Raw genomic sequence first — 64930 nt, forward strand, 5'->3', positions numbered from 1 at the left:
ATCCCGAGACATGTATATATATATCTCTCTGCCAAATTTAATCAAAATTGATACACTCGCTCAGTATTTTATTTTACTCGCCATCAACCCCACTTTTTAGGACAAAAGCCTCAAATTTTTTTCCATTTTCATTTAACTTTAACCTTAATTTTTTCTATATATGAAAATAATTTAAATGAAAACAAAGCTTATTTTCTGACCTTTAAAATGATACCCAACACTTGCCATTTGTTTTTTTAATTGAAACCGAATTACTGAAAAAGATAAGTGGACCATGTTGACTGCAAAACCCAAACTTTCCCGATCGCCGCGAGACGCTGGTTTTGAGGCATCAGTGAGATCACAGATTCTCACCGTAACTGTAAAATTGACTAAAAATTTCAACAGAAAAATATAAATAACCCTAGAACCGCTAGTCGTAGAGAAACAAATAAGGCATCAAATTTTATGTTTTTTCATGTACCATCCACTTGACTGGGTCAAATTATGAAATTTTGAGTTAGAAAATTTTATCAAAGTGTCAGTGAGAGACTTTCCAACTTCAATTCTTTTTTTTTTTTTTTTTTGTACATATCATAATATGTCTGTCTCTATTTCTTAAACTAGGTACTTTGGTAAACGTCCATTTGGCCCTCTAGCAGGGAGCCGATAAATGGGCTAGTGGCTGTGACCCGATTTTTTGGACTTTTGAGTGATGGGTCTCAGAAAAAGTTCCATAGATTTTTTGTTTATGGATGAATTTTAATGATTGATGTCTTATTTTCTTCAGGAGAAATTACTCTATCGTTTGGTGTAGTTTATTTTAAAATCAATGACAATTTAGTATAACTTTTGATTATGGATAAAATAGGGTATAACTTAGCTTTGGATAATTAAAAGATTAGAACTTGGTAAATCAAAATTTCATGCTGGCTCGTTTATTTAACATCTTAACTTTTATATAAAATTAAATTCAGGGGAAAGTTGTATACCGCATCCATGAAATTCGTTCCAGCAAAATCCTTACTCAAATATTAGCGGCCATTTTAGACCAGTTTTGAAATCCAAATGGTGGTTACTACCGGAAATGCAACACTTTTCAGGTCACAAAGTCCGTCAGTAAATAACAAAGGCGAATAGAAGACCATTTTTCAGCCTTTAAACTAACATAACTTTTCTTCTGCTTATCTGATTTTCACAATTTTGGTATCATTAGAATTGTGTTGAAAAGCACTTTAAAATGATATATCTAGGTTTCATTGAGCTCAATCCAATTTGAATTTTTTACGCCAAAGTACCTACTTAAACAGTCGTAAATAATAAGTAATTACAGTTGGATGTTTCAGATTTCATCAACTTTCTTCATCCAGCAGAAAATTATAAACGATCCTGTGTTATACTTTTTGAAACGTTTGAGAACGTACCATTGAGGTACGTTAAAAAAAATCAAATCGAAACTACCCTCTCTGCTAACTGCTAAGTGTAAATGGCAGATGATTGATTTCATTAGTATCGTGTTTGCGATTTAATCCTACAAATCGATATTGGCATCGTTTTAAAACCCCGGGAAGTTCAACTTCCGGCAAAATAGTCAAAATAGCAGATAATATAATATTTTAGTGCTGGGTCGAGTTTGAAACGATCAAATCGAGCGGGTTTTCGATCGAGTCCTCTAAAATCGAGTCGGTTTCGGGCGGGTTTCGAGTCAGTGACGTCATCGAGCAGTGATTCGTTTGAAAAAAAAAAAACACGAGCAACTCGTTTGCCACAGGAAACTTCACATACCCCTCCCTCTCTTATGTCTGTGGCTGGCTTGACTGCAGCTGGTTATGATGGGGGCTGCCAGATGGCCAAGTTCAAAATTGCTTACTAAGAAACGCTTTTCTATTATTATTCATTTAAAAAAAAAAATTTTATTTTAAAAAAATGAAAAGATAAGTTTATCCAACTGTAGTCGATTGTTTTGTTAATCAAAACAAATGAGTTTTTCAAGGGAGTCAGAATGCTTGTGGTGTTTGGCTATTTGGGGTCTATTTGACTACTTGGGCAAGAAGAAATCTGGCTGTCTGGCAGCCTTGATTATGATCGTTCGTCGCATCACACACACATACACACACACACACACACACACACACGCCATCAAACAGTTGTTGATGGTGAAGGGTTGAGACCCCCCCCCCCCCTTCCCACCACCATCATCCCGCTGTCACCTTAACATTTCATATTTATGTCGCGCCAAAAGTTGTCGGCCGCCCCCACCTCCCATAATTTGTCACTGGTCGTCATCGCCTCTTGTGTGTGCGGGAAAGGTCGTGCCTTTCATTTCATTATTTGAAAAATAAATGAACAAGAATGGTGTGTTTTTATTAGGTAGGTAGATAATAATAATATTTAGCAGGTTCCACACCCAGACACACACGGATTGCCCGGACACGATGATAACGATGCCGACGACAATGGATGACGATGATGATGATGATGATGATGATGATGATTATCGTGTTTCTGTTTAAAAAATGAAATACTTTAGCAGGTTCCACCCCCACCCCCCACACGGATAGACCGGACCCGAAGATGATGATTGTGGTTTTGCTGGCTGTTACGGCTGTGATGAGGATGATGATAATGATGATGATGATGATGATGATGACGATGGCGCAGATGGTGATTATTTGTTCGGTCGCTCAGTGGTACGGTGTCTCTTGTCACAAAATCAAGCCTTGTCAATGGCCGGATGAGTGACAGTGATTGTTGAAAATTGTGATCCAGACGTTAAGTCCGTGTGTCAGGCACTTGACTCAGGTGTGAATGTATTCTTATCTTATAAGCAATGACGGCTATTGTAAAGAGCTTTAATACAAAAAGACTCCAAACAGCGATCGGTACCTACTGTACGAAATGGATGTATGGTCGATATGGCGTGCCGGAGGAATAAATTAAATTAAATATTGTGAAGTTCATTGAGCATGGTAAATCCTTGGAAATGCGCTTTGAACTAATACACCTGCTAGACAACTCCGATTCCAATATAAACGACTGATTAATATTCCCATATATAAACTATAGTTAGCTGAAAATCTTTCTTTGTCGGGACTCCAAAAGTATGGAACGAATTAGACAAAGAAATCAAAGGGTCTTTTAGGAGCACTGATTGATTTTAGATTGATTATTACATTGAAATGTGTTGATATTTATTTTATCCATTATTATTAGGGTGGTGGTGGTGGTGGTGGTGATGATGATGATCCCGCTGATATGATGGTGATGATAAATAAATTAAACATAATTCCCTTTATTCATCCCATAGGGGAGATTCGTCTTTCGGGTCTATTCTAAGGGAAGACTGGAATAACCCAAGCGATAGCCGCAGTGCAGCGCCGCAAATTTAGTTAGGGCAAGGTGACTTGCTCAAGACCACTCAGCGGCGGGTGATCGAACTCGGTACCTTTCGGGTGCCAACCAAAGACCGTACCGCTGCCCCTGATGATGATGATGATGATGATGATGATGATGATGATGATGATGATGATGATGATGATGATGATGATGGGAACTAACAAAGAATACACAGGCATCTAAAATTGAAACATTCCATATTCAAAGCTAATGTTTTACTTTAAAAAATTGAGCTTTACAATATCCACTAAATGTGATTAAAGCGCTTTGTAAAGGGGTCCCCGGTCAACATCAACATTTAATATGTAGGACGGGACATGCCGCCTGTTAGGCGATATTACAATTTTTCAGACAAAGAGAACGCTGTTAACGGCCAGGTACTCATTTTACACCTGAGTACGGTGAGAGAATGTGAGTAAAGAGCCTTGTCCAAAGACTCAACTATGCACCGAGCGCGAGGCTCGAACCCAGGACTTTCCGATCCCAAAGCGGGTGTCATACCACTAGACCATTATAATGCACGAGACCCATGGTCGACTAGAGTACTACCTATAGTTACGTCATGACTAGACCACATAGCCGCACTAGGCCTACTGTAGGAGTGTTCATTGATAGAGGGATGCGTGTGTGTCATAGAAATAGCCTTAGTGTGTGTGTGTGTGTGTGTGTGTGTGTGTGTGGTGTGATAGTCAAACTTTAGTAGGTTTAATGAAGTCTTGTCACACACGCGTGATACACCTATACGAATTTCCCTGCCACTGCCACCCAGACACACTAACATCTGACAAGGAGTGAGGGCTGTGGAAGAACCACAGACTACCGTGTGCAAACATTGGCGATTGGTATCGGATGGCAAACTGTGATCGTTTGAATTTGAAATGATTCGAAACACTCGTTACCCCTCCGCTCGCTCGAATCCTGATCGTCTCAAGCTCGTCTCACGTGTCAAGATCGTCTCAAGCTCACAACCCGCCTGATCGTTTTACGATCGAGTGATCGTTTTACTAACTCGCTCTTCCGGCATTGAGATCGAGCACTGACTCGTGGCTTGGCGCTCGGTCGTCGATCGAGTAAAAGCGATCAAATTACCCAACACTAATAATATTGTTGTTGGTGAGAAATGTAAAATATACAAACCAAACAACCAAGACCAGGCACAAAACGACAATTTTAATTTAAAGGATAGAAATATAGGGTGAAGTAGACGTCTAGACGTAGTAAGCCGTCTACAATTAATCTAATTTAGATATCAAATTAAATTAATTTGAGTCAAACGTCAGTAAAAAGTTTTTTTTTTCCAGTGAGCTTTTCTTAAAAAGTAAAAAGCTGTTTCGATAGATAGTAAAAGCGATACTTTGTTTTGTTTACTTCATGATTCATTCTATTAATTATGAGCTTGCAAATCAAGCTGGCACTAGCACATCACGTCACCCCAGAAGATCTGTTCACAAACAAGAATCATTGTTCACGTAGTACCTACAAACTGCCTCCGCCGAGTCGGATGCAACGGGAGCTCAGTTACTTACACAAATAATAATAATATGGGAAATTTTAAAATCTCCCTATAGTATAGGCTCTTTAGTTTCATATGACTAGCCCTGGCTTTTATTCCTATGGCAATGATTATAATAAACATTTTCGTCTATTTGCAATTGGTTTTTCTCCTGGATAACTAGATTGCCATGATTAAATATCACTCACCACAAACAAGCTGTCTCATGTAATGAGATATGATTATTATCAATGTTGGCGTGTGTGGAGGTGAATGTTGTCTTGAATGTTGTGCTCGATAAGCCAACAGTTTTTGTAAATCACATTGAATAGTGTTATTTGTTATATTAAACTTTAAAAAATTTAAATGTCTATTTTTCAAAGCAAGAATAAAGTTTACACAGCATCTGAAAGAATTAAAATGCGTGATTTGTGGCATTTAATGAAACAACAAGTTTTAGAGAAGTCATATCAGATCACTATTTTTTGAATGAAAAATGGATATGAACAATTAAAAATGTCTTCCAGATCATCCAGCTCATTTTGAAACTTTTGTATTTCAGCAGCACCACATTTACTGTAATTGATGAATTGAGAAAGCTTCTCCATGCTTTATTAGATACAATAAAATGCATTTGTTTGTTGATAACTTATGATCTGAGTTGTAAATCTGAAGTGGACAAATATTAGTCCATGACCTCTGTTCAAATATTAATAATTTAAAAGTCGAGGCATAGTACCCTTTGAGTCATCAACACATATGTAATATATGAACTAATGTAAAAGAATCAGGAATATTCTGAATATACCATAACTTTTTAAAGGCACATTGTCTTTACTCTCTGCACCAGACTAAGATGGCTAAGTCAAAGGGGAAAAGAAAGATTCTTTCAAGTTGTCAATCAGAAGGTAAATTTGGGATGAAATTCTTTCATGTAATCTTCTTTACTGATTTCTCAAGTCTTCAGTTGTCTCTTGTCTTTCCCACAAAGCAGAAAGGCTGTGTGGAGTTTCCGATCTCCCGTAGTGACTATCCCCCTGTATCTGTTTTCCAACATGTTTTCTGTCTTTGTCTTGGAATGAGATTACTTAGTTGTGTCTTGACCCTGGCCAGAGTTTTAGGTTGGGAGGGGAAACAGTCAAATGTGATATTTTTTTTCTTGGAAATCCTCTATATGTTATGCACTGTATTATGTTTTTGGTATACATATTATATATAATTTGTAAACATATTGAGTGTGTTTCTCTTAGTGAGGACCTGTGCTTGTGTCTGGACGAGACTTTAAAGTCATCTCAAACTAAGTACTTTGATAGTGTGCTTTTGGAATCTACATGTTTCCTATTTGAACCCTTTATTGGGTGCTTTTATTGTAATTCTAGAACTTTTTACTATCCCATTTTCTTCCTTTTTACCAGCGCTGATATGACCTAAATGTGTTGCAAGCACCGTAAAAACCTTAAAAACAAAACAAACAAAGCAGAAAGGGTTTCATTATCTTTATAAAGGGCACATAGTCTTATAAATTTATGATATGGTTGTTTGTATGAGGTCAAATTATGACATGTCCTTTTCCTAAAAGTTGACAAAAATTAATACATGATTATTAACCGACTTTCCATCTAAGTATCTAAGACTGACTTCCGTAACAGACCAACTTCTAAAGGTTCCAAGTCATCAACCTGTATCTTGTATTGTAGTAGTCTTCTCTTAGTCTGGGCCTTTACCATAGAATTATCTTAATTGTTTGGGCCATTAGGCCCATGGAGTCAGAGTTTATCATTATCCTAGTTATTATAGCGTGAAATGGACAATAGCAATTGTTTGCTACCCTTTGGATAGGATACTAGTCTATCGCAAAGTACTTTCTGCCAGACCCAGCTACCCAATTACTGCTTTGTGGACAGGAGGGGTCAGAAAATAATCTCAACTGCACCCAGGACCAATCTCAGTCCTTCGGTTGTGAAGCGAGTGCTCTACCAACTGAGCAATCAAGTCCCCTTGTTTGAGAGTAAATTCAGGGAATTATTATCACCATCCAAAAATGTCTGATATTGAGATGCTTTGTAAACTTATGGTATATTGAAATTACTCACAAATTTGAAAGTTAATCATTTGTTTATACAATATTATTTCCATTGAGCTCATTATCTATGGATTAGATGTATAGACTTCTTAAATTCATGATTTTATTGTTGTTGTATATTCTAGTAGTTATAGTAAAGTTTATAAAAACAACATTTTTCAAAAAGAATTTGGTTTCTCACACTAAAACTAAAACTATTATCATTACGACTTAAATGCCGATTATCGGGAGTATATTAATAAATTGTTGATAAAAGGCAAAAAGTTTTCAATTTCTGCATTTTCAAAATAATTGTAATACAACAGAGCCTGGAGGTAAACGGAGTCGTCATTCTCGGAATATTTACAATGGGGATAACCTACTATGTGAGCTCATGACAAAAGCAGGACTCGTATTAATGGATGGGGAGGATCCCAATGAACTCAGTAAGTTATCATCTTTTTTTTTTTTGTTAGTTCTTTCATTATTTTTTTTTTTCTAATAACGAAGATGAGAAATTGTAATTTGATCATTGATTTGATAGAGTTTAGGAGGCGTAGTCACTTGTCATTGATTGGGAGGTTGCTGCAGATTTAAATCCTTATGACAACTGCAATGTTTCTCACACCTATCAATCTATCAGTCTACTTTGTGAAAGATGATATAATAACCGTGACTTGAAGTAAGAATAAAAACACAAGTCTGATAAGCAGATTTTTAAGAGGGAAAACATTGTCTGATCACTTGAAATCATAAAGCTGTAAAACTTGAGGACTGCTTTGAATTAACCTCTCATTCTGATTTAAATCTCATGTACCATTCTAAAGCAAAACAAAATTCGTGCAAAATTCATCAAGTTGGTTTTGTTTTATTGTTTTGTTTTGCTTTCTTTCTTTTTTTTTCATCTCCTAACCCCCCCCCCCCCCCCCCCCCCCCCATTTTCAAATGATTTTTGCTTCCTTTGATAATACAAATTATTGTTTTTAATTGTTTCATACTCTTTGATGTAGATGTCTCAAAGGCTATTTTCCAGAAGCAGTTGGATACTGCCATAAAAAGGAATGTCGGAGATTTATTACAGGTTTGCTTGCTTTTCTATTTATTCTTAAATGTTTCAAGAATTGTCTACATAAAATTACCATCATTATGCAAATTATCTGAGCAAGGTTTCAGTTACTGAATTTAAAGTTTTAAGAAGAATGTGTTATTATTTTGATTTTAAAAGTTGTCATTAAAAACAGGCTTTATATTCTTTGATTATAAAAATTTTGCCCTCTAATCTTGTCCATTATTACATTTTCAGACTTTGGAAGAATTTACAAGGGATTTCAAGGAGTATGTCAGTGATACCCAAAGGTACATAACTAAAATCTGTGAATTCTTATTTAATTTTTCAAGACCTTGAAAATCAGTTAGACATCTGTAATTTAATCAAAACTTGAAAACGTTTTCATTATTTCATTCACCTTAGGCTAACACACCCTCACACATAAAGGACAAAGCCTTGATATTACATCACAACACCTACCATCATGACTAATATCATATTATTATTAGTTCTACCATCACCACCATCAATCACAGGCTCATTTCTCTCACAAAATTATTGATTTCAATATCAATAATTCACCATCACCTCCACATCATCATCACTACTAACACCAGCATAGTATTACAGTCCAAGTCGGTTTATTGGGACGGCTCGGTTCCCGACAAATTATCCCAATTAAGGGGTGGTCATGAAATGGAGCAGTTTTTCAGATTTATCATACTTCACCTGCTTCATCCAGACTTGTGACTGGCAATACGACTTCTAACTGCACAAAACAATTAATGAATATGCCACTCATAACGGTTGCGTAAATAAGCAATGGATTAAGAATGCATTGTCTACTCATTCTTCTCTTTGAACAAACAAACCATGTTGTGGTGATGGCCTTGAACGAACAAAGCCATCACTCATTAACCATCACATCATTGGTCAGTTTACCGGTGAACCTAGCATCATGGCCATTGGCCCATGACAATGACCATGACGATGGCAGTCGATGACACTGACAAAGGATATCGGTAAATTCTGTTGTTCAAATCTCTGAGATGACTATGACAAACGCTTTGACCACACACCCAATTGGCTGTAGTGATAGACACTAACAGGGGGTTCCCGTAAAATCTGTTCATATCTCTGTGATGAATGATACAACCACACACCCATCATTCCAATAAAGTGGCTGTCCCAATTAAGAGGCAACCCCAATACCGGTTGGACTGTATTACTATCATGCCACTACCATAACAATTCCACGATCAACACCACAACACAGCAAATGAAACACTAATAATCAATATCGTTTTCACATCATGTGTCTTTTATTTTTTTCTACAGATTTCATAAATGTCTTCATCCATGTGTCTTTTCTGAATCTTGTGAAAGGTGAGTTTATATTATATGTGGTGGATGGAATCCCCCTATTGGCTGGGGGAATGTTAGGCTCTCCCCGTGTTGATGGATTCTCTCTATTTATATCATTTGTTATTTCCTTGCAGCTTAGTGTTCTTGTTCTGAAATGAGACCACTTAGTTAAAGTTTAACCTTGGCCCTGTCTGGAGTCTTTTGCTAAGAGGGAAACTAAAATCATCTCCCCATATATATTTTGTTATTGTTAGGTTCTTTGATGCATACAATCTTTCTTATGTAATCATTTGGATGTATCCCTTTCGTTGGAGATCCAGTGATGGCATCACTGTTGGGCTTATAAGAAGTTACTGACTGGATGTCCCCTTTGTGTGATAGATCAAATTCTCTTTAGGGTGGGGGATGATGGCTATAATGGATTCTCCATCGGTCCCCACTCATGCTGTCTCTGCTATCCCCGATATTAATTGTCCTTTCCTGTGGCTTTGTGTCCTTGTTCGGGAGTTAGACCATTTGGTTTCCTGGGTGGGGTTCCTGACCTTCCATAATGGCCAGGGAGGTACTTGCTGTGTCTTCTATACCCCTCTATCTGTTTTCCAATTGCTTTCTGTCTTTGTCTTGGAATGAGATTACTTAGTTTTGTCCTGATCCTGGCCAGAATCCATGGCTGGGAGGAAAACAGTCGAATGTATAATTATAGTTTTGGGAGATGATATTTTTTTCCTTGTTAATCATCTCTCTATTATGTAGTTATTATTATTTTTTTTTAACATATGATTTGTAAACATTTGAGTGTGTTCCTCTTAGTGGGATCTTATTCTGATGTCTGGGTGAGACATTTAGGTGATCTCAATGATAGTGTGATCTTGGAATCTAAATCTGTTCCCAGTTTAAACCATTCCCCTTTGTCTTACTTTTTCCTCAAGTCCTTTTCATTGTACATATGGAATGTTTTTACCCTCCAATTTTTTTCCTTTTTTTTGAATGTGTTGCAAGCGCCATGAAACCCTTAAAAACAAACAAAAACAAACCATTTGGTTTCACCTCGGCCATTCCAAAGCCTTATTGGGATGGAGAAAGAGTTTATTTTATTTTATTTTATCTAATTTTTAACTCTCTTGATGAGATCCTCTGTGTCTCAATGGGACTCTTAGGTCATCTCAAACTAGACTCACCGATCTCACAGACTCATCTAATTGCTTGCTTAGTGGGCAAAATGGTCAGTAAAATTTCTTGACTCAATAATAATAATAATAATAATAATAATAATAGATCTTTATTGTCCATAAATATGGCAATTTGTCATTTAGTTACACTTGTTATAATGTTAAACGATAACTAAGATTGAACAGATATTTCACTCCTACTTATTTTCTCTCTCTCCCCTCTCTCTCTCTCTCTCTCTCTCTCTCTCTCTCTCTCTCTCTCTCTCTCTCTCTCTCTCTCTCTCTCTCTCTCTCTCTTTCTTTCTTTCACACGTGCGATATACACAACATAAACATATTCATTTCGTTTTCAATTTGTTACGATTGTGGCAATTCGACACCAAAAATTATCATCATTATCAATTGGTCAGTTAATCTTACATTAAATAAATTAATCAGTTAATCAGTCAACGAATCAATCCTTGGTTTTTCTGTACCATATGAAATATTCAAAATTTTTATTGCTGATGGAACGAACGTTGATTTATACTTGTTAGTTCTACATTTAATCTGACAAAACCTTCTCCCAGATGGTAAAAGACTAAATTCATGGTATAAAATATGTTTTTTATTGTTGGTAATTGAGAATGCTTTCCTTTCTATTGCTTTTCCATGAATTCTTTCTACTCCATCAAGAGGATGGTTTATTATTTTTGATGCCTCTTTGATAGATTTTGAAATTTTTGATTTATCTTTAAGTCGGCATCCTCCAAACCATATGGTGCAGCCAAACGCAATTACACTTTTAATCAATGAGTCATAAACTCTTAACATAGTTTTCTTCCTTACTTGAAATGTTCTCAATTTCCTTAGGATGTATAATCTTTGGGCAACTTTCTTAGATATTATATTAATATGTTGAGAGAAATTGAGGGAACTATCAATGGTTATTCCTAAATATTTAAAATAGTCAACTATCTCAACATCATCTTTACCGATCGCCACACACTTTAAGTCGTTTTTATTTTTTTACACCAAACACCTGTTCTTTCGTTTTTTCAACATTTAATTCAAGCTGATTTTGTTTACACCAATCGGTGAATATATTTATTTGTTTGAAATAATTCTTTTCGGTAACTTTATCTTTTAATAAGCCAAGAATAGCAGTATCATCTGCATATTTCACTATAAAACAATTTTCAAAGGATGGTCTGCAGTCGTTGGTGTATAAGATGTACAGGATTGGGGAACTCACACAGCCTTGGGGACATCCGTTCGACAACGTTCTTTTGTTGGAGATATGTTCACCCAATTTTACACATTGCGGTCTATGGGTCAGAAACTCTTTATATATACCATTTAATAAGGTAGTTTGGAATATTCATGCTGCACAACTTTTGAAGCAAAATATCTGTGTTCATGGCATTAAAAGCTGACGAAAAGTCGACAAGCAATATATAAACTAAACCTGTCCCTTTGTTTGTGAGGCAAGTGGAACCTCTTGACTTATGTAAGGAAACATTAAATATGTTATAGTTATAGGTTTATGTGTCAGGTCTGTAAGATCTGGTGGAAAGCACGTTGCAATATATGAGCATCCTATCTAAAGGGTGGCTAGCAATTTCTACTGTCCGTTTAACCCTACTGAACGAGTACCAACTTTTGTTGATTGTTCTGCTGATTAAAAATGGTATGAACAGCAAATTTGAGTTTGAAAAAAGTTCTTACTGTTCTATTATCCAGCATGTCAGAATCTTTTTTTTTAAATTACCTTATTTGATTATTCATATCTTAATACAATTTTGTCAGTATATAATCAAGTTTTATATTAATATTATCCCTTGCTTATTAAATAATAAAATAATATTATACACTTTATTCATCCAAAAAAATGGAAATTTGTTTACAGACGTGGCATGCATAAAAATGTATAAACACAAAGTTAAACACACTTTTACTGCACATAAGAGTCATTTATCTTTATGAATCACATTTTTTTATAAACTTCAGTGTCCAGGCATCTGCCCCAGATTCCACCATTCGATTGCTGCTTGGAGTTGAAGTCATTCAGGTATGTTAGAAATCATTTGGAATTATTATGTAGATTTCGACTAATAAAGTTGTGTTTTTTTTTACACATGATCATCCAATCCACATGTGGTTAACAATTAGAAATTTCATGATATGGGTCAGTGATTAAGGAAGAAGCAATGATTTGGCCGTGTGAATGCTGTAAACAGACAGAGACCCTCTTTTATAATTATAGATACAAATACAAATGAATATATGGGTCCTAAACACACTCTCCTACATACAGGCATGGCTTGAAAAATTTGGTTGAAATATATTCAGTGGTTTGAAACCCTATTAAAAAAAGCGCGATTTGAATTTAATGCTGCCATTTTATTATATTAGATTACTTAAAAAAAAAAAAAATAGTCCTTCAGAGCCATTAGGCCCATGGAGCTCGAGTTTTTCCAAGTTTCTATAGCGTCAAACGGACAATATCAATTGCTTGCTACCCTTTGAATGGGTCATGAGTCTATCGCCAAGTACATTCTGCCAGATCTCACAGACCTAGCTACCCAATCACTGCTGGTTGGACAGGGGGATCAGAAAAAAAATCTTTCACCGCACCCAGGGTCATCCCAGTCCCTTTGCATGTGAAGTGAGTGCTCTACCAACTGAGATATTGGGATCCCAAGATTACTATTATTATTTTTCAATTTTTATTTTTTTTTTAAATCATTATTATTATTATTATTATTGTTATTATTATTATTATGATGTTGTCATTGTTGTTGTTTATGTCATTATCAAATGATGGTTTTGTTATTTTTAATCGATTTTAATTTGTTTTATTTATTTTATAGTTCATCTTTCATTATGTTTTAAAAAAGAAATAAAACTTATCCACGGTCGTCCCTTGCTCTAGATAATTACATATTGTATGTTCATTTTTCCAGTCTCCTTTGATGACCATGCTGTTGAACAAACTCAAGGAATTCGTCAATGACACACAAGAGTAAGCATACCTGCCTATTATTACGAAACGTCCGTAATTGGTACGGAAGTGTAAGGACAATTACGGACTTACGGAAATAGAGGAAATATTACTGATACAAATGGTCGCAATGTTAAATTAAAAAATAATCTTTTTCTTTCCATTATTTACCGCATGCTACAATAAAAAATCTCAATGCTAGGAAAAGACAATGGTGTGATAGCTTTTTGTAAGGAAAAGAACCCCAATGTTATTTTATCAGCTGTCCTCTATATAACGGTAAGTTTATTTTACATATATAAAAGGGTGTATCTATCATTATTTTTGTTTGCTTTAGTATTACTGAAATTTGACCATTAATTACTGATGAATTTTGTATTTCTTACTGAATTTGGAATTTTCAAGTAGGCAGGTATGGAGTAAGCATGGCAGATAAAAATATGATTTTTCACAAATCATGTCATTGTGCCTATAGACATTAGAGTTACATTTATCTTTTGGTCACAGATTTTATGTCATTTGCCAATAATATCCTTTAAATTTCTACATTTTAAAATGTGTAAATGTTGCTGCTCGAAGCTCGAAGAAATAAATATTAATGTGAAATTGAATGTAAGCTTCAATTTAATTACAAAAACAGATCAAATGAACGTTTCGGGTTTCCCCTTTATCAACAAAACAGGATGAATGAATCTGTTTTTGTAATTAAATTGAAGCTTACATTCAATTTCACATTATTATTTATTACATTTATAAATACACATTACTGTACTGATTTCTCTCAAAACTCATTTCGTGCAGAATGAAATGGACAGTAATCGTTGTGTGTACTCTCTAAAAAAAAAACCCAGTCAGTGCCATAGTACTTTTATTGTTAGATCCAGCTAACCAATCACTTTTATGTAACATCTTATATACCTAAATCATGTGTTAGATTCTCCCAAAGCATGAAGCCATAACATATATCAAGCAAGCAAATGGCTAATTTGTTGGGTTTTTTTAATGCATGCACGAAAATAACCTTTTGCCTAGTAGTTCATTTATAGTATTTAATATATATATACAATTTCCTCTCCAGCCATATCGTGTATCAAGGCCAGAGAATTTATGTACCTCGTCTGTTGTTGAGTCAATTCAGGTTCCTTGATAGGATTGTGGCTGGAAAGGTAAGAGGATACACACACTAGATTTATCTATCTACAAGTGTATTAATAGTAATAGTAAATAATGAATTTATATAGCGCCTAAACATCCACGTTAATCGTGCTCTGCGGCGCTTTACATAATAAAAATAAAAATAAAAATGTTTAAAAACAACAAAATTAAAAATCATGACACTACATGATACATAATAAGCATGCATACAAAAAACAAAATCAAAGCCACATCTATTTTATGAAAAATAAGCCTCGCAGAACAACTCAGTCTTCAGACATTTCCTGAAAGATGATAAATTTTCACAGGACTTTGTCCTGTTTTTATTAATCAAACTTGTTTGATAGGCATTAGACTAAACGTAAAGTTTATGCTGACTACTGCCTTGTTTCATATGACATGTAAAATCCCATGTTGGGTGGGGAGGGCCCTCTTGCTATGTCTTCTATCCCCCAATATATCTAATTTCCTTTCCCAGCTTGCTCTCTGTCTTTTGTCTTAAAATAGGATTACTTGGTTTCATCCTGGTCCTGTCCGGAGACCTTGGCCGAGAGGGAAACAATCAAATGGCCTTTAGTTTTGTGAGATATTTATTTTCCTTTGTAAATCTTCTCTCTGTTGTGTCCTGTTGTATTTTTTGTTTTGAGAATAGTATTTTGTAGACATTTGAATGCATACCTCTTATTGAGATCCTGTGCTTGTGGGACTTTTATGTGACCCCAGAGTATGTACATTGATAGTTTGCTCTTGGAATCTATTGAGTGCTGTTTGAACCAGTCACCTTTGACTTACATTTTCTAGGTTATTTTTAAATGTCAATCTAGAATTTTCTGACTATGCCATTTTCGTCCATTTATCTGGTGCTGAAATGACTTAAAAGGGTTGTAAGTGCCGTAAAAAAACATTTTAAAAAATTGACATGTAAAATGAACCGATACTTTCCAATTTTTTTTTTTTTTAATGCTTTACTATATTTGTTTCCTTTTTTGGGGGGATACATTAGGAGCTGAGTTCCTCTCTCCAAGATGTTTTGTCCACTCCATCGATAGACGTTCAAAAGGAGGTCATGGCGTGTATCCCTGATGTAGTCGAGGACACTGAGCATGAAGAAGTGGCTAAACGACTACGGTAAGGAATGTTTTTAAAAAATAAAAAATGAGCTTTTATATAGGGCAATATCCACTAAATGTGCTCAAAGTGCTTTACAAGGGGTCCCTGACCAACAGCAACACGTAACATGTAGAACGAAACATGACGCCTGTTAGGCGATATTACAATTTTTTTCTGATAGAGACAACGCTGTCAACGGCCAGGTACTCATTTTACACCTGAGTACGGTGAGAGAATGTGAGTAAAGAGCCTTTTCCAAAGACTCAACTATGCGCCGAGCGAGAGGCTCGAACCCAGGACCTTCCGATCCGAAAGCGAGTGTCATACAACAAGACCACATAGCCGCACAGACCACATAGCCGCACACAAAGACAGAGAAATATGAGAAAACTTATTTTTAGTTAGATGATTCCTGTTTCACTGCAATCTAACCTTTATTTCATTTCAGTCAAGAACTAATAAAGAACAAAGACTTGACATGTCCTGTTATTGATGCTCTCACCTACCTCAACATTTCAAATGATGCCATTGTAGAGGTACATCATCTTATCCTTAGCATTTTCATTATGCTGTCTGTTTCCAATTGTCTTTTTTGGTAGATATTTCCATTTGTTACTATCTAGGTTTTAACTCTTGGATTTTGAGAAGTAAATTTATGGCGTTATTCAATTGAACATACGAGTTATTGAAAGTTAATTTGAAAACCTCTAAACTTACAAATCCCCTCCCCCATCCGCCCTCTACATCTGTTTTCCATAATTTGTACTAATTTAGTTCTGACTGAAATATGCACTGTCGAATGCTCAAAATTTCCTTACTTTTTAATAATGTAATTTGATAAATAAATATAAGTATAATCAACCATATGATTGTAATTCAAGTTGAAGGAAAAGAAATAGCTCACAACAGTTCAACCTTTGGGACCAGGGTATGTTTGGCAGTATAAAGAGTTAAGGATATAATGATCTTTACCATTATTGCAATAGTCTGTGCTCATCAGCCAGTTAGTGGGTAAAGTACAGTACTGATTTGCATTTAACTCTTTATTCTTAAATCTTGATATCCTAAAGGTTCGTGGATCCATCTTAGATATGCTGAAGTCATTCTGTTTGTCAGATTTGCCAATTGTTGTCAAATTCCTTCTCGAATCAGTAACAGCAAAAGATGCATTTGATGTAAGTTTTGAGACTAACAGCATTTTTTTTCCAAGGTAAAAGTCATGTTATATGTTGCAGATTAGTCATGATTGCAAAAAGTCAGAATATAGACAATGTCGTGCTTTGATTTCAAAGTGATTTTTAATACATCTTATTCCATTTAAGGCTCAGAGGATCTACATTACATAATGAAATAAGGTTTGTATTTTTTAAATTAACCACGAAAGCAAAACATAAATAAAAGGATAAGTAAAACAAAAAAGAAATCTTTTAGTGTGTGATCCTTTATTCTATCCTATTTTTCCCTGACAGATAATCAATGACATTCGATCAGGCATTTGCCTGACTCCAAAAAAGTCGTCTTCACCTGAAGAATTAGAAAAGTAAGTTTTGTTTTTTTGTTTTTTTTTCTTTTCAATTTATGATTCATATAATTTAGGTGAACTTCTCAAGAGTCCTTAACACCCATTTTTAAATCTGTCTAAACATCTGGTCTCAAAGTCTCTCCTGATTTTTTTATTTCTGGACATGGATTTTAAAATTTTTAAAATTTATTTGAAATAAAAACTGAAAAAAAAAATATTTATATAATGCCTTGGCTGCCATTTTAAAAAAACAAAAACAACTGAGGATGTTTTTTTTTTACTTTTTCAATTGTATTTGTTTTCCTGTGTAGACAGTAATAGTTTGGCTGATTCAGTTGGTTTATATGTCCCGTCCTTTGCCCTTTTGATAATTCAGAACTGTATGCATTACGTATATTTGTCCAGAATAATGCTTTTAAGTAGCACAATATACTTGTATGTTGCATTTAGGTTTTATTGTAGAGATATTTTTTTTTAATTTCAGGGCAAGAACAGGTGTCAAGCTTTCTATAGATGCTATTAAAGGACGGATGCAATTTCACCATTATATTGCTGAAGCATGGATTAAGGTTTCATTTTATGAAAAATAGGTTTTCTTTTCACTTAAAGTCAAACATATTTTTGAATGTTAGGCCTCAGTAAGATGAATTTTATAACTGGTTGCTTGGACCACTTTTTCTACTATTGTTTCTAATTCCCCATGAGAGATTTGAATATCTTCAAAAACAAGAAAAGAAGAAAGACATTTTTTTCCGTCTTGAATTTTTCTCTTTAAAATAAAAAAGAAATTGCTATGTTTGCGATAGAGACTTAGAGACAGTATCTAAGAAAGTTTACTATTACCAATTATTCCCTGTTAGTTCTACTTGGTATTTCTTAATTATCAATTCAATGTCTAGCACTAATGTGGGAAGCTCTCATACCCCCAGTATTTAAGAAAGGAGTCAGAAGTAAACCATCTAACTATCGACCTGTCTCACTGACGTGCATCTGTAGCAAAATACTCGAACACATTATGCAGCAGACAGCAACATCAACACCACCTAGAGGGTAACAATGTTCTGTCAGATTACCAACACGGCTTCAGTAGATCATGTGAAAGCCAACTGATAATCACTGTTCAAGAACTAGCTGACAGTCTAAACTGCAGAGACCAGGTCGATTGTATATGCTGCTCGATTTTTCTAAGGCTTTCGACAAAGTCCCGCATCAATGACTACTCACAAAATGTGAAGCCTACAGTCACCGGGGAAACAACTTAAACTGGATATCATCATTCTTGCAAGGACGTACTCAACGGGTGTTGATTTTTAAGGAAATTGTCTGATATTTCGGAGGTCACTTCTGGAGTCCCACAGGGTACGGTCATGGCACCTTTGCTCTTTTGCTTTACATTAACAACTTACCAGAAGTATTCTCATTAAGAGCTAGACTTTTTGCAGACGATTGCCTACTATATCGAAAAATAATGTCCAATGAAGACAGAAGCTATTTCGACAAGACGTTGACAATCTTCAAATGTGGGGAGACACGAGGGAAATGAGCTTCAACCCAGACAAAAGTGAAGTGCTGCAAACAAAAAGAAGCCACTTCACACCAAGTACATGATACCGAAATTTCTTCTGTAAAAACTGCAAAATACCTTGGTCTAAACATCAACTCTAACCGATCTTGGAATGACCATATGGACACAATCAGGAAGAAAGCAAATTCCGTAACTGCCATTCTGAACAGAAACATCAGTTACTCAATACTCCAGTTATATCAGAGCCAAATATCTAATAAGACCAGTCGTTGAATACGCAAGCACTGTCTGGGACCCTATCACGAAAAGAAATAAAGATAAACTTGAGATGGTACAAAGGAGAGCAGTGCGTTTTACATTAGGCAATTTCAAAACCACTGACAGCATGACACAGATGGTTCGAACATTACAGTGGACAACTTTGGAACAACGAAGGAAGCAATCCAAACTGACAATGCTCTATGGCGTATTCCACTACCTTGTAGTAATACCACTGAACAACCTTAGTCTAGCAACAAGGAGATCAAGAACAAGTGGACACGATCTAAGATTCAAAGTGCCGTGCTCCCGAATACAAAGCCATGACCAATCATTCTTCCCCCTCTTCTATTCACTTGTGGTATAACCTAACACCTATCATTGTAAATTCAATCACCACGGAACAGTTTAGAGACAGCCTAATTCACTACTATAGCACCCAAATACATCCTGAAGTGTAAAACATCCAGACGCCTACCTACATTTGCGACAATACACCAGAGGTGGTTTGAAAATTAAGAAAAGAAAGAATCTCTGATTATTATAGAAATATTTTTATTTCATTATTTTTATGGGAATCACATACCTGCTTTTGGCGGAATCATTTCTATTTTCACTCTTCATTTTTGTACTCTTCCACCATTGTCTCTAAATTTCCGATTTTAAAAAAAAATGGTGATAATGGTAAGAATTAAGAAAGAGCGAAGGGGTGGGGGGGGGGGGGGTGTTAAAAAGGTGAAATTCCTTTTTTATTTTTTGTCTCAAATTCCTATTTTCAGACGTTCTGATTCCACTTTTGGAATGTGAAGGGTTGGCAGGTCTGGAATCATATCAGTTATTTTCTATTCTCATCTACTTACAGGCTGTCGACACATCCAGCAGATTGCATGACCTTGACTTATTCGTCCTTCTAATCCTTCATTCAATCAACCATCGGAAAGCCGTGGAGAGTTTAATACGCAACAAGATTCGCTCTGGTGTTGTGTCAGCTGACAGATTGACACTTGTATTTAAAACTCATTCTCAGGTTGTTTTTTTTTCCCCTTCTTAATATAAATGTTTTTTTTTCTCTCTATTTCAATATTGATTCATTCTGTTGGATTGGGAAATCTACATTTAGATGTTCATAGAATAAAGACCAGGAAAAGTTGTTGATTGAATTACAGTGAATACTCTTTTTTTTTACCAAAGGAATTTTTATGGTTAAGTCTCATTTTGCTGTATGAAAGACTGGCTTTAAAACCAGATGTTACCTTTTAAATAATTTAAAATGTTTTGGAAAAAAAAAAGAAAACGATAAGCGTGAAATACTAACATTTTATTTTTTAACTCACTCAATCCTAGAGATTTTTGCTACTTTTCAAAATTCGAAAAATTGTATTAAAAATGAGCGTGTACATAGTTTTATTCAATTACCACTAACATGTAAAAACTAAAAACATTAGCTTTGATACTACGCCTATAATTTTCTCAGAAAAATGTAATAAATTGACATGGGGTAAAAGTAAACTACAGATATAGTCAGTGTTAGGGTTGAGTGAGTTAATGTCTCTTGATTTAAACATCCTGAGATATCAATTTATAATGTTAGATTATACGTCTTCACAGGTGCTAAGGGAATACTTGTCTCCCATCCTGAAGCTGGCCCAAGCTCTTCTTAGGAGTGTAGAGACTCCTATCAGCATTGTGGGAAGCTGTCTATACAAGCTAGCCTTCTTGTCATTCGATGCTTACAGTCGACAGGTTATTTTGATATTATGCTTGTCACCGTTACACATTTTTTATTAGTTATTGACATATATGATATTTTTCACCTTTCCTATCTAATGATGGACTCATCTGCCAAACATTTGTGTTAAGGAAGTGAGTCCTGGGATCACTTGGTTTTGTCCTCACCCTTGCTGAAGTCATTGGTTGAAGGGGTAGCAGTCAAATGAGTAGTATCAGTTTTGGGAGATGATATTTTTTTCCTTGTACATCGTCTCTCTCCTATATATTCGTGCGGCTATGTGGTCTTGTGGTATGACACTCGCTTTTGGATCGGAAGCAAAGTTGAGTCCTTGGAAAAGGCTCTTTACTCACACTCACATTCTCTCACTGTTATCAGGTGTAAAATGAGTACCTGGCCATTAACAGCATTGTTTTTGTTTGAAAAAATTGTAATATCTTATAACAGGCGTCATGTCTCATTTTACATGTTGCTGTTGATCAGGTACCCTTTGTAAATCGCTTTGAGCACGTTTAGTGGATATTGCGCAAAATAAAAGTGTTTTTTGTTTGTTTTTTTTATTTTTATGGTTTTTTGTTTTTGAATATATAATGGTTTTTAAAAATTTGGGTGTATTCCTCTTAGTGGGATTAGACTTTTAGGTGATTTCAAACTCAGTACACTGATAGGTTGCTTTTGGAATCTACATCTGTTCCCTATTTGAACCATTCCCCTTTGCCTTACTTTTTCTCATGTGCTTACAATTGTAAATCTAGAATTGTTTTTTTCTCATTTTCTTCCTTTTAACTGCTGCTTAACACCTAAATGTGTTTCAAGTGCTGTAAAACTGTTGAAACATAAATACAAGCAACTATATAACTGCTTTCTTTCAATCATATCTCAATGTCGGGGCGGGTGGTTGGATGGGAGCATCACCCTTGAATTGTATACCTATGATGTTCGCATGGGTGTACGATCCGATAGTGATGTCGTTTCTTCTTCTCTTTACTAGCCTATCCTGCTTCTTTGGTTTGTGATTGTATTTTTGACAGGGGATATTTTTTTTTCTGTAAATCTTCTGCCTGTTTGTTCTTGGTTATTTATAATTTAGCTTATGATATCTTTAGGTTATGATTTTGATTTACATTTGTACTATTTTTATTAGATTGCTTGTTTTTTTGTTTCAGCGGTCTCTCATATAACCTCAATTGTGTTGGAAGAGACCTAAAGCAACAAACAAACAAAAAATCAATGTCGGGAATTCGATAATTTTCTTCCAGGGTTGGGGAAAAAGGGTCAGGAATTCACTCGTTTCAAAGCACAGGTCGGCAATTTGTTCAGGTCAATTTCAACACTACAAGCACCACATCATCATCATCATCATCTGCATCACTACTACTACATCCACCACCATATCCTCATCATTTCTACCTCCACTACTACAACTACTACACGTCATCAACACTGCAACCACCACCACGTCATCATCATCATTATCATCATCATCATCATCATCACTAACACCACTACAGCAATCACCACCACATCATAATCTTTATCACTACCATCATCGGGAGATAAGAACTTTTAACAATTTCATCACTGGGTGGGGATCCTGACCTCCCATAGTGGGCAGGGAGGTACATGCTGTGTCTTCTATCCCCCCATACCTGTTTTCCAATTGTTTCCTATCATTGTCTTGGAATGAGATTACTTAGTTTTGTCCTGATCCTTGCCGAAGTTCCTTGGCTGGGAGGGAAACAGTCGAATGTATATTTTAGTTTTGGGAGGTGATATTTTTTTCCTTGTAATGGTCTCTCTGTTATACATTGTATTATATTTTGTTTATATATTATATTATATGATTGGTAAACATTTGAGTGTGTTCCTCTTAGTTGGGACCTGTGCTTGTGTCTGGATGAGACTTTTAGGTGATCTCAAACTAAGTACTTTGACAGTGTGCTCTTGGAATCTACATCTGTTCCCTATTTGAACCAATTCCCCTTTGTCTTACCTTTTATTTTGTGTTTTAATTGGAATTCTAGAACTTTTTACTATCCCATTTTTTTCCTCTTTAATGGCGCTGATATGACCTTAATGTGTTGCAGGCGCCGTAAAATCCTTAAAAACAAAAACATAAAACAGTTTCATCATGTGTCACAAGACAAGCCCATCTGTTGTGTAGTTTCATCTCAGCTGATAAATAAATAGAGAGTTGCTAAGGCCATCAGATCCATAGATAATGGAAATGGAAAAGTCCCAAAGTTAACTGTCGATGTCTATTTATTCACATTATTATGACTTAAGCCCCTTCCCCTGCCTCATTGGCCGACTATTTTGCTGCTTTGATCAAACTCAATCAACTGCTCTGTTATACCCGACCAATGACACCAAGGTCCGCTGTCATTGTATAAAAGAATACAATCTTAAAAAAAAAACCCAAAAAACTGGAGCTTTTATATAGCGCAATATCGACTAAACGTGCTCAAAGCGCTTTACAAGGGGTCCCTGGCCAACAGCAACACGTGATATTTAGAACGGGACATGACGCCTGTTAGGTGATATTACAAATTTTGTTTGGACAAAGACAACGCTATTAACGGCCAGGTACTCGTTTTACACCTGAGTATGGTGAGAGAATGTGAGTAAAGATCCTTCTCCAAGGACTCAACTATGTGCCGAGCACGAGGCTCGAACCCATGACCTTCCGATCCGAAAGCGAGTTTCATACCACTAGACCACATCGCCGCAAAAGAGACAAGCCATTTATTACTAGCCACGGCATGTGAACTAATATGTTTTTTTACATGGTTTAATTCAGTTTCATTCAATTCTATACCACATTTTTTTGAATATTCTTTTTCTTCTTTACCCTTATGATGACTTTTTGGCTGAAAGTCAACAAGATGCAGGAACACTGTCTGTGGTCTTTCCAAGCTCGTGCTGAGACCAATAGAGCTTCTACTTTAGTGAAAACCTCTCAAGCCAAATGGTTGTACTTTGTACAGTTCTACAAAACATGTGTGGCATCCTGCTTCCCCTCTCCACATTCACAAATGTCTGTTTCTCCAATCTTAAAGGCTTTGAACGTGCGTTTGGAATATGAGTCAGTCTGGGTGGGGATCCTGACCTCCCATAGTGGGCAGGGAGGTACATGCTGTGTCTTCTGTTTCCTGTCACTGTCTTGGAATGAGATTACTTAGTTTTGTCCTGACTCTTGCCGGAGTTCCTTGGCTGGGAGGGAAACAGTCGAATGTATAGTTATAGTTTTGGGAGATGATATTCTTTTCCTTGTAAATCATCTCTCTGTTATGCATTGTATTATGTTATTTTACATTTTATATTATATGATTGGTAAATATTTGAGTGTATTCTTCTTAGTTGGGACCTGTGCTTGTGTCTGGATGAGACTTTTAGGTGATCTCAAACTAAGTACTTTGACGGTGTGCTCTTGGAATCTACATCTGTTCCCTATTTGAACCAATTCCCCTTTGTCTTACCTTTTCTTTTGTACTTTAATTGTAATTCTAGAACTTTTTACTATCCCATTTTCTTCCTTTTTACTGGCGCTGATATGACCTTAATGTGTTGCAAGCGCCGTAAAACCCTTTAAAAAAAAAAAGAAAAAAGAAATATGAGTCAGTGCTGATGGTTTTCCTCAGATCCGCGGAAATCCGCGATTTTGGAGTCCAGAGGATAAATTTCCTCCTTTTAAAAATTACATTTTCTCGAAACAATGTGCTAGCAATGAGAGAGTTGATGTGTGGTGGAACACACAGGTGCAGTTTCCCAGTCTCCAGAAGTTAGCTAGAGTATCAATGATAGTCTATCATCTCAATTGCTCTAAAAGTGGGGTTTAGTGCAGTAAAAATGGGGCTTAAAGGCAATCGTTCAACATTTTCCTACTTTTTCACTTTTTGTCACCATCAGCACTGATATGAGTACAGTCACCTCTCTATATACCAGAACTCCACAATCCTGATCTCTCCATTTTCCAAACAGTTTGCCTGGGGACGGATTTCTTTTCTTTATTTGTACACTTTAGAGACTGATTCCACTATCCGGATGTCTTTGTAAACCAGACAAAATGCTGGGAACAGAGGTGTTCGGATTGGAGGGGTATTTGATATTAAAAAATAATTTTACTAATTGTGATTGAATATCACTTTAAGAAAAATATTGTATTATTTTGCCAATTGTTGATTTGGTCTAAAATCAGAGAATTAATCTCAGTACTTCATATTGTTATTTCATTGATTTTTTTTTTTTATTCCTTCATTTTTTAATAGGAAGTCGTGGGAAACTTGATTACCCATATAGGAAGTGGTTTCAGCATCGAAGTGGACGCATCCCTACAGATTCTGAGTGACCTCATCAAAGAAAATCTTAAGGCAGTATCTCGTTTTGCAGTGTTCTTAAAGGTAATCAAATGTCCTGGAATTTGCCCGTTATTTGGCTTAAACTGTGAAAGTAAATGTATCTTAAATGAGCTACGCTTTTGACTTAATTCAGACACATGCTAATAGTGAATGATACAAAGAGAAAATGCTTATTTGCCAAATCCTTGTAAACAAATTTGATTTCGATTAAAAAGCATTTCTACCAATGCTTAAAATAATGACAGCAGAGGTGCTGGCAATTTTCACCTGCAGTTTTCAAAATAAGAGATCAGGAGGTAATGATTTAGATTACATTGGCATACACACACTGTAAGAAGTTCTGGAAAATTTGTCAGCAAAGGGGCCTCTTTATGACAGTGATGCTTCTTTGGCTCAAGACTTTGGAATAAAATAAAATAAAATTTCAGAGTAGGTGTGTATTTTTCACTTTCTTATTATCTCAAAACTTGGAAAAGATACTTGAACCAAAGGCGTGTTTATAAAATCAGTATTATTCATTTTGCAATATTCTATATTAGATATTAATCTTTGAACAAAAATCGTAAGTGTCCTCCGTGTTTTAACTGAACTTCAACTTTTGTTATTATTATTATTATCATCATTCATCATCATCATCATCATCATCATCATCATTATTATTATTATTATTATTATTATTATTATTATTATTATTATTATTATTATTATTATTATTATTATTATTATTATTATTATCATTGTTGTTGTTATTGTTATTATTATTAATACTATTATCATTATCATTATTAATATTATTATTATTATTATTATTATTATTAGTAGTACTAGTAGTAGTAGTAGTAGTAGTAGTAGTAGTAGTAGTAGTAGTAGTAGTAGTAGTAGTAGTATTTCTCTATTTGAATATTATCCCTTGTTTCTTTTATCTAAGGGTGTGTTGGACTATTTGGACCATAACAATCTGTCAGTTGGCCAGATTGGTACATTGTATTTCATTCTTGCTCGTCTTGCCTTCCATTCACAGCAAGAAGGTAGTTTTCTTCAGGTGAGTTCAATGGCAATGTTTATATTATTACTAACAAGTTGTTCCCTTCGAGGCCATGAGTCTGATATCACTACTATGTAATCAGTCTATAATTATTTGCATACAGTGTCATCAATTGGTTTGATATCAAACTGACCCGTATTTTAATTGACAGAGAGGAAAGGAGATGTTATTTGATTACATCCATGAATATATGTATTTCTCTTTGATAAGTAAGGAGACTTGACATAATTTAATAGGACTCTTATTTGAAACGGTTGAATTTAGTCGTTGTCGTGACGTCTTCTGTTTTACATTAATATTCACTATAATCTGTTTAAAGTATTCACTTAATACCCATTATGGGAGAAGGAAATTTAGTAATATTGTAATTTTTTTTCTTCTCTGTTAACACTAGATCACATTATGTTTTATTTATTTTTTTTGTTTTCCCATTTTTTTTTTGTTCGGTTTTTTTTTGTTTTACAATATTAGTTGAATTTGATATAAAAGATATTCAATATAACCAGAAATTGACTTTACCTAGACCCACTTCATCCAAATTTGATTATGATAAATTACTAAAATAATATGAGAATACTTCAGGTTATCCAAAGTCTATCATTTTACAATTTCCATTTTATCCCTTTTTTTAGAATGAACTCCACATTATTGTACGCAAGCAGTTGACAAGCACCAACCCCAAGTAATGTACCGATTTGACTACACCATTCTTTCTGTATTATATATTTCAATAGAGGCAGCAAGTGAAATTTTAAACCTCTTTACATTCTTGATTCAGACATGAATCATAAAAAAAAGATAATACCATTCACATTTAATTTGGACAAATATGTTTTTGTCAACTTAACTCGTGGCCATTTTCAGTTCTCGTTATAGTGAATTTTATCGGGGGGGGGGGGGGGGGGGGGTTAGATGGTATGAGGAAAGGTGCCATATTTCACAGTGGCTTGATTCAAGAAAATGTCTAAAGAAGTGGAAATATTGTCATCACTTTGATTTTTAGATTTAGCACGCTCTTTGCTTCCATTGATAATTTTAGGAGCTTTTCACAACTGTGGTCCACGAAAGATTGCTAGAAACATTTTGGTTTCATCATTTTCTACAGTTTATTTTACAGTAATTATACTTTAAACATTTGTTGTTGTTTTTTTGGGGTTTTTTTGGGTTTTTTTATTTTAGGTGTGTTTGCTTTTAATGCACAGCAGTTTTAATGACTCTTTTTTGCTTTTAATGCACAGCAGTTTTAATGACTCTTTTTTGCTTTTAATGCACAGCAGTTTTCATGACCCTTTTTTGCTTTTAATGCACAGCAGTTTTAATGACTCTTTTTTGCTTTTAATGCACAGCAGTTATAATGACTCTTTTTTGCTTTTAATGCACAGCAGTTTTAATCACTCTTTTTTGCTTTTAATGCACAGCAGTTTTAATGACTCTTTGTTGCTTTTAATGCACATCAGTTTTAATGACTCTTTTCCTTGAATGACCCAGATACAAGAGGATGGGAGTGATGGGTGCTATCTCTCTGGTCAGTGCTTTAGCTTGTGTTGGAGAGGGTACTAGCAATGACGCAGGTGCTGGTTCGTCACAATCTAAGGAAAAGACAACAATGAATAAGGAGAGGCATAAGGAAGTAAGGAAAGGAATAACCGTGTCATTTCTTTTATATACATATTTTACTTCAATCGCTTCAATTTTTTGTCTTTGTCTCTCTGAAGATTTTCTCGTTTTATTGATTTTTATATTTTTAATTTTGATTTTTAAAAAAAATTTCTTGTCCTTGGTTTTCTTAGAGTGACTTGGACATCTAAACCACTTGTGTTTTGAGATCTATTTTTTGGGAATGGGTTTGTTTTCTTCTTGTATTTTTCTTTTTGCTTTATGTGGCTCTGTTTCCTACACACCCTTGTTGTGTAAATGTTGCTGCTCGAAGCTCGAAGAAATAAATAATAATGTGAAGTTGAATGTAAGCTTCAATTTAATTACAAAAACAGATCAAATGAACGTTTCGGGTTTCCCCTTTATCAACAAAACAGGATGAATGAAACACCACAGATGAATGAGATGATGTGGTAGTGGCGTTGTTAACAACGCCTCTACCACATCATCTCATTCATCTGTGGTGTTTCATTCATCCTGTTTTGTTGATAAAGGGGAAACCCGAAACGTTCATTTGATCTGTTTTTGTAATTAAATTGAAGCTTACATTCAACTTCACATTATTATTTACCTTTCAGGTGTGTGATGGTAGTGATAGGTATAAATCCCCTTGAGTAAGGTCCATGTAAAGCCGCAGTTGAGTTGAAAATGGATCATCTTTACTTTATGTTAAAGCCTCTTGACACTTGTCTATACTTCTGAAATTTAATTCATCGCCCATTATTTTCTTTTATTTTTTCCCCTGTGGCCCACTGTATTTTCATTTCTTTAGTTACCAGTTAAATTTTGGATAGTGATTTTATGGTAAGTTTTTAGGGACATTAGAATTATTTAATAATTAACCTGCCTAAATTATCATTATTGTTTTTGATAGAAGTATGAGTTTAATCTGTTGCCCGTGGCAGACTTTTAAAACTTTTTTTTTTAAATGATTGACATTGGTATCATTATGCCAGAACAGAGCATCATAATAGGATTCTCTTTCTTCCTATTTCAGGTAGTTTCTCTGATGAATCTTGTTGAGACAAGCATTCGAAATGAACCAGAGATGTGTGGATTGTTCTTGGATGGGTTAGCAGCAGTGGTCAAGGGGCTTCACCCAGCTCTTAAAGGATGGCTTTGTGATCACATGACTTCAGGTATGATCCAAATAATTATTATGAAAATAAATTTGAAAATAAGATTAAACTTCAGCATTTATCCTTGATGGCATTTGATTCAATTTAAAGATGAATTGTCTTACCTTGATGGTACACTGCCTAATGATTGCTATTAAATATAATTACGCCCTTTCGCAATGGCACCATTAGATCTCGTCGCCTAGGCATTCCACGAAGGAATATAGATAATCTATCAAAAAGGATGTCTGATGTCAACAGGAATCATCCATGTTGTCGAAAGTGACAAATTGGTGGTTGATAATCTTGCCCAAAGAAAAAAATGAAATTGCCTGAAGTAGGGCTCAAACCCAGACCTTCCAGATCACTGTGCAATGCTTTAACTACTCGACCATTTCGCCCCCAATGATTACTTAGGTGTACAATTATTACAAGAATAAAATTTATAGCGTGGCAATCCTTTCCCCCCATGTCCATCATTCCTGCTTCGCGAAATACTTGATGTGTCAATTTCACATTTTATGTAAGTTGAGCCAGTGTCTAACTCTCACTCGCTGACAAGGCAACAGATCAATGAAATTTAGTGATATTTGTATCCTTCTGCAAAAGTTCTAACTTTCGTTTTTGCAGACAGTAAAATACTTGAAATGAATTGTATTACTAGGAATGAAACTGTAGTTGTATGCAGTGGGTACTTTAATTGTAATTTTATATTTTTTTAATTGTAACACTTTCTTCCTTTTTACTGGCGCTGCTGATATGGCTTAAATAGTCTTTGAGGAAAATTTTGTGGCGGAGTCCCCAGAGAGCTCAGGACTTCCTATCGTGTCTACCTACAATTTGAATGATGAAGAAGAGAGCTCTATTGCTGTCAACCTTCTCCCACTAGTTGAAAAGATGTTGGACAAAAGCCAGAATAAAGAATTAGGGTGAGTCGTTGGATTTGAAATCAATCAACTACAATTATTATATTATTTTCACTCTGTGAAATATACTCACTTTTAGTCAATACTGGAAGATATCCTTCTGTTTTCTCCTCCTTCTACCTACTCTTGAAAATGTCAACTGCTTTTATGGGAATTTTAAAACAATTTAATTAAATATTAATAATCCCAATAGTCGTTCTATGGGGAAATTTTTCTTTAGGATCTTTCTTGAAAGACAGAGATAAACCAGGCATCAGCTGCAGTGCAGTGCTGAAAAGTGAGCTATAGATACTAAATGTCTTGCTCAAGGAAAAAGCAGATGCCAAAAATAGGCCTCAAACTTGGGTCTTCATAGTAGATATGAATTGCCTTCTCCACTCAGCCATCTCACCTCTTCTTCGAAGACATCACTGCATGACTGAATGCATCATGAAAATGAAGAAAATCTCTTTTAAAACTTGAGAGAAAAATGAAGGGAGGGATTGTGCTTGGCTTAAACAAGCATTGCTTGTTAATATATTTAATACTCGCCTCATTGGGTATACAGACAGAGACAGATAAGATCACCTTATAAATATTTATCAACAGGACTCCTATCTTCTAGTCCAACTCATGCACATACAGTTTCAATACTCCACTCATTGCTTCCCTTGAAAAAGTTTATTATATTTAAAAGTAACAAACTTTTACTGTCCCAAGATTTTTATTCAATGAGGACTGCACAACTTAAATTATTTTTTTTTAGATTTGAGCTTTTATATAGCGCAATATCCACTAAACATGCTCAAAGAGCTTTACAAGGGGTCCCTAGCCAAGAGCAACACCACGTCAGACGAGACTTGACCTCCATTATGCAAAATTACAATTTTTTTGACAGAGACATCGCTGTTAATGACCACCTTCGCACGGTGAGAGAATGTGAGTAAAGAGCCTTTTCCAAGGACTCAACTATGAGCCACCCAGAGCGAGACTTGAACAACCTGGACCTTCTGAACCGAAGGCGAGTGTCATATCACAAGACCACATAGCCACACATGAAGTTGACCATGATAGGCAAAACATATTGTAAGGATTGTTCATCATCGTCATTTTAATCTAGTAACTTTGATTTGTGACAGATGACTTATTACTATCCACATTTCTTAGGATTCAATTATAATTATTCATTTTTGTAACTATTAATTTTTACAGGATGTTGAGTCCCCTCTGCCTATCACCATTATTCCGTCTGGTCACAGCATGTCAGAGAGATGTGTCAGGGGGAAGCTTGGAGGACATTGACGCCTTACTGGGATGTCCTGTGTTCATGCCTCAGGCAGACGTGACACAGGCCATGCAGTCATGCACTCAAAGGGAGAAAGATGCAGTGTGTAACAGTCTCTTCTTCTGTGTTAACTGGTTCAGAGAAGTTCTCAACAGTTTTGCTGCTATGGATACTGTGGAGATGAAGGGAAAGGTAGAAGTTGCCGAAAGTTACTGAGTCATACAGAGGTGCCAACTGTCACGGAACTTCCGTGAAATTCATGGAAATAAACTATGAGTCACGGAAACACTCAAGATTTTGTCACGGAAATGGAAAAATGATAGTGGGAGGGGTTTTATTTATATTGTAAAGTAAACAGGCCTACTGATTTAAATATATGTGGAATCTTATAATATTAACATATAAAAAAAAATCTGCTGTGAAAATCTAAACAATCTAGGATACAATGATTTCAGAATCAATATCAGAAAACACTTATCAGTGGTTATGATAAAGTCTTTTTCTTTTTTTTTTGCGCGCGAATAGGCAAAATTTAGTTGTAGTTGTCACTGAAGTGAATGTTATTTTATCCCGCAATTGACTCGTTCCAAGTTGGCAGCTCTGGGTATAGATAAGGAGAAGATGAGAATAGGATTCGAATGAGCTATAAATGGCTTGTAAATAGTAGCCCTTCAGAAACCATAAGTATAGTGTTAAACAGACATTAGTAATACCTTGTTACTTTTTGGATAGGACACTAGTCCATTTCAAGCAAAACAAAAAAAAACCCCAAAAAATAAATTGAACTTTTATATAGCGCAATATCCACTAAACATGCTCAAAGCGATTTACAAGGGGTTCCAGGCCAACAGCAACAATTAACATGTAGGAAAATAATATTTTTCCACTAGACACAGCTGCCCAATCACTGCTGGGTAGGCTGAGGAAGATAACAAGGGGGATGGGGAGGGGGTGTCAGAAATAATGTCTACAAAAAAAAAAAACCCAACAAAACTTGAGCTTTTATATAGCACAATCTCCACTAAACGGACTCAACCGACTCAAAGTGCTTTACAAAGGGCCCCCGACCAACAGCAACACGTAATATGTAGAACGAGAAATGACGTCAGTTAGCCGATATTACAATTCTTTCTGACAGAGACAATGCTGTTAATGGTCATTTACTCATTTTACATCCGAGTACGGTGAGAGAATGTGAGTAAAGAGTCTTTTCCAAGGACTCAACTACGTGCTGAGCGATGCTCGAACCCAGGACCTTCTGATCCTAAAGCGAGTGTCATACTACTGGACCACATAGTGGACAGTATTAGATATTGGTCTGTTTTCTTGTGACTGTCCAATGTGTGAGGTGTCCATCATTTTATAAGTACAAATATATCTGGGAATAGAAAATTCAAGTGAGTCCCATTTATGAAACAGATGCTGGGGTTTCCCTTGATGGCAGTATTAATTTTATATCCATCTAATCACTGTGATTGAGTCTTTTTTTCTGACACCCCCCCCCCCCTCCCCTTCCCTGTCTACCTAGCAGTGATTGGGTAGCTAGGTCTGTTAGATCTGACAGAAAGTACTTTGCAATTAAACTAGCATAGATAGGGTAGCAAGCAATTGTTATTGTTTGTCTCATGTTATAGAAACTGGGATAAACTCCGGCTCCATGGGCTGAGTGAAGGATTTACTTTAATCAATGCATATCACAATGCTTCACTTATTCCAGCATCAGTCCATATGGATCTAAATTTATATTTCATATAGTGCGAGTGGCCCTTTAGGCATCCTTTTTATACTGGCACTCACACTATGTATTTGCCTATAACCAGCTACACATTTTCATCTGAGTCAAGTGGGGTAATGCATGCCTTATGCAAGGACACAACCAGAGTCACTCATTCGATTACTGACCATGTTCAACATTGCTTGATTTTTCTTTGACAAAATGAGGAAATATACTGGATGGGGTTCCTGACCTCCCATAGTGGGCAGGGAGGTACTTACTGTGTCTTCTATCCCCCTATATCTGTTTTCCAGTTTCTTTCTGTCTTTGTCTTGGAATGAGATTACTCAGTTTTGTCCTGACCTTGGTTGGGAGGGACAATCAAATGTTTAGTTATAGTTTTGGGAAATGATATTTTTTTCTTTGTAAATCATCTCTCTGTTATGTATTGTTATATTTGTTATTTGAATGTATAATGTAAGCAATTGAGTGTATTCCTCTTAGTGGGATCTTGTGCTGGTGTGTGGGTGAGACTTTTAGGTAATCTCAAACTAAGTACATTGATAGAGTGCTCTTGGAATCTACATCTGTTCCCTATTTGAACCAATTCCGCTTTGTCTTACCTTTTCTTGGGTGTACTAAAATTGTAATTCTAGAACTTTTTACTATCCCATATTCCTCCTTTTAACTGGCCTTTTATGACCTAAATGTGTTGCAAGCACCGAAAAAAACCCCTTAAAAACAAAACATGAAGCCTCTTAACCCGACCAAGGGAATTATCACTTGAGACTATTTGGAAATTGACATTGTAAACTTTTTTTGTAAAAACAATTATCATTTTGATAAAAAGGAAGAAAAAAATGCAAATCCAATCTTCTTGAACTTTAAATAGATGCATGTTTCCATTTTCAGGTACTGCAAAGATTAAAGCACATAACAGAGCTCATGTCAACCCTAAGAAAATGTCTGTCCATCAATCAGTCCTTTGCCCCTCCCCCTTGCCTCTTTGATAGCGAGCAATCTAGCTCTGCTTCTGCTTTACCAACTCTTTCTTCTTTTAAAACAAAAGCACCCAGTGGAGCAGATGGTAAAAAGAAAGGGGGTAAAGGAGGAAAGAAATCCACAAAGAAAAAAGCAGAGGCAAGTGTTCTCTCAGAATCCAGCCAAGTTGGAAATGATGACAACGATATGAACTCACAGACACAGAGGTCTGGAATTAGGCCTAGCAACAAGGAGGAAAAAGAAAATGTAGATGAGAGCTCAATTATTGCTGTCAATATGGCTGAATACAGACAGTATTTCAGGGAGCTTGATTTCAGCGTGTTCAACATTCTCAGAACAGGTCATATTGCACAGAAAGAATTTGATACAAATCTTAATACAAAAACAACAGAAGACCTAAAGATAGAACTTCCCCACCTCCAGTTTCTATTGGAGGATTTGGCATCAAAGTTGAGTCATGTACTTACATCAACATCATACAGACGCACATTTTTCAAAATCAGGAGTGAAAAAAGTGAAGGATTCTCCAATCTTCGAGTGTTTACTCCAAATCAAATTGCTGCAAAGATGCTCAAACTCCTCCCTCATCTCTGTGACCACTTGGAAGGAACTTGTGCTTTCTTTCAGTTGCAGATGGATGAAAATGATGGTCTAAGAGACGGACCCAATGCGTTCTCCGAGGAAGCACGCCTCACAGCTTGCTGCTATCAACTCCTCCTGCAATGCATCATGTCATTTTTCTCATGGAATGGTTTCTCTAGTGCATCAAACCAAGATATTCTTACCAGCGGGTTGATGGTAGTTGTCAATCGCATAAAGTCTACTCAAAACAGTTCTCTGTCGCAGAAGGACCAATTAGAGTAAGTTGCTTGTAGCTAGCTGGATTTTTTCATTAGGAATTTTTTCTAGTATTTTAGAAATTGATAAGATGGAAAGATCAAGGTTGAGTTTGCTTATTTCAAAGCTAAACTTTATTGAAATATTATCTGATGTATCAGTATCCACTTGTCATTTTCACATTTTTCAACTCCTTAAAAAATCATGAGGAGCATCTCAGTTTAAATTAAGCAATTTGGCTTTTCTACAGTGATTCATAAATTGCCATTGACTTGAGAAGATTGCCAGTAGTTAAGAGTGTATTTCTTGCTCCCTACATTGTGGATGTCAGATTCAACGAGGTCTTTGGGACTGGGGGCTCTGACCTTGTTAAATGCGACTTCTCATTGAATGCACCCTTGGTATGGCAACATGGGATAACTAATGAATCACTATGAGAAAGTTTATTTTAGTTACATCCGTTCAATTGCAGTTTATGGACGGCACTGTGAATCTTTTAGCAACATATTGTTACAAAATCATGTAAAAAAAGGATTTATAATCCTTTAAAGTTGTGTTTATTGTTAATTTTCCATTGTCATTTATTTTAACAATTCACAACAGCCTAGTAAGTAAAAGGACTGCTTTTTCAATGTCATTTTGAATTCAAATTTTAGTTTAAAAAACAATTCGTGTAATCTGAGTAAAAGAAAGCACTACCTTTACTGTACTGTTAAAGTCGTTACCTGAAAATAGTAACTGAAATAGACTGAAATATTTAACAGATAACTTACTATAATTTAATATCTTATTTATTTCAATTTATAATCCTACACTTTTTTTGTCAAACACCCTATACTTTCAGCCAACAAGCCCTGCAGGTCACCAAGTTAAATTTTTTTTTTAATATCGGACGAGTCAAATAAATAAACTATCAGGGCTTTTAAGTCCCTTACTTATACTTCAGGATGGGGTCTTTTGACATTCCATAGTGTGCAAGAGGTCATTTGCTGTGTCTTCAACGCTCCCATGTTTTCTTTCCTGAGTTGCTTTCTGGTCTTTGTCTTGGAATGGATTACTTGGTTTGGTCCTGATACTTGACTGGGAGGGAGGGGGGGGAACAGTAAAAGTGTTCGTTTTGGGATGTGATATTTCTTTTTTTTTCCTTGTAAATCATCTCTCTGTTATGTACTATTATATTTGTTATTTTGAATTTATAATGTAAACATTTGAGTGTATTCCTCTCTGTTGGATTTTGTGCTTGTGTCCGGATGAGACTTATAGGTGATCTCAAACTAAGTACATTGGTGGTGTGCTCTTGGAATCTACATCTGATCCCTATTTGTTCCCCTTTGTCTTACCTTTTCTTGGGTGCTTTAATTGCAATTCTAGAACTTTTTACTATCCATTTTCTTCCTTTTTACTGGCGCTGATATAATCTAAATGTGTTCCAAGTGCTGTAAAACCCTTAAAAACAAAAAAACAATCTCTATATGAGCTATTCCCCTCTGTCTTACTTTTTCTTGCCAGTTTTTTCTCTTTTTCTTTCTTTTTACTGGCACTGAAATGATCTAATTGTTTTGTGAGTGCGATCAAACCCTCAAAAACAAGTATAAGTCCCTTGATTATCTTTCTTTTCATTTTTGTTCTCCGCCACCAAATGTCCACAGTGCATGATACATATTCAATTGACCCATGATTTCGTGGGTTTTTTGTTGTTTTATTTTTTTTATTTTTTTTTTATTTTTTTTTTTAATCATAGAGCTAGTTGTATCAATTAAATGTAATGCCATTTTCCAGATGTGCCTTCAAGTATTTCTCCAACTTTTCTGACACCATTCCTAATATTGACACGGCTGTATGTTTGATAAAGTTGCTCACAGTCTTGGCTGATAAACAAGACGGTGACAATTTGAAAGAGGAACTTGGTACGTTGTATCTCAAATTTTTAGCAAAAGTTGTTTTGTACCATTCCTAATATTGACACGGCTGTATGTTTGATAAAGTTGCTCACAGTCTTGGCTGATAAACAAGACGGTGACAATTTGAAAGAGGAACTTGGTACGTTGTATCTCAAATTTTTAGCAAAAGTTGTTTTGTTTTGTTTTTTACTGTTTTTATTTTTTTTTATGGTGTCCTCCTTTTTTAACTTTCTTTTTTTTATCCTTTTTGAAAATATTATTTTTAACTTAATATAAGTTTTTATCAGTATATCATACAACTAAGAAAAACTTATGAAGGGATGGCTGCTTTTCAGTCACCATATTTTATGAGGCAGATGACCTTCATAATCATAAAAAGTGGGTTACAATAGTTAGAGGAGGTATAGAGAAGCAAGGTAGGTTGACATTCAAATCTGATCATATTTGAGTGAGATTTTTTTTTAATGAGCTGAGAGTTAAGAAAATACATATTGTTATCAAAAATGATGCGGTTGTCACTGAGTGTGAGGTTTTTTGGGTTTTTTTTAAAGATTTGTCTTCTTTTTTAATTTGCCCAGGAAAAGCTGCTGGTAAATTTCTGTCAATGGAGTGGAGAGGAAGTGATGGAGAGAAACCAAAGGGAGTGAAATACAATGAAAATCTACAGGTAAATGAATCCAGATCAAAGATATATCAAAACAACAAATTCTACTGACAATGTCTTTGCCGTGCATTGAGCACAATATGTTTGTGTACCAAACGATTTACGTTTAATTATCCAATCCCTCATGTAAGTTACATTATCTTGAAAAATGTCAATCCTATTGTACCCTGATAACAGAATTTCTGTGTTTTGCGTTCAAATAGTTTCCATCCTGCACCTAGGCACTCTTCTAATTAAAAAAAATTATTTAATCTCTTTGCTATACAATTTACTCTTTTCATATTTTTTTTCTTTGCCATTGTTCAACATTGGGTGCTAAACATCATATTTATCAGTGAAAGCGTTTTGTTGGAATTGTAAAAATCTGGTGACTTGATTCTTGGTGTCTTTATCATTTTGGGGGTTGGGATTGTTTTTTATTATTATTACTATTTTTTTCATATGGTGCCCTTTTTCTTCGGGTCAAATGATGATAATGATAAATTTGGATCATACTTACTAATAGTTTTACAATTTCAGACATTACTGAAATGTTTGGCGACAAGCAGCGTCGAGCCCCTGGTGGTTCTAGAGAGTCTTGTGATCAAAGGCATGCTGCCAGTTATCAAGGACAATGAGTGTCAAGAGTTCCCATCTCTTACTCGGTAATAGCATAATGATTTATTTGCATTAGATTGTGATATTTGGTTATTCTAAAAGCCTTGAAAAATGATTTTATGGATTTTTTAAAAAGATTTTCTCCATCGGCTCATATAAAAGGAAACGTAGCAGAAAAGTGTTTAATTGCTTCATATAATCACAAATTTGAAATCATTGTCTTAACTCCTTTCCAGGTATAGGCTTGTAAATAAGACCAACCTAATGGAGTTTTGCATTATATTTGATTTTAGGCTAGATTTGATTGTTATTTACTAAGGGCTGAAAAGGAAATCATTTGAAGCAGTTTGAAATATTTTTATTGATTGTGATTTTGCTTTACTACAGTCTTAATGCGAATTTGTCCAACTGCACAGGACACCCTAATTTGTAATTACATTATTGTATTTTGCTCAGTAGTAAGTAAAGTCTTTGCTTCATACCCGAAAGGCACCGAGTTCAATCACCCGGTGCTGCGCTGTGTGGTCTTGAGCAAGTAATCTTGCCCTAGCTCAATTTGCGGCGCTGCAGTGCAGCTGACACCTGGGTTATTCCAGTCTTCCCTTGAAATAGACCCCTGTGAGATGAAGAAAGGGAATTTTTTTTTAAATTTTATTTTATTTATATGTGTGTGGTAACTAAGACTAAGACACAGCTAGTGACTTGGGAGATGTGGAGGAACACAGCATTTGGCACAACGGAGCATCTTATGTTGGGAATCTAAGGTGGGGGACAGATGATTACATGAGGTTGATTAGATTAGCAAAGCAACCATCAGGTGGGAATGGGGCGAGGAATGATCATTGTGTTTGATTTTATAGCAATAACCAACGATAAAGCTCTGTTTATATTGTTATATATTATTATTACTATTTTTATTATTGTCGTTGCTGTTGTAGCTATTATTATTAATTTTGTGTTTGGTTAAATAGTAATAGGCAATGACAAAGATTTGTTTTTATTTTTATTATTATTATTATTATTATTATTATTATTATTATTATTATTATTATTATTATTATTATTATTATTATTATTATTATCATTGTCATTGCTGTTGTAGTTATTATCATGACTTTTTAATTAATTTTTTTCCAGAGTCACATTCCCCGTGTTTTACAAAGTCGTCCTTCAAGAGCTGGTTAACTGCGTCAAGAAAATCTCAGTTGGAAGAAAGAATGACACAGATGAACTAAATGTAGACAGAATGTTGACTTGGTCACTGGCAGTCAAAGTCCTTCATCTGTCCATCAGCCTCATTAAAGTCATCCACACCCGCTCCTGTCTTGGGACAGTGCTCAAATGTGGACGGCAATTTGTTGAGGTGTTCCTCAGGTTAGTTTTGCAATTGACATTTGGCTTATCCATGGATTCAAAAATTAACTAGTCTGTCATCTGCAAATATCAGGGCGATCCGCAAATTTTGGCAAATTTCCCAAAATTGGCAAATTTATGGAAAATTGGCAAATGGCGTGACAAATTTTGGGGAAAAAAGAAGCGAAAACAAAATAACGAGAAAAAAAGTGCGAAACTTGAGAAACGTTGCAGCTTTGCCTGGGCCCAAACCAAGGAAGCGTTTGTGTGTGTGTGATTGTCTGAAAGCTTGGGCGCATAAATCGCTTTACATTGTGTAAATTAATAAATGTAGCCTCCTTAAATGTAATAAATTGTCTTTTATATATTTTTTTTTCTGTATCACGTGTTAATTTTTACTGAAACGCTTAGTTCTCCTTGGCAAATTTTGGTCTTTTTGGCAAATTTCTTGGCAAATTTTGGGGGGTTTTTGGCAAATTTTGGCAAATTTTAGGTCCCAATTTGGCAAAAAATGCAGATGACAGTACAGTGCAACACGTGTTCATCAAAAACGCATTCGACAAATTGATGGGTTCAACTAACAAGAACAGGATTGTCAAATTTTTTCCTTCTTTGCCTTAGTAAATTTTTCACTGCATTCACAAATGGTTTCAAGGTTTTTGATTAAGAATCCTTTATTTCATTGAGCACCACTAACAACAACTCACTATTACATTTTTGTTTGTGGCTAGCCGTCTTGAATTGTGACATAAATTCTTTGTCAGTATCATGCATAGCCATCTAAAGTACTTTTCTGTCATTCAAAACAACCAGCCCCACAGTTTGTGAGTATTTATCACAACATTTTGACACATTAATAAAAGAATGGCTTTGAGTTAGGTACCTGGCAATGTCGTGTATTATTTTCTTTCGCTTGTGTAAAATTTGTTAATGATGATCAGAATCTGTGGGGCTGATTATTTTGGGTGACAAGCAAGTAATTAAGATAGCTATGTCTCAGGTTATAGGTTTACTTTGTGAAGACACAGGACTTCTTCCCCCTACCCACACCTCTTCTCATTCCATCCAACGTACCGTATTGTGTGGTGTGTGTTTCAGCAGTAAATAATATTCCCTATTTTTCCAACAAAGAGGCTTGGATAACTTCATCAATCTACCAAGCCGTGATATGCAAACATTGAAATCAGTAGGCCACATCACAGTTTGTTTCCCTCGTCTTAAACCCATGTTCACACATCAGTCGATTCAATGAACTTTTCCAGTTGTCCCGTATCTTTGTCCTGGTGTAGCTTGAGTGGCCCAGTGGTTCGAAGATAAGGATCTGATTTTTTGGGATAGTTTTTGTTCTTGTATTTTTCTTTCTTGCTTTGTCTGACACTGTTTCACACAAACTTATTATTATTATTTTTTTTTTTTTAGAAACGTTTTTTAAAAAGTATTTGTATTTTTCCTTTGTATCATTTTACAAAATGTTATTTCGGTCACAGTTTCTAAAGATATATCCCAAAAAATAATCACGTTTTTAGTTATCAACATCGGGTTTCTTTTCTTTTTTTTCTTCCTTAATTTTCGCAGGTCTGGAATGCCGTTGATGGACAAGCTGTTCCGCCGTGACCACGCCACTGTGGAGAAACTACTGAAGACTCTGCAGCAAAGCACTCGTACTATGCATCACCTGTGTGGTCATTCAAAGGTTATTCAAAATTGTTTTTTTTGTTTTTGACTAGGTACTGTGATGAGAGCACATTGTGTTCACACCATCGAGTAAGAATGTACGAGTGCAGTCGGTGGAGTAGAGAGGCGACAGACAATAAGTCATTGTGGTTGAGTGTGGGCAGGGGGGTAGAGAGTTGGTGGTGAAGTGGAGAGGGTTTCAGCGGAGGTGTGTAAGGATTTTGTTCAGTTACCTGCAATTTTTTTCTTAGGTTCAGTAATTGGCAATTTCTTTTCGGTTTAAAGATAGTTTGAGCATACTGACTTTCAGTTTATTGATACTTTGTTAACAAAAACAAAGCGGAAAAAAGTGACAATATGATTTTTATTCTTAGTTTAAACAATTTTGCTTTAACCGGTTTTTACTGTATGTTATTGCATCATCTGAAACAAGCAATGTTGATCACAATTCTGGTGTTAGTGTTATAATTCTTTACCACTTAAAACAAGTTTTATTTGCTGGAAAAAATTATTTGAACAGATTTAAACTTTTCTTCCATAGATTGTGAAAGATGTTTCCTTGACCAATCAGGTACCAATGCTGAAGAAGGCATTAGAAGCATTTATATACAGAGTTAAGGCAATGCTTAGTGTTAACAACTGTGAGAACGCCTTCTGGATGGGGAATCTAAAAAACAAAAACTTAAAGGTAATGAACATTTTATATATATATTGTGGTAAATATGAAAATAATCATAATTATATATATATATATATATATATATATATATATATATATATATATATATATATATTATGATTATTTTAATATTTACCACAATGTTGGAGTCAGTCTACATCGATGTTTCAGGCCTTTTCAGCCATCGTCAGGACATGTGTAACACACAGTCCTAACGATGGCTGAAAAGGCCTGAAACATCGATGTAGACTGACTCCAACATTGTGGTAAATATTAACAATTCGCTCCATTGCTACATGTCGAGCACTATTCATACCATATTTGTATCCAACATGATTCAATATATATATATATTTGAGCAAGGGATTGAAGCAAATTTTCATGTTTCTATCTGGAAGTGCACAACATGACTGAAAAATATTCCATATCCTCCCCAATACAGTAGCCTACCTACAGCTTGCGTTCAACAGCCTCGGTTGCAACGAGAGCTCAGCTACGATGGGAAATTTTTTAATCCCCGTTCTACAGTCTATATAATATAAATCATGCATGGCTATAACGAGGAAATATTATTTTTAACACAGCTACAACATGGTTGTGAGTCTCAAGCTTAGTACCCAGTTGAGAAAAACTATGTACTCAAGAATAAAAGGGGAATCCACACATGACACTGAAACATAACTTATAGGGAACGGAAATGAGGTGGGAGTGATGCGATTTGCAGTTATTATATGTACCTTTGACGTTTCTCTGTGTGTCCATAACGATGCAGTAAAAGGCTAGTGAGAGGCGTGTGACTGATCGATCAACATGTTGATACCGGTACACTTAGAACTAGTATGTTAACTGTACAATTACGAGTGAAGTGTTAGGTCTCAGTGCGTAGTTAATGGTGAAAGTAGAGGTGAAGGCACGGAGGTAGAATGTAACCTTTGAGTTGTTTGCACGCTGTAGTGTACTTGAAGTGAAGAGGAGAAAAAGTAGAATACTGATTAGTTCCTAAAGTTGAGTGACTTGAACGTAGGCGTCATATTGTGATTTATTAACAAGGTCTGTAATTGAGCCAGGTTCTTTGTTTTATAGCTGTATGAATGGTTTTCTATATTTTCTATCCCATCATACATCAAAATAGCACTTTACTTATACTTATACTGGTGTCAATATATATGTTCTTCACTGTTTATTTAAATAAATATTTTTGTCTCTGCCATTTTACAGGGAGAGGAGATTCTTTCACAAACACAACAAAGCCAAGAAGAAGAAGGAGAGCGGGAAGGAGATGATAATGAAGATGAGGATGATGATAATAATAGTGAGGATGAAGACAACGACAGTGAGGTTGAAATGACTCAAGACAATGATGATACTGGTAAAAGTGGATCCTATAGTGAAGTATTTTAAGAGATACAAATTGAACCGTGTCACCACTGAAGGCTGCTCAGACCTGGATACTATCAGAACGTAAACAGAGGCTTTGTAGTTTGCAAGTTCTAATTTTAAATTCTGGTTTTTAGTTAGATAATGCATTATTTTAAAACATATTTTGTTCATGCATGACTGAATCGCTGTATGTCACTATGAATTAGATTATTGATAAATCTTTCGCTATTTAAACAATGAAATCGTATATTTACAGTTCGAAACAGTTCTTTGTAGGCTCCACTGAACAAGCATTAACAGTATTGTGGATTTTTAAAAATATATATTTTGTTGTTTTTTTTGTTTGTTTGTTGGTTTTTTTGGGGTTTTTTTTTGGGGGGAGTGGGGGGGGGGGGGGGGGGGGATCTGATGCTGATGACATAAAACATATTTCTGCTTGCTTGGTTTCCTGTCTTTTGTAAAATATAGTAATATTCCTGGAAAGTCATGGCCACCTAAATCTGCGTAAACCTTAGATTTGCTCAGAGTCAGAGTCATAATATCCATAGATTTCATCTATTATTCTGGAAGGCAAAACAAGTTCTTCTACACTGGGGAAGGACCCGTCTGATAAAAGTTATTTATTGACTGATCTAATTTAGACAAACGACTGTGATCTTGTGGTATGACACTCGCTTTTAGACTGGTGGTAGGTTCCTGGTTCGAGTCCCACTGTTGGCAGTTCAGAGTTGATTCCTTTGAAAAAGGCTTTCTACTCACATTTTCCCACCGCAAATGGTTGTAAATTGAGTACCTGGCCAGAAACAACATTGTCTGTTGAGAAAATAAAATGGTAAAAGCGCCTTGCAGATGTCATATCTCACTCCTCAGTATTGCTGTTGGCTTAGACCCCTAGTAAAGTGCTTTGAGCACCTGTAATAAAATATTGTGCTTTATAAAGGTAAAAGATAGCTTAAAAATTCCAGATGGTGGGCATAGGAAAAACAGTTGATAAAACTTTTATGTCCATTACTTAACATTAAGATTTTGATTTTTTTTATAGATGGTGTGCATTTGGCTAAGAAACTCACAACATTGCCATCCAGAAATTTAATTGACCAACACACAAAACTATGTGTAACCTTGAACGTTTATAGTCCAGTTAATACAGTTTAGTGAGAATTACCCATAAACACGGATTGCAAAAAAACAATAACAAAGACCTGTGTGACGTCAACTCGTTCCATCCATAGATATAATTAAAGTAAAGTGTCATATGAGATGTTTCTTTCATAATCCAGTTAGAGAATTATAAATGTCTGAAAATACCCATTCATAGTAATAAACAATATCAATATCTGAATCGATTTCTTTTGTCCTTTTTTTTTTATTACAGTTCTCAATTTACAATAAAGTCTTTTCTTTTCCTGTCATATCAACTCTTTTAAAAGAGTGCCTAACAGTAACAGGGACCTGTATGTAGTGGGAATATTTCCAAATGACATGACCTGGCTGGGTGGGGTTCCTGACCTTCCATAGTGGGCAGGGGGGGGGGGGGTACATACTGTGTCTTCTATCCCCTTATATCTGTTTTCCAACATGCTTTCTGTCTTTGTCTTGGAATGAGATAACTTGGTTTGTCCTGGCCCTGGCTGGGAGGGAAACAGTCAAATGCATTGTTATTGTTTTGGGAGATGATGTTTTTTTCCTTGTAAATCATCTCTGTTATGTATTATTATATTTGTTACTTTGAATGTATAATGTAAGCATTTGAGTGTATTCCTTTTTGTTGGGATTTTGTACTTGTGTCCAGATGAGACATAGGTCTGGCCCCCCGAAAATATGCAAAAAAATATCCAAAATTATGCGGGAGAAATTGCAAATTATGCAGGGGAAAAAGGCAAATTATGCTAGGGAAATTACAAATTATGCAAAACAAGAAAAAAGTAATAAATCGCTGACTAAATTTTTCCATTGCTTTATTTACATTTAACCAATTCAAAAATAAAGAACTACAACGCAAATTCAAAACTTAATTTTTTGTTGTAGCACAGACAAGATAGATGTCGTAGAGACATTGTGCTAAGACTCCTGCGCCTGTCTGACAATATCAGATTGTAAACAGAAAAACTGCGCTCGGCATCAGCGCTGTTGATCGTGGTGTATATATACCACTTGGCACCAGCAGCCAAAGCTGGCACTTCATCAGAAATGGACTGCCAAAAATGTGGCACGTCAACAGAAGAGGTGATGGAGTTCTTCACCGCGAGGGGCCCCAAGCTGCCGGGTCTACCTCTTGATCTCCTCCTCGGGTACAGTTTTCAGCTTTGTGAGGCTCTCAAGTTGATCCCAAGGTGGAGACGGAGCAGCTTAGCAGGGTAGATCTCAAGAAGACAAATCAAATCGTAAACTTGGAATCAGGGTTGCTAGATTAATTTCAGGCATTCTGCCAACTGGATTTTAAAAGTCTGCCAAATACCACAAAAATCTGCCAAACCGTACTATTTATAGTAACCCCTTTGAAAACTCATCAGTTTTGTTAAACAAAAAATTCTCAAGGCCGATGTCATAATTTTTTTTTTTTTCATTTCCCAAGTTTAAAAAATCACTAATACATAAAAATTGCCATGGAAAACGTGTAGTAGATCTATACATTCATCCCTAGGCCTCGGAAAATAAAATCTGCCAAACCGATTTTTCTTTGCCAGACGACTTCAAATTCTGCCAAAAAAAGGACATTTGGCAGAAAATCTGCCAAATTGGCAACCCTTCTTGGAATTGGAATAGCATCCCTTTAAAGTTAAATGGAAGTCACTGTCACGTATTTGGGAATATCGTCGGACTTTTTTGGTTTCATTTTTCTTCATACAATGGTCATAAATTCACGCTAAAAACCATATTTTGCATAATTATGCGGTAAAAGGTGAATTATGCGGCCGCATTGCGGTAAGTGGCAAATTATGCGGCCGCATCGGTCGCGTTTTCCTGGGGGGCCAGATAGGTGATCTCAAACTAAGTACATTGATGGTATGCTCTTGGAATCTACATCTGATCCCTATTTGTTCCCAGTTCCCCTATGTCTTACTATTTCTTGGGTGCTTTATTTGTAATTCTAGAACTTTTTACTATCCCATTTTCTTCCTTTTTACTGGCGCTGATATAACACTAAATGTGTTGCAAGCGCCGTAAAACCATTAAAAACAAAAACAAAAAAAACACAGACATGACCTGGGTGCTGAAAAGAAGCATTTTAATATAAACATAACATAATGAAACCAAGGAAATATGCCATGATAACAAGATTTTTAAAAGTATAAATTTTATAAAATATAGAATTAGGTATTTGTTAGACCATTGATTTGCAATGCTCGCATCACTTTTAGTTTTAGGCCACTGTGAATAAAATGGTGGAATAGCTAGAAGAATATAGATCCAGCGAACAAATGCCCAAGGGAACTTTGTTTTGTTTTTGTTTTTAAGGGTTTTACGGCGCTTGCAACACATTAAGGTCATATCAGCGCCAGTAAAAAGGAAGAAAATGGGATAGTAAAAAGTTCTAGAATTACAAATAAAGCACCCAAGAAAAAGTAAGACATAGGGGAACTGGGAACAAATAGGGATCAGATGTACATTCCAAGAGCATACCACCAATGTACTTAGTTTGAAATCACCTATTAGTCTCATCCGCACACAAGCACAAAATCCAACAAAGAGGAATACACTCAAATGCTTACATTATACATTGAAAATAACATATAATAATACATAACAGAGAGATGATTTACAAGGAAAAAAATATCATCTCCCAAAACAATAACTATGCATTTGACTGTTTCCCTCCCAGCCAGGACTACGGCCAGGGCCAAGACAAAATCAAGTAATCTCATTCCAAGACACAGACAGAAAGCATGTTGGAAAACAGATATAAGGGGATAGAAGACGCTGTATGTACCCCCGAACTTTCTTTCCAGTTTTTATTCTGAAACTAGCGTACTGTCAATTGGTGTTACTTTGCCTCAAGGGGAAACTTTGCCTCTGTGAATTTGGAGCATTTTGACCAATCTAAGCTTTGTTGCAGTTATTGTATCCATTTAAAGGACTTGAATTTTTATCAAAGAAAATAATTGCCACAGAACTAAATAGTAATCTCTTATTATTGGTCCAAAATTCAAGAGGCAAAATTTCCCCTTTTGGCAAAGTTACCCCAAGTTGGCGGTACCTAAAAGTTCCATCTCGTTACAGGGGCACACTCATATTGTGACAACATAATAAAATATAACATGCAGAGGACTGTTTACAAAGACTGCATTTACATTACAATTACTGGCATTTTAGGATTCTTATATCTATCACTACCTATAGCTAGGTATTCATTCACTCTGACTGGGTGAGGTTATGTCTTCTATTCCCCTATATCTGTTTTCCAACATGCTCTCTGTCTTTGTCTCAGGATGAGATTACTTGGTTTTGTCCTGGCCCTAGCTGGGGGGGGGGGGGGGGGGGGGGAACAGTCAAAAGTAAAGTTTTGGGAGATGATTTTTCTTTTGGTCTTGTAAATCATCTCTTTGTTATTATTATTATTATTATTATTATTATTATTATTATTATTATTATTATTATTATTATTATTATTATTATTATTGTTGAATTATTTCTATGTATTATTACTATTAGTATATGATCTTATGATTTCTAATGGTCTAAGAGAAACTGTGTAATAATGTCCCTCTACAATACTTTGTTGGTTATTTCCCTTGAACCAAGGGCATTCACTCTTATGATAAATAACCAGGTGTTTACATTTCACTTTTACTGTTGATTCCTTCCTACTGAAATTTACTCATGATGTCTCCACATTAATATGTTGTTCTTTAGGTTTGAATAAAAACCATAGTTACAAAAATATCCCGTGTCATCCTAAATTATGTCAAACTTAACAGGTTATGGGCCCAGTGCCAACAACAGCAGGTATGCAAGATTAGTTTTCGATGGGGATGAGCAGAAGTATGAACAATGGGAGATGAAGTTTCTGAGCTATCTCAGGCTACAGAAACTGAAAGATGTGATCCTTGCGGGTGAAGGGGAAGATGTAGACTTTGAAAAGAATGCAGATGCTTATGCTGAGTTGATTCAATTCCTGGACGACAAAAGCTTGTCTTTAGTCATGAGAGATGCAGCTGATGACGGCCGAAAAGCCCTCAGGGTTTTGCGGGGGTACTATGCCAGCTCAAGCACTCCAAGAGTGATTTCTTTGTACACTGAATTGACATCATTAGCCAAGAGTCCTACTGAAAGTGTAACAGAGTACTGAATTAGGGCAGAGACAGCAGCATCAGCTTTACGAAATGCAGATGAACAGGTTTCTGATAGTTTACTAGTCGCAATGGTATTGAAAGGGCTACCTAACTCATACCAAGCTTTTGTAGCTGTTGTCACCCAATCAGAGAAGAAACCGACGTTCAGTGATTTCAAAGTAGCTCTGCGAAGCTTTGAGGAAACAGAAATATCAAGAGGAATCTCTACAACTTCAGAAGATTCAGTTTTAAAGTACAAGGCGATGGCTAGGCCCAACTATGCGTCTAAAATGAAACAACAAAATCCTTCGAAAGAAATACTATGTTTCAACTGTGGTCAGCATGGACATTTTAAAAGAAACTGTCCAGTCAATAAAACTAAAGCAAATAGACTGTGGTGCAGTTTTTGTCGCAAAGATAACCACACTGACAAAACGTGTTGATCACGAAAGAAAACCTCAACGACCAATAACATGCAGGCACATGCAGCCTTCCAACCTGATGGAAATGAACATAATTTTGCATTTAAGGTGAATGAACATTGCGATGCATTAAATGTGAATAAGAAAGAGAATCTTCTTGTGGATTGTGGTGCAACGTCACATATTTTCAACGACTTAACAAAGTTTACCGAATTTGAACAAAACTTCAACCCGAGTGAACATTTTATCGAGCTCGCAAATGGCGACCGAGCAAATAACCTAGCTCTTAAAAGAGGACAAGTGGAAGTAACAATGGTTGACGACGAAGGCAACAAGTGTAGTGGACAACTCCGCAATGTTCTTTATGTTCCTACATTCCCTCAGAACATTTTTTCAGTTCAAGCAGCTGCTGATAATGGAGCAAGTGTGCATTTCAAACAAAATTCTGCAGAATTAATGGACAAAAGTGGCAGAAAATTTGACATTCATAGGCATGGCAGACTGTATTATCTCCACATTTGTAACAATATAGTAGTTTCAGAAAGTGATACACAAACTGATGTTAATGTTAAACAAACTGTGCATGATGTGAATTACACTTTAGATTTACAAGACTGGCATAAAATTCTTGGCCACTGTAACTTTGAAGATGTTAAGAAACTTGAACAAGTGGTTGATGGTATGAATGTAAATAAAACAGATGGTGAGAATGAGAAAGCTGAATGTGAGATTTGTCTTGAGGGGAAAATGACTAACGTTAAAAATAAAACTCCACGCATTCGCTCAGAAGTCCCACTACAGTTGATCCATACTGATTTGGCTGGTCCAATTACTCCAACCTCTAGAGAAGGTTTCAAGTATGCTTTGGCATTTACCGATGATTTTTCCGGAATGTCCTTTGTGTACTTTCTTAAACAAAAAAGTGACACAGTCTCAGCAACTATGAGATTTTTGGTGGACTCGAGCCCTTATGGGATAGTGAAATGTCTGAGGTCAGATAATGGGACAGAATTCACGTCGTGTGAATTTCAGCTGTTGATGCAAGAGAATAAAATAAGGCATGAAACCTCTGCTCCTTATTCTCCACACCAGAACGGTGTCGCTGAACGGAATTGGAGAACCATTTTTGAAATGGGTAGATGTCTTTTGTTAGAGGCTAAACTAGGTAAAGAAATGTGGCCATATGCTATCCACACAGCTACATACACCCGTAACAGATGTTACAATAATCGTCTTGGGGATACTCCTTACCATACATTTACTGGCAGAAGACCAAACTTGTCAAATATGAGACCATTTGGTAGTGAGTGTTATACATATGTACAAAACAAACAGAAACTTGATGCCAGAGGCACAAGGGGAATATTTGTAGGCTACGACAGGAATAGTCCTGCTTATTAAGTTTATTTCCCAAACACTGGAAAGGTGCATAGACACAGGATTGTGAAATTTCTGTCCACCAAAAACAGCGATCATGAAAGAGAGAAATCTTTCACTCACTTTCCAAATGATGAAAATGATGATGAACTAGAACTAAGACCTAGACAAGAAAATGAAGAAATAGAACTAGATGAAAAAAGCACCCCAATTGTAGTTGTTGACAAAATAAAGGGAAATTCACATTATCCTAGGCGGGAAACTAAACCACCAAAGTACTTAGATGATTATGAAACTTGTTATAGAACAAATGTTGATTATGATGGTGATGTACATGTTGATAATGATAATGCAAATGTTGATTATTGTTACAAAATGTTGTACTGTATTCCCAAAAATTACAAAGAAGCAATTGAATCCCCAGCTTCTGACTTCTGGAAGGAAGCTATGGCAGAAGAAATTAATACCTTGAAAGAAAATGAAACATTTACTTTAACAGAGCTTCCAGAAGGCAGAAATGCAGTGGGGGGACGTTGGGTATACACAATGAAAGTGAAAGAAGACTCAAAAGGCTCAAAGTCATACAAAGCTAGATATGTAGCTAAAGGTTATAGCCAGATTAAGGGTATTGATTACACTGAAACTTTTGCACCAACTGCAAACATTACATCAATTCGAATATTGATGCAACTTGCTTGTCAGTACGGCTTGATTTTACACCAAATGGATGTAAAATCCGCATATCTGAATGCCCCAATTGATGCAGAAATATACATGGAGCAACCAGAAGGCTTTGAAATCAAAGATTCAAAAGACAACAAACTAGTTTATAAATTGCAAAAGTCTTTGTATGGACTCAAGCAGTCAGGGAGAAATTGGAACAACCTGCTGCATACTCATCTACTTGAAAATAAGTTTGTGCAGAGCCAGTCTGATCACTGTGTGTACACCAAGTTCACTGAAAATGAAACTGCCATTATTATAGCATGGGTTGATGACCTTGTTATTGCTACAAATAATGTAAATGTCATGTCTGATACTAAGAAAGTTCTTAAAGACAGATTTAAGATGAAAGATTTGGGGAATCTATCCTATTTCCTGGGTATACAATTTGAGCAAGGGAAAGGATATGTGAAAATGAACCAGAAAAGATACACTCAGAAAATTCTGGAAAGGTTAGATATGAGTAATTGCAAACCAAGAGCAAATCCCTCTGAACAAAAATTTGAGTGGTCAAATGATAGTGATCCAATAGATGAAAGAAAATACAGGGAGGCTGTTGGTAGCTTGATTTATCTTATGATATGCACTAGGCCTGACATCTGCTGGATAGTTACAAAACTTTCTCAACATTTGTCCAGACCACTGGCATGCTATTGGGTGACAGTCAAACATGTATTTAAGTATTTGAAGGGAACCATTGACTATGAATTAACTTACAGAAGAAGTATTGACAACCTTTCTTTGATAGGGTATAGTGATGCCGATTGGGCTTCAAGTCCTGATGATAGGCGAAGCACTTCAGGTTATTGTTTTGGTCTGACATCTAATGGAGCTTTAGTTTCTTGGAAATCTAGGAGACAACCCAGTGTTGCTTTGTCCTCATGTGAGGCAGAGTACATGGCTCTTGCACTTGCAGTATAAGAAAGCCTTTACTAGACCAGTTGTTGAAAGACATTGACAGAGAATATCAATCAGGCAATGTTTTGATTTTTGAAGACAATCAGGGAACAATCGCTTTAGTGAACAATCCAGTGAACAGACAAAGATCTAAACACATAGACATAAAATTCCATTTTATTCGCACAGAACTAAGGAATGGAAAGTTTACTTTAAAGTACTGCCCTACTGCAGACATGTTGGCAGATATTATGACAAAGCCTTCAACTAAATTTCAATTGCAGAAATTCAAATCCTTGATTTTTGGCTAAAATATGGTGATAGCCTTGAAAATTGTTTTGGATGTATTATTTTGACACATAATAATGTGAATACTTGTGTTGATGAGACACACATACATGTATTATGGTTCTTGTTTTACTTTTAATGTTTTATCAAACAACTTGATAATGTTACATGAATATGAGTCTTATGATTTTGTTTCTATCTGACATACAAAATGATTAGGGAATGTTTTGCACCTTTAATTTCCTTTTGAAAATTAATATGGACTTGACTTGTAACATTATAACTACATGTATAAGAATTTGAGAATTTGTGAGAATCTCAATTAGAATTTCTTCAGTAAGTAACTTGTTTTATTTACTCAATGGATAAACCAACATTTATATATTATAATGGATAAATGTACGTTAAAAGTTTTAAATTTCAATTAGAATCATTAGATCGAGTGGGGGTGTTGAATTATTTCTATGTATTATTACTATTAGTATATGATCTTATGATTTCTAATGGTCTAAGAGAAACAACTGTGTAATAATGTCTCTCTACAATACTTTGTTGGTTATTTCCCTTGAACCAAGGGCATTCACTCTTATGATAAATAACCAGGTGTTTACATTTCACTTTTACTGTTGATTCCTTCCTACTGAAATTTACTCATGATGTCTCCACATTAATATGTTGTTCTTTAGGTTTGAATAAAAACCATAGTTACAAAAATATCCTGTGTCATCCTAAATTATGTCAAACTTAACAATTATTATTATTATTATTATTATTATTATTATTATTAAGGCACTCAGTCGATCATTAAAATCTCACCAGCAAACCATGGACTATCAAAAGACCTATCCCAACGTGGAACATGAATAATTTATAGGATCAGGATGGAAGAACAAGAACGGTGTCAATTGTATTCATGAATACAAACTTTAATCATCCATAAGTCAAACCAGTTTTAAAATCTTGATTTGTTTGTATTGTTTTCGTTTGCAACACATTTAAGTCATATCAGCACCAGTAAAAAGGATGAAAATGGGATGGTAAAAAGTTTTAGAACAATTAAAGTACAAGTAAATAGAGGTAGAAGACAAAAGAGAATTGGTTCAAATAGGGAACATGTAGATTCCAAGAGCACATTATCAGTCTTACTCTTAGTTTGAGATCACTTAAATGTCTCATCCTGACACAAGCACAGGTCCCCACTAAGAGGAACACACTCAAATGTTTACAAATCATACATTTTTGTAACAAAAATAATAGTGCATACAATAATAATTACATGATTTACAAAATTACAAGACAAAAAATATCATCTCCCAAAACTCTAACTATACATTTGACTGTTTCCAATCCCAGCCAGAGTATCCGGCAAGGGCCAGTATATAACCAAATAATCTCATTCCAAGACAAAGACAGAGAGCATGTTGGAAAGCAGATATAGAAGACACAGTAAGTGCCTCCCTACCCACTGTGAGAGGTCAGGAACTCCACCAAAAATCTTGATTTTATATAGTGCAAATGGGTACATATATATATATATATATATATATATATATATATATATATATATATATATATATATATATATATATATATATATATATATATATGTCACAGTAAAGGTTGTTCACAATTATCTTATTAAATTTTATTTTATTAAGAACTGAATTCATCTCACTCCAGTTATATTTCGGTAGGCTTAGATAAACTTTACCTTCTAATATTAGATCGTCTTTCCTTTTATAGCCTTCCCTCGAATTAATTTCTAATTAGTGAATACTTTTCATTCTACATTCTGTCACGTAGCCACTTATTATAAAAGCTGATAGGTCTAACATTTGACACTCACTTCTCTTCACAATCTATGCCGGACGGCCAGTCGCTCTATTCCTTCTATATACTGTAAGATTTTTATCTTTTGGGACTTTGTAGATATTATATCTACACCATTTAGACGCCGGAGCTTTTAACTTTGATTGTATAATCTTCAAGGATCAAACCCGAGCCCGCTGTCAAAGGATTACATATTAACCCATTACCAATTGCCTGGAAGTGGAATTTTACGAGTCCGATCCTGTTATCAGAGGAATAGATCATCCAAGCCCATCAACTGCCTGGAAACGTAAACTTACGAACCTGACATATTATCATAAGTTACGTAAAATATTCATATCTCTATATGTAACTGCCACGATCACTGTTTATCTCTTTTAATTAAATTTCATCATTATTTTTATTTCATTGTAAATAAATCGTTAATTGTTTTTCATTTACAGTAACTAGTAAATTCTGGGGCGTCATTCTACATATATCTTTATGCATAGTCGAGTAGCTCTTTACTCACTTGAGACCATGACATTTTGGAGGGGACACATATAAAGAATTGAATTTATTTAGTTACATATATCTATTTCATCTAACTTTAAAGTTTAAATTGTAAAACTCTTAATTGCCCCACTTGATCATATTTTAATTGAACTCCCTATTTACAGGATTAATTTTTTTTTCTTTTTCATTTCTTCATTTAAATGGAATAGCAATTTATCCATTCATTCTTTCATTCAAATTGAATAGCATTTTATTGATTCATTCCTTCATTCATTTATTCATTTATAAATTATTCATTCATTTATTTATTCATTCATTCATTCATCCATTCATTCGTTTATTCACTCATTTATCCAATCATTCATACATTTATTCCTCCCTTCATTCTTTCATTCATACATTATCCATTCATTCATTCATCTATTCACTCAGTTTTTCATTCATTCATTCATTCCTTGTCCACTTTGTTATTATATCACTCATTTCATTTTGTTGTTTGCCTCATTCATGAATTGTTTTCAATATGTTTACATTCCATAACGATTCATTCACCTGTCATCCAATCACTCAGTGTTGTGAACACATTTTGTAACTATTGTAAATCTTACGATATTTTATTGTTTTGTATTTCAGACATCACTGTTAAACACTCTTCAATGCCTAATTACAATTGTTGAACAACCATTGAACAAGAGAGAAGTCCCAGCCACGAACTGAGTTGGTAGATATATCCTTCATTATTCTCTTTTACATGAGTTGGGCATCACATAGTAACTATAGACATCGTGATTTGTTTTGCATAGTGATTTGTTTTAAATGCATTTTTGGCATATTACTGTTACCGAAAACCACTTATATATTATGTTCTGAAAAGTGAGTCTTTAAAAAACTAAATAATAATAAAAGGAGTCTACTTGCCGTCGTGTTATATTTAGTGATAGATAACTTGGGATTATTTTGGGCATCCTATTATTGTTATCACACTCTAGTATATTAGCGTCATTGCGAATAATTGTATACAAACTAACGACGAGTCACACACATTGGTGATACATTTTTCGTAGTAACATAGTTTAGAGTACACGCGATTGACACATTGTTATTGACACAAGTCATAATAACTCCGCATTGTATTGACACATTGCTTTATAAGATATAACGATAAAAGGCATCAAATTCAACATACATAATAAGTTGAAATAAGAGAGAGAGATTTCTAAAAATAGAACAGTTCATTCCAGTAAGTGTAAATAAATAAAACAGTCAGTAACAGTATCCTGTCAATATAATATATATAAAATATCGTAACTAATTTATTGCAACATGGAAGCATATAAAAGATACTTAAGTCTCGCAAAGGACTTAGAAATACCCCAGGAAAGAATATTTTCATGGTGCGAAGAGAAAGTAAAAGAAGAAAAAGAACATGAAGAAAGAATTCGTAGAGAAGAAAATGAAGAAAGAATTCGTAGAGAAGAAAAAAAACATGAAGAAAGAATTCGTAGAGAAGAAAAAGAACATGAAGAAAGAATACGTAGAGAAGAACGAGAAGAAAGAGTCCAAGAAAGGGAACTAAAAAGACAAATAGCTTTAGCAGAAGAAGAAACCAAAAGGACCCAAATGATGCTGGAAATTGAAAAAACAAAAACCGGTCATGAAAGAAAACATAATAATAGTGATGAATTTTTCGTGAAACTTCCACGCATGCCAACATACGATGAACGCTCAGACTGTCTAGAATCCTTCTTACACCGATTCGAAGTTCAGGCTAAAGGTTATCGTTGGCCAGAAAGCAAATGGGCCACAGCCTTGATTAACTGCTTATCTGGAGAACCGCTAAAAGTTTTCTATACCTTAACAACTGAAAATGCAGATGACTATGGTAAAATTAAAGACGCTCTACTAAAAAGATTTAGATTAACGGAAGATGGTTACCAGGAAAGGTTTCACACTGCAAAACCGGAAAGTGGAGAAGACTTTAATACATTCGTGAACCGAATTACTCAATTTCTAAATCGGTGGCTTGAGTTGGCAAACGTAAAACAAGACGACTTTGCAGGCCTTTACTATCTCACGCTGAAGAATCGAATCTATCAAGCTTGCAACCCAGATTTAGTCGCATTCTTTAAAGAGAGAAAGCCAGAAAACTTGGACAAATTAAAAATCTACGCAGAAAACTTTAACAGCGCACATCCATTGACACCCCTTAGCAGAACATTGAAGGAACCATACTACGTTGCCGCTGCTCAGAGTCCATGTACACCTAAAGTTCAATACTCAAATAGAACGAGCCAATCAATCACTCGGAACACGCAAGTGAAACAAGATGATCATAGTAACAAACCATGGAACAAACAGTTCAATAGAGACCATAGCCGATCCTATCAAAACAAAACAAGAAATAGCACTGACAATAATACTGAGTATAAGAAAACCAACAAACCTATAATTAAATGTCAATATTGTGGAATGAAAGGCCACACAGCAGACAAATGTTACAAAATCGTGGGATATCCAAAAGAAACTGCAAATGCATCACTCCAAACAAGTGTAAATAATCAGACACGAATAATGTCAGGAGAAAATATAAATGTGTATTGCGTGAAAGGTATGTCACTTTTAACACAAACTCACAAGTCAGGATCGCTATTTTTTTGTGAAGGCAAAGCTAATGGAACTGATTGCAAAATATTGAGAGACACAGGATGCAGTACAGTAGGAATAAAAGCATCTTTGATCAATGACGAAGACAAAACTGGAAAAACGGTACAATGCATCACATTCAGTGGCACAGTCGAAACATTTGAAACAGCTAATGTGTACATAGAAACCCCATACTATACAGGAATAGTGGAATGCTGTATACTTCCCAACCCCGTCGCTGATGTTATTGTTGGCAATATAAAAGGTCTTAAAGACAACCCAACAGATATAAAAGAATGGTCATTAACCCAAGAAACAGCTTGTCTAGCAGAAACAAGAAAGATGACTAAGACAACAGAGAAGCCAATGACTATTTCTCTTGAACCACAACAATTTGACAGGAACACGTTCATTGAAGAACAGAAAAAGGACCCGACTTTAACATCATATTTCAATATCGCAAACAAAGGGACGAAATCAAAAGTTGAATACATCATTGAAAAAGATATTCTGTTCAGGTTACATAGGAATAGAAACAAAATAGCTAAACAACTGGTCACGCCGAGTATTTACAGAAACAAAATCCTTGGAATAGCGCACGATTCAATAACTTCTGGACATCTTGGGAGCTCTTCCACATTGAAGAGAATATCCGAGAATTTCACATGGCCTGGAATTACTAAAGACGTCCGAGAATATGTGAAATCGTGTGACACATGCCAAAGAAGAGTCGCAAAAGGTAGAATACCGAGATTGCCATTAGAGACAACCCCAGTTATTGAAAAAGTTTTTCAAAAAGTTGCAATTGACATTATAGGCCCTTTAACAAAGTCAGATAGAAACCATACACACATACTAACACTAGTCGATTACGCAACCAGGTGGCCAGAAGCGATAGCATTGAAATCAACTACATCGGATCACATAGCTGAAGCATTGATGACAATTTTTACTAGAATAGGCATACCAAATGAGATACTGTCGGACAATGGACCCCAATTTACATCACATATGATGCATGAAACCATGAAACTCATGGGAATCCAACACTCATTCACAACTCCCTACCACCCCCAAGCAAATGGTCTTTGTGAAAGATTTAATGGCACTCTAAAGAATATGTTAAGAAAAGTGTCAGCAGAAAAACCAGATGATTGGGACAGATACTTACCAGCAATCCTATTTGCATATAGAGAAATACCCCAAGAATCTACAGGCTACTCCCCATTTGAGTTGATGTATGGACGATCACCTCGCGGCCCGATCAATATAGTAGCCGACATTTGTAAAGGGAATGAGGAGGACAATAACGAAATTATGTTTGCTTACGAATATGTAAGAAACCTGAAAGACAGAATAGAGGACACATGTAAGCTAGCACAGGAATCCGTCACTAAAAAAGCAGAGAAATACAAGGAATACTCCGATAGAAAAAGCAAGTCAAGAAAATTTGAGATTGGTGACAAAGTACTAATACTCTTACCCGATGACTCGAGTAAACTTTTAGCTACATGGAAAGGACCATTCAATGTATTAGCAGTACGATCTGGTGTTAATTACGAGATTCAAATTAACAACACAACAAAGACATTCCATGCAAACATGCTAAAAAAATATTTCGATTGAGACAGATTATCACAACCAATATTTAACCATGTTGAAGCTGCAAATGTAGGATTAATCATCGAAACTCACAGCGATGATGTCGAACTACAACACACCCCACAACACGGTAACTCTAAAAATAGTACAGTTAATGACGTCACAATCAATCCTCAACTAAACGAATGTCAGAAACGAGAAATCAGGTCATTATTAGAAAAGTACCAGTCAGTCTTTACAGACGCACCCGGACATACAACATTAGTGGAACACGACATAAAGTTAACCACATCTACCCCTATCAACGTGAAAAACTATCCTATTCCATTTCACGCACGAGAACAAGTTGAAAAGGAAGTTAAGGATATGCTAGATACAGGAATAGTTAGATATTCTTCAAGCCCATACTCATCACCAATAGTAGTAGTGAAAAAGAAAGACGGATCGATAAGGCTATGTATCGACTTTCGCAAATTAAATGAAGCAACAGTGTTTGATGCAGAACCAATACCAAATCAAGAGAATTTATTTGCTGCCTTATCTCAAGCAAAATACATGACAAAATGTGATCTTTCTAGAGGTTACTGGCAGATTCCACTGAAAGAATCATGTAAGAAATACACAGCATTTCAATCACCATTAGGATTGTTAGAATTTAACTATATGCCATTTGGATTATCGACAGCCGCATCGACATTCCAAAGAATGATGCGTATGTTATTAAAAGACATCCCGTCTACACTCTCATACTTTGACGACGCATGTATTTTTTCAAACTCATGGACTGATCACATGACAACCTTAGAATTAGTGCTTGAAGCATTAAAACGTAATTCTTTAACAACAAAACCGTCAAAAACAAGCATTGCATTTTACAAAATTGATTTTCTCGGTCATACCGTTGGTCATGGGACACAGACACCCGAGACAGAAAAACAAACAAAAATCGCACAATTGCAACCACCTAAGACAAAAAAAGAAGTACGCAAAGTACTTGGGCTCCTAAATTTTTACAGGAAATACATTTACAACTTCGCGCACATCGCGACACCGCTAACAAATCTGACAAAGAATGGGTCACCGAACAAAATTGTTTGGACAGAAGCGTGTCAGAATAGCTTTAACCAATTAAAGGCATTACTCTGTTCAGAACCAATTCTTAAATTACCCGACATGTCAAAAGAATTTGTTGTAAGAACTGACGCGTCTGATAAGGGCATCGCAGGTGTACTATTACAGGAGCATGAGGGAACTCTAATGCCTTGCTTATATGCAAGCAGAAAATTATTGGACAGAGAATCACGATACTCTGTAATAGAGCGTGAAGGACTGGCCATCGTCTTTGCTTTAAAGACATTCAGCAGATATCTACTGCTAAAAGAGTTTGTGGTCGAAACGGACCATAAACCACTCACGTACATAAGAAATAACAAAATGAATAATAGTAGAGTACTAAGGTGGAGTCTATTTTTGCAAAATTACACTTTCAGTATCTCTCACATACCAGGCTGTGAAAATATTCACGCCGACCTACTTTCTCGATTAGTGTAATGACGTGAGAAGGGTATAACTTAACCTCTCATGCATACTGTTAGTTACCTCGAAAATTATGCCAAATCAGAACGCACAATTTCGATAATTTTATTTGTAAACATGATGACCCAACTTAATGTAACATTGAGTATTGTTTGGATATATATACCATACCCATTCATGATTTGGGAAATCTTCTCTTTACTATTATTGTTATGAATTTTCACTCATTTATGATTAATAATTGAAATGTCAATATTCCATTTACATTTTCATTCATTTCATTCAGTAAATTACCTTCATATCATCGACTTAAATCATGCTTCATTGCCATCACTATTGTTTATCACAATGATTTGTAATCACATTGCCATCATGTTGTTCATCACAATGATTTGTAATCACAATCTTTCATTGTTATTGTCACCCATTCATATACCTACGTTAATATAAACATTTCCATGTCTAGTTAATAAATAATTTAATTGTAGCACAAATCATAACAATGGATTAATGCTAGAGTATCATGATAGTAAATTTACTTCCTTTTGTAAAATCTATCTTTCCCATAATGGTTAAAGAGTATATTTTAAACGTGGGTGGGGGGTGTCACAGTAAAGGTTGTTCACAATTATCTTATTAAATTTTATTTTATTAAGAACTGAATTCATCTCACTCCAGTTATATTTCGGTAGGCTTAGATAAACTTTACCTTCTAATATTAGATCGTCTTTCCTTTTATAGCCTTCCCTCGAATTAATTTCTAATTAGTGAATACTTTTCATTCTACATTCTGTCACGTAGCCACTTATTATAAAAGCTGATAGGTCTAACATTTGACACTCACTTCTCTTCACAATCTATGCCGGACGGCCAGTCGCTCTATTCCTTCTATATACTGTAAGATTTTTATCTTTTGGGACTTTGTAGATATTATATCTACACCATTAAGACGCCGGAGCTTTTAACTTTGATTGTATAATCTTCAAGGATCAAACCCGAGCCCGCTGTCAAAGGATTACATATTAACCCATTACCAATTGCCTGGAAGTGGAATTTTACGAGTCCGATCCTGTTATCAGAGGAATAGATCATCCAAGCCCATCAACTGCCTGGAAACGTAAATTTACGAACCTGACATATTATCATAAGTTACGTAAAATATTCATATCTCTATATGTAACTGCCACGATCACTGTTTATCTCTTTTAATTAAATTTCATCATTATTTTTATTTCATTGTAAATAAATCGTTAATTGTTTTCATTTACAGTAACTAGTAAATTCTGGGGCCTCATTCTCATATATCTTATGCATAGTCGAGTAGCTCTTTACTGACCATACTATGAGACCATGACAATATATATATATATATATATATAATATATATATATTTATATATATAATATATATATATATATATATATAATATATAATATATATATATATATATATATATATATATATATATATATATATATATATATATATATATATATATTATATATATAATATAATATATATATATATATATATATATATATATATATATATATATATATATATATATATATATATTATATATATATAATATAATATCAACCAGATAAAAATGCATGGGAGAATAACAATACGATTACCCATTACCGTAATTGTAATTTGTACAAATAGCAGTACTCATAGCATCAATTTAACGAAGGTAACATCAGTCATTAATTTCAATGATTAAATTAAATAAGCAAATTTTCAAGTTAAGATATGATAATACAGTGCATTCTTACTCCTATACCTGACTGATCACCACAGATATGAACACAATAGAATAAGACACCTTCAAGCGAAGATTATCAAACTACTTCAGCTTAAATACCAACAATGGCTGCCATATTCAACAACTCGCTTCGCCCTCAAATACAAAATGGAACTAAAAAATTGAGTCAAGTTCGAGAAACATTTAGATTCAGATCATTTCATTTTTCATAAAACAGCTCATTTTAGAAGAAATCAAATGTTTTAAACTTTCAACCGCACCACTGACAAGAGTTGTTTAAACCGATATAAAGCAAAGAGCTTACCATATGCCCAATTGTTTGGTTTTGTTTTTAAGGGTTTTACAGTGCTTGCAATACATTTAGGTCATTTCAGTGCCAGTCAAAAGGAAGAAAATGGGATAGTCACAAAAAATATGTAGATTTACAATTGAAAGCACACAAGAAAAAGTAAGACAAAGGGGAATCGTTTAAATAGGGAATATGTAGATTCAAAGAGCACACTATCAGTGTACATAGTTTGAGATAAACTAAAAGTCTCATAAGAAACAGTTTTAGGTGTTTGTCTACAAATCATTATATATAAAACAAACAAAAAATAATACGTGCATAACAGAGACGATTTATAAGACAAAAAAAATATCATCTCCTTCTCTGCCAAGGAATCCGACAAGGGAAGAACAAAACGAAGGAATCTCATCCCAAGACAAAGACAAAAAGCAATTGGAAAACAGATATTGAAATTGGTATCATTCCCATGTCATTTAAACATGCTATTGTGTCCCCACTGTTGAAAAAGTCTTATCTTCTGAACAACTGAAAAATTTCCGACCTGTCTCTAATCTTCCATTTCTCTCAAAGATTTTAGAAAAGGGTGTTGCAATCCAACTTAAGGAGCACCTCAACAAATTCAGTCTATTCGAACCCTGTCAAAATGCATACAGTACCACAAAACAGAGACTGCACTTCAAAAAATACAAAGTGAGTTATTGGGTGCTGCTGACCAAGGCAATGTCTCTATTCTTGCACATCTTAGTGCCACTTTTGACATGACTGATCATGTCATTCTTATTGAGTGTCTTGAAAAAACATTCAGCAGAGCAGGCACTGTCCTCGGTTAGTTCGAAAGTACATCTTCGAACAATTTCAGTCTGTTCTCATAAAAGGAGTTCACTCTGACAAATTGCCATTAAAATTTGGGGTACCCAAGGATCAGTTTTGGGTCCCCTGCTGTACACTCTGTAATAATAATAATAATAATAATATATACTTTATTCATTAAAAAAAATGGAAATTCGTTTACAGATGTGGCATGCACAAAAATGTATTAACACAAAGTTGAGAATCTATGGCGACAATGTATACAATTATGTATGCAAATGTACAAAAATGTAAAAATATACAACCAAGAACCAATAGAGACACCTTATATATTAATCTAATAAATTGAGATAGGCCATACTTCTGGCCTTTAGTCCGAACTAGTGAGTGTATATTTAAAAGATAGTATTTAATTTCAATCACAGTTGCGCGTTAAAAATTTGAACACCATGTGGCAAAAATGAATTAAGGTGACGTGTTGTCTTTGTTTTTATAGATATAAGGCGATGGCTCCTCATGGAAAACATAATATATTTGCGAACGGGGTGATCGCCATCCTTCATAACTTTCTCCATTTTACTTAGACAAAATCTCTTGAACAGTTCTTCCACATTGGAAATTGGGTGAGTATAACTCCTGGCTTTTTCATTTATCCGTTCAATTTTCTTAATGTCGCAATTACTGGCATTTCCACACCATGCTGCAATACAAAAAGTAATAACGGTCTCCAAAATGGATCTATAAAAATGGCTGTATAAACAGCCAGTAGGCGATGTCATCAATAAGAATAACATAAACTATTATATGTACAGTGATGACATTTAACTTTACTTTTCAGTTAAACCCCAAGATACTGACTGTTTATTGATAAAAATGGAGAAATGTATTGAAGACGTGAGGATGGAGGATGTGGATGACTTGCAAAAAACTTTAAATGACTGAAGAGAAAACAAAGATTCTTATTTATTAACCCTAGAAAGCTTATGCATTCGGCCAATTCGAAATCATTCAATGATCAAAATGAAATTATTCCTTTTTCGAAGCCCTTAATCTTTATTTTTAGTGTAATCTATAAATGGAAAAACATGTATCCTATCTTTGCAAAATTCTTTATCTTGAACTCTGAAAAATGGCCCAATTATCAAATATTGCAACCCAAAAGTCCATTCAAACAGAAGTCTCTTCTTTTATCTTTTCTACACTTGGCTATTGTAATTCATTACTTTTTAATCTGCCTGATAATCTTTTATAGAAACTACAGCTTTTTACCAAGCAAAGCCGCACACATTGTTTTAAAGAAGAAAAAAAAGAAAACACATAGCCACACAGAGGTTATTATGTATGACACAATTCAAGAGTGACATCAACCACAATCTATTATGTATGACACAATTCAAGAGTGACATCAACCACAATCTATTATGTATGACACAATTCAAGAGTGACATCAACCACAATCTATTATGTATGACACAATTCAAGAGTGACATCAACCACAATCTATTATGTATGTCATGGAGTGGAAGTGTGTGTGTTCCATCTTTCATAAAAATTTGAAGCCCTTGTGCCACATTCTCATATGCCTGTAGAAGTTTTTCCTAGATAAGCTTGTCTTCCCGTATCAGTGCATTTGTAATGAGGTCCTTTGGCTTCTGAGGAATGCCCAATTTGACTGACTCCATCCCGTTTAGCCCTCTTTTCTGGCCAATTTTTTTAAACACTGTCTTTTTCACAATTTTGAAGCCTTTGTGACTAAATTTCATGTGCTTATATAGATTCCTTCTAGTCATGCCAGTCTTATCACATTCAGAACATTTGTAACGGTGTTTTCCCATTTTCGAAATATCAGCAATTTTAACGACTCCAACATAGCCCTTTATATTCCCCTCAGCAACCATTAGTGTCTGTATTTGTTGATCCTCTGCTTTTTTCTTAATTTTGAAGCCCTTATGATTAATTTTCATATGCCTTTAAAGACTGTCTGGTGATGGGCTGGTTTTATCACATTCTGGGCAA

At 35.2% G+C, this 64930-nt stretch overlaps 2 protein-coding genes across 8 annotated transcripts in view; one reads left to right on the plus strand and one right to left on the minus strand.

The window, feature by feature from the left end:
- Positions 1-1501, minus strand: part of LOC144974667 (uncharacterized) — a 26281-nt gene extending 24780 nt beyond the window's left edge. Inside the window, exon 1 of one of the 5 annotated variants that reach the window (XM_078917755.1) lies at positions 1311-1501. Coding sequence is in view for 1 of the 5 variants with exons in the window: in XM_078917754.1 (XP_078773880.1) it covers positions 972-976 (5 nt within the window). In the remaining 4 variants the exon portion in view is untranslated. Of the gene's footprint in view, positions 1-971; positions 1082-1277 lie in introns of those variants that run through there. The other 4 variants (XM_078917756.1, XM_078917757.1, XM_078917759.1 and 1 more) reach the window with 4 other exon arrangements.
- Positions 1502-4338: 2837 nt separating this feature from the next.
- On the plus strand, positions 4339-44307 carry LOC144974669 (Fanconi anemia group D2 protein-like). 3 transcript variants are annotated; one of them, XM_078917763.1, is made up of 31 exons: positions 4339-4488; positions 5718-5775; positions 7256-7375; positions 7940-8010; positions 8233-8285; positions 9316-9363; positions 12501-12561; positions 13457-13515; positions 14573-14660; positions 15653-15777; positions 16208-16295; positions 16830-16934; positions 17229-17299; positions 17766-17850; positions 19927-20091; positions 20673-20807; positions 25062-25193; positions 26080-26193; positions 26829-26878; positions 27685-27826; positions 28850-28991; positions 29743-29899; positions 31088-31352; positions 33787-34736; positions 36493-36620; positions 37193-37281; positions 37798-37922; positions 39013-39249; positions 40804-40921; positions 41444-41590; positions 42800-44307. In XM_078917763.1, exons 2-31 carry the CDS (start codon positions 5724-5726, stop codon positions 42980-42982), a joined length of 4305 nt encoding a protein of 1434 aa, XP_078773889.1. In that variant the 5' UTR covers positions 4339-4488; positions 5718-5723; the 3' UTR covers positions 42983-44307. The 3 variants fall into 3 exon arrangements, with proteins under 3 accessions (XP_078773889.1, XP_078773888.1, XP_078773887.1); XM_078917762.1 differs by having other exon boundaries at positions 4440-4592; XM_078917761.1 differs by lacking the exon at positions 4339-4488 and adding an exon at positions 5063-5136.
- The last annotated feature ends 20623 nt before the right edge of the window (positions 44308-64930 follow it).

Source organism: Berghia stephanieae, chromosome 6, assembly GCF_034508935.2.
Source record: "Berghia stephanieae isolate SIO BIC M18660-M18661 chromosome 6, UCSD_Bste_1.3, whole genome shotgun sequence".
Taxonomy (NCBI): Eukaryota; Metazoa; Mollusca; class Gastropoda; order Nudibranchia; family Aeolidiidae; genus Berghia; species Berghia stephanieae.

Coding starts and splice junctions, on each gene's coding strand:
- LOC144974669 (XM_078917761.1), top strand. Junction 16,935..17,228: donor CAGCAAAAGATGCATTTGAT/GTAAGTTTTGAG, acceptor TTTCCCTGACAG/ATAATCAATGACATTCGATC. Junction 17,851..19,926: donor TTGCTGAAGCATGGATTAAG/GTTTCATTTTAT, acceptor ATCTACTTACAG/GCTGTCGACACATCCAGCAG.